The 72,089-nt window shown below is 39.5% G+C and overlaps 1 protein-coding gene and 2 long non-coding RNA genes across 3 annotated transcripts; 1 reads left to right on the plus strand and 2 right to left on the minus strand.

The window, feature by feature from the left end:
* Positions 1-20,487: 20,487 nt before the first annotated feature.
* On the minus strand, positions 20,488-26,826 carry LOC137142730 (uncharacterized). Its single transcript, XR_010917008.1, has 3 exons — positions 26,779-26,826; positions 26,293-26,435; positions 20,488-20,535 (listed from the first exon to the last, which is right to left on the minus strand). It is a non-coding gene; the product is annotated as an uncharacterized lncRNA (long non-coding RNA).
* A 3,100-nt stretch (positions 26,827-29,926) lies between these two features.
* FOXG1 (forkhead box G1) lies at positions 29,927-33,446 on the minus strand. The gene has a single exon (XM_067532176.1). The coding sequence runs from the start codon at positions 33,083-33,085 to the stop codon at positions 31,664-31,666; it is 1,422 nt and encodes a 473-aa protein (XP_067388277.1). The 5' UTR covers positions 33,086-33,446; the 3' UTR covers positions 29,927-31,663.
* Positions 33,447-38,184: 4,738 nt separating this feature from the next.
* On the plus strand, positions 38,185-42,293 carry LOC137142737 (uncharacterized). Its single transcript, XR_010917009.1, has 2 exons — positions 38,185-38,462; positions 41,666-42,293. It is a non-coding gene; the product is annotated as an uncharacterized lncRNA (long non-coding RNA).
* The last annotated feature ends 29,796 nt before the right edge of the window (positions 42,294-72,089 follow it).

Consider the following 72,089-nt stretch of genomic DNA (forward strand, 5'->3'; position numbering starts at 1 on the left):
AGACACTCCTGTCTCAAACACTTGACTCCTGTTTTTGCACAGGGAGGATCTGTGTGTGGAGCTATGGCTGGCCAGAATAACAATGCATAATTAATGCAGATTTTATTAATTATGTCAGTCTAGAGGGGAAAATGAACAGTGCAGTCTTAGCAACAAGAAGATCAGAATTCTCTCTTACATTCTGGGTATGGATCCTCTGTCTTCTACCCTGAAATGCATCCTTCCATTTTGTGGATCCTTTTACCCTGGCCTATTGCTAGTTATATAGGAATAAAAATGTACACAAAATGTGGAGGTTTTACATTTCTGCTGTGCAATATTTCATCTTTATAAAGATCTATGCTAGATGTCTATACAGTTAAGGATATCATTATTTCCATTCTCCGGCTCCTAAAAAAATTGGTGGTAGAAATACAGTTATCAGGGACACCCACATAAACGCAGAGTAACTCCACTGAAGTCAATGGAATTATTATAGAGTTACATGGATGTAAATGAGAGCAAATCTGTCCCATTTATTGAGTTCTTTCTTTAGACATCTCACCTCACTGTGCCCATTCCTAAGTAGCCAAGAATATTCTAGATACTGAAATCTGAGTCCTGCTCCTGCAAAATCTTTCTCACTTAATTAGTCCTTATTCAAGCAAGTAATGCAATTGAATGTGAAGTACTGCTCAAGGATTTCCAGGATCAGCCCTCTATATTTTACAGTATTTCCATATTGCTCAACCCAACTCCCACTAGAGTCAATGGCAGTTTTGTGTTACATCTTGATCCATCCATCTCAGATGTTACTGGGCCAAAAGTACTCCACTCATTTAAGCTGCTGATAAGATTTCCCATAATGTGAGCTGCTCCTGCACAGCATTAACGTAAAACAGTTTAAAATCAAACAATGTTAAATTATCCCTGAGAGTACGGATAATTTAGTTCTTCGTTAACTTAATTGTTTTCCAGCAAAAGTGAAATGTGCTGTATGCAAATTAAATAATACCAAGTGTCAGCACTTAAAAGAAATGCTCATTTAGCTTCAGTAGAGGTTTTGTCACAAATTTTGTTGATTTATTTGTAAGAAATTGTGTTTATCTTTTTTTGTTCCAAGCACAATACAATTGTGAACCCAGTGCCTGCTGGCAAAGTTGGAATAGCTGTCAGCAGGAAATGGCAAACTAATAATAAATAGTGGTAAAATATTTATATTATAGTTTACTGGGGAAATGAATGTCGTTTTCTATTTCATTACTGCTTCAGGCAGTACACAGTAACATAGTTGTGTTTCAAAGCGAGCACATAGAATTCTAAACGCTGTAGTAACTTATCTTCTAACTATCAGCTACCAAAAAAAGAATTAATAAAAATAGAGCCTTTTACTAGTTCCAATTTAAGAAATTTTAACTGGGGGTACATAGTGCAGTAATTAGTAGCATCTCACATTCAATGTTATTGGACACTAGTCTGATAGATCAAACACTTGTGTATGTGGCCTACTTATTTAGTTGCTTGCTCATAATTTTCAATAACAGCGCTGTTCTTGTACAGGGAGGGGTGGTCTTAAGCCACCAGAGTACTCTGAAGTATGGTGATGTTCAAGTACAACACTGTGTTTATGTACTCCCCAAAGTGTATCAAAGCTCAGATCCACAGAAATAAAAGAAAAGTCAAACAAAACAAGCATTAGACTGCGTAAAATAAGGTATGGACAAGGCAAACAGGTGAGGCATTGTTTAGGTGGCTAAGGTAGATCAATATCTATGCTTGCAAGCCAGGAATTCTGCCTGCTTTCCTCTGGCACTATGCAGATCATCTTACGGCCTGCAGACAGACTGTCGCCTAAACCCAACTGACAGGCAACCTATTTCACCCCTGCAAAATCATACCCATCTTCATTCTTGTGGTTCACTAGGAAAAAAAAATATGCCAATGTGAAGTTACACCAAAATGTACAGAAAAAACAACACAAGAGGCTGACATTTTTGTTTTATTAACTTAATTACATGATGAAAGCAGTTCAGCTTAGCTTTCTGTTTCCACTGTTATGGACTGCAATAAATACATATTGTCTTTGACTGAGTTATCAAAAGATGCCATGGCAGTCTTTCGGAGCTGGAAATGATTCATGTGCTGTACTGTTTCCATTCCCTCCCTCTGACCAAATCACCCAGGTATTTAACAAATTATATAAAGTCTGATGATTGTGATTTGTGATTGTGATTTGTCACATAGAGGCATCAAGCAGCTGTGACCTGAAAACCCTGTGAAATCTTATAGGTCATTTAAAGCACCTCTCAACCCTCCCAAAAATGATTTCATTATAAGAGGGGTAACCAAAAATACAATAGCTAAGGAGAACCAATTGCTTACTTGGTAAAACCTCAAGGAGCACTAGTCTGATTGCTAGCACTTCACTTACCACAAGGAGAAAGAGAACTTTCTAGCAAACAAACCAGTACCTAAAACAATGGCTTTTAAATATATATTTCTAAAGGATCCCTTCAACCAAAACATATTTAAAACATAGGTTGCTGTAGGGTCTTCCAGCATTTGTCTCCAGCACCATTACTTTTAGCTTCAAGTCCTGTCTACAGTCTTTTATCATGTGCTATATGCATGGTATTACTGCTTCTTTTCTGGGGTGGTGGGGGAATAATCTTGCTTTGGCACTTACTGAAAACAAAGCTGTTTTGTTTTCACTATATTTCTTCTAAGGTATACTAATATATATACCACATTTGTCTGTATTTTAATCTGAAAACCTAGCCTTCAACTTTTTTCCCATTTCTGAATTTATTAACTATTAAAAGATAGTTACCAGTACAAGTTTGTGTGAACAATTTTAAAATCATCTGTAAATCCCTATATGAAAGGCGGTAAAACATGAAGCTTTAATCTCCAAAATATGAAAGGTCATCTTTGTAGCCTGATGTATATCATATCTCTGAGTAATGAGAACAAGTGTGCTTTTCCTCAATGCAACAACCCATGTTGCACTTAGATTGTAACTATTTTTTCCTTCTTTACCTCTCTTCATGGTAGAGGAAATGTAATTTACTTGTCAGATTGAAATGTTTGATATAAATCTTTATCCGTTCCTTCAAACAAGTATTTCTTGAAACATTATATTATAAACAACTGGCATGTTTAATTAAACAACTACTTTATTTCCAGCAGAACAAAAGGGTATGATTATATTAATTTGATAGCAGGACCTGTGACCAAATCTTAAAGAAAACATTTTCAGCTCAGCAAGGAGGTATGATTATCTTAATTTTGATGCAGGGCATGTGACTAGAATTTAAACAAAATATTTAAATTTCTATCTTTACAAATATAAAAAATAGTTTCTTTGTTATATTTTTGAATTAGTACAATTTACAAAATATACCTTCCCATTTTAACTCCTGCTTCAAACCACTAATAGGCTAACAAAGTTTAAAAAAAAAGATATAATTAAAAAAAAAGTCTTATAGCAGTAATAGTGAGAAATTATTTTAAACAACCTTTTTGATTTTATCAGTGTTCTTTTCTACATTTACTTTTTATTTGACTGACCTGTATCTCTATTTCCACAGCTACATGTTAGCAAATCTGATGTACATTTTATTAGCTCCACTGTTTCAATTTAGACAACAGATGAAGGCTTAAATTTGAATGATTTACTCACCTAAGTTCCATTAAGTTCCATTACTAACATAATAAATAATAATAACAAAAGCACTAATGTTTTATTATTAAAATTGCATGTGTTTGTTCTATTTTATTTCATTGTCTATCACATTTCCTCCTTTTTTAGAACACCATAGCTAATGTTCAGTTAACATATTTTATAATGAGAACACACAAGTTATATGATCAATAGGAAAGGGGATATGGAACACAAACAAACAAACAAAAAATGTATTTCCATTAATTTCTTGAAACAAAGCAAAATAAGACATTGACAATGTCAATGATCATAACCAAATCAAATCATTAATGAGAAGCAAGAAGCTGTTACAAGAAACATACATTGAGATATGATCCTAATTATCTTTGTTTACATTTGTTTATTTGGAGAAGCAGCTGAAATATTTTTGATCCAGATGTGACAATTTCAGTGCTGTCATTTACCTTGCAGAGATCATAGGATTTTTGCTTTTATCACGTTCCCCCGAGTATCTCCATGTTTTCATTATAAACCAGTAGTTGAGAAAACATGTCAGATGCTAAGCACAAAATCCACCATGCAGCAACATGGAAAAAATGTAACAACTGTTTTGGAAGAAAATGTCTTTAAGTCAACCTACATAAAATCTTAAATGACTTGCCAATGAATGTTAATTGGCTTTGAAGTTACACCATGACACCACTTCAAATGCTAAGGAAAACACTTTCTGATTTAGCTACTGTATGACCAAGAAACAGAAACAGACAAATACAATTTTGGCAAATATATACATATAAAAATCATTTTGCATATTGTGTAATTACTCTAACGACTGTACTAGGAATGAGGCAATAGGCTCAATAAGGTCCGTATGGAAATTGTACCCATTAATGTTATTAAAAAATTTTTTTTAATTACACATGATTTATTAAGGGCTTGATTGTGTGACTTGCAGAGCATTCCTGCAGAGCACTTAAGCATGTGCTTAATTTTAATCATGTGAGTTGTCCTGCTGAAGTCAGTGGGAGTACTGGTGTTTAAATTAAGCATATTGCATGCTTTGCTGGAGTATGGCCAAAGTGCTTAGCACCTTGCAGGATCTAGTCCTAGCTTAGTATATTTTTCCAGCAGGAATAAAATTATAAATGAAAATTGTCTTAAGCATTGAAATAATGCATAAACAATCTAAAAACCATCTACCAAGATATAGAAAGTACTGTACAGAAATACTCTTTTTAGAAATATTCAGTAACTTGCAAAACAGGGACAATATGTAAACCATGACCTCCTAACTAACTTATTTACCTTCATTCAGGTAGGTTCAAAATAACAGGCCAAATCTTGCCTGCTTTACCCACACAAGCAATCCCATGGATTTCAGTGGGGTTATTCATGAGTAAAGTGAGCAGGATTTACAGCAAGATTTTACAATATTATTTCAATGTGAAGTAAAAAATGTAATATTGTTTAGCATAGAGGAATGTTCAAGTTTCCAAAGAATGTTTCCTTAGATTCTCCCATGACACTTCCCATCAAGGTTCACCATCTTTAAAGCATGTGATATCTGTTCAGTAGAACTGGGACAATATTTATTTATGTGTATTGTACAAGACTGAGTAGACTCACAGTGTAAAGCAACTAAGTAAAAGCAACTGGACTGCAGAAAATAGAGAGATACTGAAACACTCAGCTAAGCTTTTAAATAGTAAGCTTCTAATATTTCACTGTGATGTATTTCTCCAGCTCTCAACTCTTTCCACTAACATCTTAAGCCTCTTCCCTCCTCCAACCACATGATTAACCATCTCCTTGTTTGCTTCTTCTAGTATCATCTCAACCCCCTTTCTATATGCCCCCTAAGCCTAAAACTTTCAGTGACACAATATGCCATACCTTCACCCTCTCCTCTTTCAAATCCCTCTTTAAAAGTCTCATCCTTCGTAAAGCTATTAATGCCTGTCAGCTCCATCCCCCCTGAAATGAGGGTGGGAAAATGAGAGTCAATCACTAGCTTTTTGTGCATCTCATTTCCTAACCTTGTCTGCTCTTTGTCCATTTAGGGATATCATTCCTCTAAACAATGGTCCATATGGGGGCAGTGTGGTGTTGCACTGCCCATCCAGAGATTTCCTCCATGCTGGTGAATTGTGGTCACTCTTACATCTTTTAGGGAGATGCCGTGTGCAATTCCATCAATTGCCAACCATGCCCTACCTTCTCTCCTTTGCCTTTCAGATGCTAGAGGACATAGCTCTGAGCACTAGTTCTCGCATTCAGGTCAGTGCAAGCAGCCTTTACATAGCTCCTTTCACCTTACCCACACCTTGTACAACTGTGCAATGGCCAACACCCTCTCCTTCGGCTGCAGAAACTGGGAGAGAGAAAGAAGCATTATTGAGTGAAGAGCTGCCCTCAGGATCAGAGACTTCCATGCAAAAGGAGCCTTTGCAGACCTCTGGACACCAGCAATGGACACCAGTTCTCCCATCCTTTGTCCATCTTGCTTATTTAGATTGTAAGCTCTTCAGGTCAGAAACCATGTCTTCCTATGCATTTTTATAATGCCTAAATCAATATCTATCAACCTGACAGATCTGGGAAGGTTCATGCACCAGCTTAAATTGAACATACCAAAAACTGATCTCATTTTCTTTCTAAGATCTCTCTCCTTTCTCCTCTTCTCTGTTGCTAGCACCTCGGCAGAGAACCTCACTGAGGTTTTCCACTCCTCTCTCTCCTTCCTTAAAATCACGGTATTTGCCAAGGCCTTCTAGTTCCTTCAGCACACTTATCAAGCATATGATCCTTCCTCTAGGTCATTACAGCTAGAAAGCGTGCAAGTGTCTTTGTTATGTTCCATTTCATTCATTACAAGCTCCTGCTCTCTGGGTTGCTATCTCACCCTCTCCATTCCATTCAGAATATTGCAGTTAAAATCCTCTTTCTCGGCACTATCAGACCAGGTTTCTCCCCTCCACTAGCTTTCTCTGACCTTCCATAGCAAATTAAATCTGCTTGTCCTCATCATCAGGGGTCTTCACAATTGAGACCTGCCTACATCTCTGCTCACATTTTCTACCACTTCCCAATCACTCTCTTTGCCATACAAACAAATTCTGCCACACCTCTGCCTTTTCCTTTCCCTGTGCTGATCCCTCTTCCTGGAACTCTCTCTCTCTATTCCACTATGCCAGGCACGTACCATTCTCTTTTGGATCCATTCTTCAAAGCTCACCTTTGTTGCAAGGCCCACAAACACTAGCCCACACCAACATAAATGCTGTTAGTTGCCAATTGAAAAAACCTCTAAGATTGGTTCTTCACCTTGTTTTCCACTGTGCTTTGTGTTGCCCATATAGTCAGACTGTAGGCTCTTTGAACCAAGAACCCAGTCCTCGTCTGTGCCTGGCACAAAGAAGTTAGATATAAAATCTAACATAGGTACCATGCAAATGTCCTTGCTGACTAACCAAAATGTACTCTGCCTCTATTGTAACTCTTATTAGAATAAAACATCTCTATTCTGTTTAAATACATGCACCATGCCCACAATTACTCCACATCTGGTGCTAATGACCTGCAATGTGCACATGTAAGAAGAACCAATTTTGCAATGCCTGATCCTACAGTTATTCTGTGTGTGAATGTCCATAGAGATAAATGGGAGTTCTGAGTGCAGGACAATTGTAGGATCCAGAGAGTTACATGAGCATGTAAAAGCACCAAACTGAACGTCTCTTACGTTTCAACTTCTGTAACTTAAAAATGGCCAAATAGATTTTGTTTAAAATATGCTTTCTGGTTGAGACTTTGCAATACTAATCTCAGCTAGGAGGTTATGTTTCTAGTGAAGTTACAAATAGTTAAAAGACACTTACAATGGAAAAGCTAAAAGAAATGTGAATTACCCAAACTTTTTACTAAGGTAACCCACCAACTGCATTTTGTTTTGTTTTTTGCAACCCATCATTACTTATGTGCACCCACGTCCCTGGCACTGCAACCCTAATCCTGGCCCAGCATAGAGGGGAGGCCCCAGGGGACAATGAGCTCACCCCTCACTCACCCCTCAGTGGCAGCTCCTGTCCTGTAATGCTGGGCCCAGCTCTCTGCTCTGAGTGTTGCAACCTGGCACACGGGGTTGCAGTGCTGGGCTGAATTTGGGTGGTGCTGCAACCCCGTGTGCCGGGTTGCCATGCCTGGAGAGAGGAGCCAGGCCCAACGCCATGGGATGGGAGCTGCCATTGTGGGGCAAGTGCAAGGTAAAATCATTCCCCAATCCCACCCCAGCCAGGGCCCACCCCCTGACCCCCGATACCAGCCTGGGAGAAGGGTATGCTTGCCTAGGCTGAGGTCCAGTGATGGGTTAATTTGGTCCTGTATGTGGCCTGCCACTCATCTAGAACCTTCCTAGGACCCACTGGAGGGTCAGGACACAGCATTTGAGAAACATTCAATTGAAGCAGTGCAAATGCAGTAATGTTGTATTATATGCATGTTTCAAAGTATCCTTTATATCTGCTTAAATAAGAGGATTTGATCTCTCCATAATCTTAAAATTGCCATCTATTTTGCTTTGCCCTTCAATGTAATAAAACATCTAGGAAATACTGTATCAGCAAAGGGGTAAGAGCTACTCATTAATTAAAATATAATTTTCTTCTCCCTGTGGATGTGTGCACATGCTTTGCACTCTGGTGCAGAACAAAAACAAATTTTGAAACCTCAAAAGTTGTTGCAAAACAGAATCGGTGTCCTCTGGACATTTCTATTCATAACCCTTTTGTATCTGAGCTCTGAAAGCACAAATCCTTGGGAAAATAAATTTTTAGTTTGAATGTTTGGCTATTCACCAAATGCAAATTTCAAACTATCTATTTGATTGTAACCTTTACAGTTTGCAATACATACTGTGTTGGCTTATATAAGACATCCAATCAGGGACAAGAAACAATTTTTTGTTATGTAATCTCAATTTATGCTGTGTTGGTTAGGTGCACAAGTATTTTTAGTTTTCCATAGTTGGAATGAATCAATTAAGTGTTATTTGTGAATCATGGATCAGATCCTCAGCTGGTGTAAACTGGACATCTCTGGCCTACATATTCATTTGTAATATTCACAGTTCCTAATACATGTTGTATTTATTGCGTAAGTCCTGAAGTAAAGGAACACAAACAATATTGTGTAATTTATGTGACTAACTAGAACAGTGTAAATTGCAAAAATTCACAACAAACTTTTCATGAAGGATCTGCAGACCCAGGATTATTCAGTGAAGCGATTTACGAATAATTTTCAATGATGAATACAGTGGAGAATTTTGCAATCTGTTTATGGACAATTCGAGATCAGAAAAAGAGACAAAATTCGTCAGATCAATTATTCATCAAGCATTAATCATTCCACTTCAGTTAATACCACAGTAGAGACATTTTCTGTAAGCTTTTCATAGTGCAATGATGTAAGGCACGCACTTAGCATAGGAATGAAGGCCATTTGTTGGCCTCATCTTTTATTTTTTCCACTCACGCACAAACAGAGATCCTGTGGATTACCCATGCTATTTACTAGGTGGCGCATGTATCGCCTATCAAACATCTGTGAAGCACAATATCTGCTAAATGTTAGTCAAGGATCATTTCCCTTCAAAGTGATTGCTGATCCACTGTTAAAACAGCTTCTAAAAATAACTTCTTGGGAAAAGTGCAGTGTAGTTTTTTAATATGAACTTTTTACTTCTGTTAGCCTAATATATATTAAAAAGTTATTTTTTCGTGTGATGCTTAAATGTCTTCAAATAATGTTAGACCTAATTGGAACTATCCATCATTTTAGGAATAAAATATGATTGGTACTATTTTTATTTCTATAGCAGGGAATGATAATGTCCAGGATTGGCTTTTAAAACTGTTAATGAGCCCTGGCAATGTGGAAAAGAGATGGATTAGGTAGATGTAATGAGATATGATTAAAGGGAGTAGGCACTGAAGGGTGTTGGAGAAATTCTTTTTAGAAAGAGTATAATTAGTGTTTGATAAAAGTACTTAGTAGATAGGATTTTTGAAGAAGAAAGGTTAAGATAAATACATACTATAAGACAAACCTGCTTCATTTTTTCCCTTTGTTTCTTTTGCGTACTCAATAGTCTGTTGAAGTTTTATACATAAATAACGTTTGTTGAATACTTGATCAAACTCCACAAGAGAATTAAAGTGGTTTTAATTGCAAAACACAAAAAGCAAAAAATGTATTGAAATGGCCTATTACCTTTCCAGTGTACATTTCTTTGTTATTTACATAATGTGGCTACTAATATGCAACCTTCTTTGGATTTAAACAAACAAATGAGCTTTTTAAAAATCAAGCTTTCCTTAAGTTGCTTAGCAACTTCCAAAGCACTCTTTATTAAATTAGGAGACACTTCTTTTAGTGGCAAGCACTTCAAAATATGTACCAACCTATAGACCTTCAGCGTGTAGAAAGCTGAGATTGGAAGCTAGAATAAAATCTAGGTTGCAGTCCTATTCATCCCTTTATCTAACTGTTGCACAGAGATGCTTCTATTTTCAAATGCTTCTCCAACTCACTAGAGGAATGGTTCCCAGTTTCTTCAGACACCTGAACCAGTCTACTAGACTATGACTTCAGCTGCACCAGCCACTGTTTGCTATGTCATATTTGCATCCAATACACAATGGAGTGATATTGGGGTATGCAGTATCCCAAGTGTATCTGCAGGTTATATCACACACCAGTGAGTAGAAGGTGCACACAGGTGACAATTCAGGACATTATGTTAGTGTGGGTGGGCGTGTGGTGCATAAAACCTGAAGAAACATACCAAATGGATAGTTGAGAACCACTGCATTGGGCCCAAAGCACAGCAATTGTTATTTATGTCATGTAAAGGGCAAATACAAGACCTGCCAGTGATACATTTCCCAAAGGTTTCCTTCCCACATTAAGCCACCATTGTTTCTAAATTACCTCATTGCTTTGGAAGAATGTTCAGTGTTTACATCATTACAATATCCTATTTCCTTTAGTGTTCTAATGCTGTAGACTAGACACTGAAGAAGCTGCCCTGAACTTTGGCAATTGGCAGCTCCAGCTTGCCACCTGGTTCCTACACTCTCTCTTCTTCAAGCCATTTGAGGGCCAGATCCAGATGATCAACGAAATGCATCTAAAACTTGCCACCTGTCTGCATTGCGTTGCTGTGTGAAGAAAGTTCTCAGTCCTGCAGCCAGAGGGCGCTCTGAGGTGCAAGAAAGGACTCAAACAATGGGTTTAAGAAGAACCTCATGAACACTTAGGATTTCAGAAGGAGCTCCATTTCCACTTACACCAGCCATGTGTCAGCAAAATCAGAGATTACACATAAGAAACCAAGAACACAAAATAAAATTTAGGGTGTTCACACCTAACCATTCAGCTCAGCTTCAGTTTACTCCTTCATGTACATAAACATGTCACTTTTCTCACCTGCTAGTAATCAGGTGTGACCTTCTTTCCTCTGTCTCTCCACAGTATCCCCATTATTTCTCATAATGGGGTCTGCTATTTACACACAACTGACATGATACTTCAGTCCATGTACAGGAAAAAGGGCTCACTGAAGCCAATGGGTTTTTGCCCATATAGAAGTGCTGGATTAGGCCACATACAAACTCTAATTCATCAGATGTAATTATACAAAGGGTCATCTTTTCAAAGGTAAGTGGGCACTTAACTCTGGAAATCAATGGAAGATGGTTGCCTAACTTTTGAAAATTCCACTATGTGCCTACCAGCATCTTTAGGTGTCTAAATACCTTTGAAAATCTGGACCAGAAAGACATTAATGAAAGGTCCAATGAATGATCAGACTAGATGATCATATTGGTCCCTTCTGACCTTAGAGTCTATGAGTCTATAATACATCCATCCCAGTGAGAAGCGTTGTCGGTAGGAAACTAAAAGCACATGTATACACCCAGACTGAAGGCTGCTTTACATCAAAGGAGCCACTTTTGGCCCTTTTTACTTTGTAGTGAACATTAAAATCTGGACATGGACAAGGGGAGTAATGGCTTTTTCTTGTTTCAGTAATAGAGGTAGGGCTTGAAGTGAGCTGGAATGGGCCACTTCCCTAATGATCTCATCAGTTTATGCAAAACATAAGATTCCATTAGTTAAAAACTAACATTAAGTTTCTAGCCCTCTGGCTTTGAGGGAGACCTTTGGAATGTAAATGAATGCAGGGTTCTCTTCCTGATGCCAGAGCCTGCCGGCCTCAAACAATACTTCCACAAAAGATGTGAAATGTGCCCTTTCATTGGGCGGGGGATGTTACCTCTGAAGTTTAATGATAACCATCTAAAATTCAGCAAACATAACTATGAGACTGATTATTCTATTCCTGGTCTATCCACGTTCTGATAGGGGCCCTAGTGCCACAATATCGGAATAGAGTTTATGCGGCTGGATCTAGCATGAACATCCAGCTAATGTACTGATGGGGTTTGTGCTTTTGTAAAATCATAGACTGATAGACATTACAGAAGGAGGAAACCATGCGGCCGTCTCTTCCATTCACCTGCTAGTTGAAGACTGTTCCCCAGAGTACATTCTTCTCTCGAGTTTTGGTCGGTCCAGGATTAAATGATTGCATTCTCAGGGCTTCCAGGACTCACCTTTGGAGACTTGTCCACAGCCTGACACATCTCCTCACTACCGCATGTTTCATGAATATTGAAACCTCTTTTCTCCCTTTTCTTGATGTTTTCCCATTCCTCCTAGTTACACTCCTGGACCATCAGGGCAGGGCCAATGGCACAATAGCGGCGGCCAGGGAGGCGGAGGAAGAAAGTATGTGGATTAGCCCCCAGTCTCAGGGGAGAGCTGCTAAGGCAGAGTATAGCAAAGGGGTCGAGGGTCCCAGCACTCCCTATGCACAGACACGTCACCGAAGGGGGGGGACTCCTTCACCTTCCAGCGGGGCGAGTTTGCTGCTGTATTTCGCGGTGTGGAGAGCAGGCCAGCCGAGGGGAAAAGCCAGGCGCCCTTTAGGCTCCGGAACGGAAGAGCTGGGGCAAGGAAGGCTGAAGACAAACTAAACTGGCCGCTAGGAGCGGCAGTGAGTCTCAGGAGGACTGAGCTGGGCGACAGGGAAGCCTGGGAGGCTCCTGGGCTACCACCAGCCGGAAGCAGTCAGCAGACCGGGCTAGAACTTGGACCCTTCGGGCTAATGAACAGCCCCTGCTCTTGCGGTCCCCTGGCCAGGTGCTACATGCTATGGCCTGCTGCATCCCTGGGACTGATTATCTCGGCGGGAAACGCTCACCACTCTGATCTCACAGCCCCTTGACTGACTGTTCCTTCCCCTTTTCTCTTCGTCTTGAGGTGCCCCCCCCCCCGCCCCCACGAACACTGGTGTTTGGTCGAAGAGAGAAATGCAAACCGCGGACGTTTCCCATCGAAGCATCATCTCCTTCCCTGCCGCGTCTGCGTCCTTTTGACTTGGGACGCAGACGCCGATGCAAAACCGCTGGGCCCCTTGATGCCAAAGTCTTGAAGTCGCAGGAAGAAGAAAGAAGTTCGCCTCTAGCCACACCTCACTCTCCGCTGTGCCCATGTCAAACTAACAAAACCGGGCTGATGTGTTTGAGAGACAGACCGTATCCCTCTGGGAAGGGGGGAGTCCTATGGATATATGGAATATCTTCATCTTCAGTGAAAGGGGGGGGGGGGAGGGAGTTATTTATTGTGGGAAAACTGTGGGTGAAGTAGCCCCTTCTGGCTTAAAGTGCCAGGCGAATTTCTGGCACAGAGAACTTGTCTCAGATGCTGAAACCTCAGATTGGTTCTTCTGCATAGGAAGGTCCTTAGCCATATGCTAACACTGTCTCTTATGGAGATGTGTGTGTGTGTGTGTTACTTGCAATTGTTTTATGTTGTGTCACAACTGCCTTTAAGTCTGCTCCTTGGGGTTCCCTCTTCCCGTACTTTTTCCCCTTTCGAGGACCATGTTCAAATGTATCCCACTTTTAAGTGAAGCGGTTTTCCCTCCGCCCCCATGGAGTAAGAAAGGGTTTTGCTGAGTAACTCTCCCTTTCTGCGAGGTCCCAACAATCTGCTGGAAACTAGACACACATTGTATGCAGTGAGAAAGTTGTCAGAGGTTAGACCAGGGAGAGGGAAAAAAATCTCAAGCTGGTCTGAGAGACTGCAGGGCATCCAGTTCCCTGTGTGTCAGGGAAACACCTACCCTTTCCCCCACCATTTAAAGGAGTTTAAAACCCATCTGAAAAAGAAAGAAAATCGTTCCTCACTCCAGGCTTAAAACAATGGTGAGATTAGACACACATCATCCCGGTCTGTAGCTTTAGGAAAATATTGGCCCCCTTTTCACCTCTCAGGCTGTCAGAAAAGCCTTTGCACGGTTTTGTTTCAGCAAACCCACAAATAATGGATAGTTCCTTTCATAAATTGCCAGTAACACCCCATTCTTCCAAGGTTCTCAGAGCTCCCAGTAGTGGTTGCTTATGCGAGGACATCACCAGTTACAGACATCATCAGTACAGAACACTCTGTTATTTATTTAGACTCGGAAAAAAGAGAGCCTTGCTTATTTTCTTTAAATAATTAAAATGCATCACTTAAGTTCCTATTTGCTCCAGAAAAGCGTGGGAGAGTAAATGTTTTGGCTCTCAGCTGACAGTAAATATATCTTCATATCATGTTTTTATTTTATCATTTTTAATGCACACCCCTCCCCCCCCCCCCCACTTCTAGTCGCTGAAATGTTTGAAAGAGGCTCGGAGTCTACAGTACCTCTCTCTCTTTGCTTCAGAAGATCAAATGTATTACTTATCCTTTTTGCGTGTCTGATGACGGGATAAAAATGTTATTTCAGTCGAGATTTATACGGCTGCATCTAGGATGACACAATTTGAAAGTGCAGTCCGGGCTTCATAAAACTGGAGCAGTGAATGCAACAACAACAAACAACAACAACAACAGAAAGGGTTACGTTTTTTGTAGTTTACAAAATAGCACTCTGGTTACTTTTACACGTTTCCCGAGTAGAACAAAAACAAACAAACAAATCAACAAAATCCACAATCAGCGAAAGAAACCTGTGTCTAAAATAGCACTGGCTAGGAAAGCCTCGAAGTCCTTCATGTTTCATTCTGACAAAGCCACGATTTCGAGGATTTAGGGAGGTTTTCTTGCTCATTTAGGCCGAGCAGTTTGTTCCCGTTAGAGTATAGCATCAATTGCAGGAGTTTGTCCTGCTTTGCTGAACATGGAGATGAGCCTTAGGGTGGTACTATTTTGTTTTCTTATATGTCTCTGGAGATCTTGAATAATGCTTTGAGCTAGTGTATTTTAGCTCAACTTCAGTAACATCGGGTACCAGAAGAATAAATTAAAAGTATTTGCTTTTGAACATGCCGCCTTTAAATATTATCTAATACATTTCAAAGGGAAATGTATTTAGTAACATTATTGTCTTCAATGCCCAAATCAAATGTTACATCTCTCTTTTCTTGTAAAGAGATATGTTAGAAAGGAGAAACCTATTAAAAACAACCGCTACAGTTTACAAATAGTTAACACCATATTATGACATTAAATGACCCCTAAATTCTGCACTTTGTGCATCATCTGCCTTTCTTTGCTCTTATAGAATATTAAATCCTTACAATATATTATCCAGCTACAAATGTTGTACATTTAAATATCTGGAAAATCGTTCATCAGCGTTATCTGAAACATTCCCTTCCCTGCATTGTTCACTGGCTCTTATAATTTAACCTGGGGATGGGTACTGTAAACAGAATCAGTTTCTTGTGTACTAGTGCTTCTTGCTGGAAAGGGGGAGGCCAAATAAAGAAGGATGAAATCAACAAAATTATAGTTTCCTGAGAAAATGATATTAAAAAAAAACCATAAAAATCTATTTTCCCGACGTACCAAAAACAAAAAACAAAAACAACAACAAAAAAAACCCAACCCCCCCCCCCCACCTTGTTATTTACAGATTGTACCTAAAACCAGGCTCGATATTGTTTTAACAGGGATAACTGTGTATCTTCTTGCGATGTTTATTTGTATACCCTGTACACCGGCTAAGTCTGTATATTATGTATAATAAACTAATTCCGGCTTGTCTTGGAAAAGCAGAGCTCTCACTTATCTAGCTACCCTTCTCAGCTTTCTTCTAGAAGATATCTTATTTGTGTTATTTAGTTCTGAGTCTCTTTTTTCTTCAATTTTATTCTTTAGCTGTCACGGGTGCGTAGTAGATAACATTTTTAAAATACAACTGTTAGAAACCCAAGAGTAAAATGTTATTTTCATAACAATGGGCCATTTCTTGTCCTGATTTACGTAAACAAAATTCACCACTGAGCAGCAGAAGCTCGTTCCATGCGGGGGTCAGCACTGACAGCAAGGTATGACCCAATGATACTTGTTTAATTTGCATTATGAGCATTGCTACATCCCTAATTCCATGCACATTCACCTTCCCCATACTCGCTGCCTTCCCGGGTAATTATTTATATGGAAAGTTATTTCTTCCCTTAAAATGTAGGAGATCTGAGTAGGTAGCAAAAGAAACGGTGTACATCGTCCCATAAGGTGTGATTGTAATGCAGATCTCTGCACAGCACAAACTTCCAGTAAAGTGAAGGCGTCCCTCTCTCTCTCCACCGAGCTCTCTCAAATGCATGTTCAGACCAAAACTGGGGTTGGAACCTTGATGAACAGACGAGAGGAATACTTATGGGTCTGGGTGCAGATTCAAAACGAATTCAATCCCATAGACCCTTCCTCCACTCCCCCAACACACACACACAGACACACACTCTCTCTCTCTCTCTCTTCCCAAGAATACAGTGATAGAAGTGAATTTTAACATTCTGGTAACTGCTATAAAGACGGCGCTGTTTATAGAATTACCAGTGCCAGGTTGTGCGCAGTTACTGGGAGACTGGAAAGGAAATGCTTTTGCAGAGCAACGGTTTGCTCAGACTATTCCACGGTATTTTATTAAAGACTGGAAACGATGTTTTCCGACGGAAGAAAGAGCTGGTTTTAGTCGATTTAAAAATGTTTATTGTAATCCTGACAATACAGCTCAGCGTCACTCACAATCCGATACATTATAATATTAACATCTCCAGCCCCCCCCCCCCCCCCCACACACACACACACCCTCCAGAGCTGCCTGTACTGCGGCTGAATCGAGTCTGGTACCAAGTTACCAAAGGAATCAGATATGGTTTGAAACCGTTTCCCCCCCTCGCGTTCTATGGCAGCCTTTCCTCTCTACAATATCATGGCAATTAACAAATAACCTGTCTTAACCCCGGACAGCTGCCTGGGAGATTTTAGGACTAATTTCTCCCTCTTTGTCCTTTGAATCATTTCGGATCCAGATTTCAAGGCAGAATCTCAGGCTGGTCCAGTGGCCTCTTTTCCTTTATCTTCCAGACACTAGCAGGTTTGACAAAAGCAGACTCCCCTCCTCCCGAGGAGATGATGGACTCGTGTTTACACTCCAGACAGCCACTAACTCCCCCGATTTCTCCCTCCCTATCCCCCTTCCCCGCTCCCAATTTTGGCGTTTCAAGCGAACAAAAAAAAGCATTTGGTACCAGCACACTGTCCTATCCTGCCTTTGCACCGTGACACGCACGCAGCTCTCATTCATCACGTAGCCTTCTCCCGGACAGTTCCCCCACTTCGGCTGTCAGACGCTCCTCGTCATGTCATCTTCTTCCTCCAAAGATACCTAATCGGGTAGAGAACAAGAGATCAGAAACAGACACACACCCTCCTGGTATTTTCCAGTGGTCAAAGGAAGATGACCCGGGAACCCCGCTGAAGGGAAAAAACACCCATCTCCTGAGGCCCAGATGCTAAGCAGATCTCCCAGAGCCTCACTACTTAGTACATTTTAGGGACAAATCGCCTACTCCCGTCACCCCCAACAGGAAAATAAGGATCCAGACACTGAATTTGAATTAAGGGTCTTATCAGTTACTACCAGTCCTGGCTTTGCGGAAAAATTTAAGAGCGGGGATATGGAACACTTCTTGAAAAAGACCAGAACAAAATGTACTCAGATGAATGTATTTCAAGATCCCCTGCTAAAACATGTATCCAAGAGGCGTTATCCTCATTATTATTCGCAGCAAAAGTTTAGCGAGATTAGGAAATCTGTTTAATCTGTTTATTAATCATTTAAAGACCAGTAAATAAACTACAATCTAAAAATTATCATTGGTGAGTCACACAGTTGGTAGATTTTAATTACAAGCTAAAGTAATATGTGCATGTCAAATTTGGCATTTTTTAAATAAACAGGAATTGTAGGCCAAAACCCCGGTGAGTCACAGTGTTTAATAACTAACTCGGATCACCCCTGTGTATCTATATGTTAAAAAATCGTGATTGTTTCCGGTGTCAAAAAACAAGGATGTATGTTCTTAACGTGTTACCGTTGCAATCAGGGGCGTGCCCAGAAATTTAACTTTGATCCCTTTTGGAGGGGCACTTCTATGCGTCTCCCCTCCCCCGGCATGAGCTCGCTCTCCGCCCCGCCCCCCAACGCGGCCCCAGGGCCGGAGGAATTCTGTGCCCCCAAAGATTATTGGGGGGCGTGCCCCTGCGTGCCCCCCCCCCACCTTTGTGCACGCCCCTGGTTGCAATCGCATGTTGATTTCGACATTCCCTTAACGACCACCCTACAGATGGGTGTAAAAGTACCTACAGATTATCCCCCATTTCTCTACAATTGTGATGTGATACACCTTCCTGAATTTTAGCCTACATCATTTGAGACAGATCTACAATTGCAACCCTCTTTGTAGACAGTAGGAGAGATCTGTGCGGAATATAAATTCAAGAATGTAATTCTTGCTCAGACAAATAATCGGCTCCCTTTCAAATATAATTAATGTTTTGATAGTGCATTTCTTCCGAGAAATGGATCCACAAAGAGACACAAACTCTTAACGTGTGTGTTTGTATGTTTGAAACAGGAATGTATAGTGCCTGTATTGTGGATGATACAGATACTCTGCTTTTTAAAGCGTTGTACGTAGACAACCTTATTTATTACCTAAACTATTGGACGGAAGGTATAGGTGCGTATTACACAAAGAACACGTTTTGAAAACATTTTTTGTGAAAAATGAATATGTTTAGAAAACATCAGAAGCCGTTGTTTGTTTTCGTTTGTTTAGGATCAATATAGGGCTAGCAGAATGTAAGTAGTCTGCTTTGTTGTGTTTGTCTGTGCCAGGCGTATTAGTCTGTGAATAGAGTTTCTTCCTGATCTTCCTTTTCTCTTCAGGATATCATCCTGAACTCATCTCTCAGCCCCAGCTCCCACTGATCCCAATGGGTGCCCAGGGAACAGAGGAGAAGGCCCTAAAATGGTAAAACTACATAGAGATTGGATTTTTTGCAGCCTGCATCATGCGGGTGGCCGGGGTAAACTAAGTGTTTAAAACAACCGATGAATCATAACATCTGAACACAGCATATGTTAAAGTGTAGCTCACCGCATTGGGTATTTTCTAGAAATAATTCTCTCGGTTCTGTGTTATATGATCGTATGGTGCATTAGTTATAAATGTTTGGGAAACGAGTCGAACCTGATGCCACTGAAATCAATGGGCGTTTTGACATTGATTTCAATGGCATCTAACCAAGGTAAATTCGATTGTGTTTAGGACAGGAAGGCAATTGATATACTTTTCTTAATACCTACAACATGCCTGAATTCGGTACAAAATTATGCTATTGAAATAAATCTAGAGTTTTAACTCGAACTATAGAAATACCAGGCTGGAGTCAACGTGAAAAATACTGTCATTTTGCTAGGGAGTGCGCATCTGCATGTCCATACAAAATGCTAAAAGGGCCAGATCCTGCTCCCATTGATGTCAAAGGCAAAATTCCCGTTGATGTACATGGACAGAGGATCAGGCCCCACATCTGTACTTATATGCATTCAAGATACATATATATATATATATATATATATATAGTTTATCTTCTGTATTAACCCAATTCTTCAAAAACTAACTATTAAATAGAGACGCTGTAAAGTGTGGATTTTAAAAGGGATTTGATTTTCCATTTGTGTTGCTTTCAAGGATTAGCTTTCATGTATTCTTTTGAGTGCAAAGTGGGCCTGCATTTAGTATTTTCAAATTGGTGGCACTTTTGAAAACTTATTTCTACATTAAGGACCAAATACTGATTTTTTCCAGGATTTGGCCCATATGGTCCCACTTTGAAGGCTTTAGCTGTACTCAAAATATGATTATAATGATAGCGATGATGATTAATAATAAAGGTAAAACTCCAGTTGATTTTAATGAGAGTTTTGCCTGAGTAAATACTGCAAGAAAGGGCCCTATTTGAAAAGAAAACAGAGTAGAACTCTGAGCATCCCAAAACATGTACAAACCTTTCAGTCTGTCCTGAGAATATCGGATGCTCTGAGTTGTCTGTAGGTTGATTTTATTAAATAATAATAAAATAATTAATAATAATAATAATAATAATAATAATAATTAATACAAAATGCCTTCAAGATTTTTCCCATAACTTTTAGTCTCTATATCTTTACATAACATTGTACTGAAAGTTGTCTTCCTGGAAACTGATTACTTGGATGTTGAATATTCACTAAGTGTCTATGGATGAACATTATAATAACTCCATCTTATTTAAACCCAATACTTGTATCTGCCTTTTCTAGAAAACCTGTCTGAAATACCAGCACCTGGCAAATGTTAATAGCTATAATCTTAGTTCAATACAATGTTACCTACCTCGATCATTCAGATCCAATTAACCCGATGTTTACCTCCAGTGATCTGTGAACAAACAAAAAAGGGGAGAAATATTCACCACATTCTTCAGACAATATCTACTAAGATGTCAAAAATAAACTTGTTAACTTGGTTCTTAAGACAAAACGAAACCAAGAACCTTGATACCTTTATGGCTTGCAAATGGTCTTTTTGTTCAGGATGGACTAACATTAAAGATCACACTTACGTTCAGAAAATATTGTTATTTTTCTTTAATAGGGAAAATTGGACTCCCGCGACTTAGATCTGTGGTTTTTAGAACTGGGATGGAAATTGGACTGACACCACTTTGCACTTTAACAATCAGATTTCGTCAGGGTATAAATTGTTTGTTTAACCCGACAGCTCCGTGCACCCCGTCGCACGCTTTGCACACTCATTAAAACAATTATTCACGACCTGTCGAGTGTTTTCTAGTTCATTCACAGGAAAGACTTAACTCTATAAGATTCAAGCATATACCGCCAACTATACCAGAGAAAGAGAACGGGGGGAGACTTACTTATCTACGTGAGTGATCATCTAATGCTATGGCATTTCACATCTACAGGTTGCAAGAAAGCAGTTGTTCAAAGTCAAAGCACTAATATTTTTAGATTGCGATTTGACAGTTAGGCAGGATCATAAACAAACGATTCCACACTGGTTTCATTTTCCAACCTTTAGAACAGTATTGATATTATAATGCTTATCCTTACACACTCTTCTGACAAACAGGAAAATTACCTACAGATGTTAATGGCAGTTTTGGGGTGGATACGTTGAAAGCTAGCTTGGGAAAAGTATGAATTCGCTGTCTATGCAAAATAAATAATTCATTCTTGTCACAGAGTCATAGATTCCAAGGCCAGAAGAGATCACTGTCATCATCTAGTCTGACCTCCTGTATAACACAGGTCATAGAATCCCTCCCCAAAATGCCTATATACGTATATATCCAATCTTGATTTTAAAAAATCGCCAGGGATGGAGAATCCTCCATGACCCATGGTAAATTGTTTCAACAGTTAATTACCCTGACTGTTAATATTTTTGGCTCGTTTCTTATTGTCGAATATGATGTTCTGATGACTACAACAGGAATAATTTCTCCTTGCTGACAAGGTTTTAACTTCCTCTTTACAGCTCGTTCTATAATATAGAGTGGGATGGGTATTTGGGGGACGAATCATATTGCCATTTGTAATATTATTCTTCCCAAATTATAGAAATGTACGGCAAAAATGGCTGAAACGTTACTCCTGAAACAGCCGTAAAAGAAGGCGCTACTGTATCTTAATGTTCATTTTAAATGAAGCATTTTTAAAATTTCCATTTCAATCAATGATGCTTCAGCTATTGAAAGAGTTCATAGGAATAGCCGCAACACCTTTTTAATATATTAAAATATGAAGACACAGAGGTATCTAAAGCATCTGGTTACTATTATCCACTACTGTGATATTTTAATGCATCTTTTTATTAAAAAAAAATCAGCTGATGTCTACTTTACATATTCATATTACCCTAACTTATGAAATTCTATCTGCGAGAAAGCTCCATAAATCAGTCTATTGCTAGGATCGTATTTTAGATTTACAAAGGAAGGCGGGAGACTAGGGAAATAAGACAAAGTATAATTCCCGTGTAATGTTTTCAGTTCCACCAAAACATTTATTTAAAGGAGGTTTTTTTTAAAGTATCTAAAGATAATTTATCTTTATTTCAAAGTAAAACCCTGAATGCAACAAGAGGTTTTATCTGAAACGCTTTCCTAGTTGCTCCAAAAGCAAGCATGTATAAGTAATTTGTTAAATTTATTGGATTGCAATAATCCACTATCAAGTTTGCTAAGAATGGATCTGTCAAGTGTGTTTCCCGGCATAAGCTCTTCCTTTCAAACCAACCTGGTATAATAATCAGGAGACAAAGAAACCGAAATATGTAAGTAAATACCTAAACCTCTGGATAAATAAACACACTAATCAATAGGAAGCTAGCCAACACTTGTCTTTTTGATAAAGAGACAATCGATTTTGCTGTTCCAACTCGCAATCTGCACTATCCATATTTAATTATTAGTATTTTTAACTCCACTGATTTGATCATCTAAATAGTGTAAATAACTCCTACCCTTCCACCTGGTTATAAATTATATTAATGATTTGGCAAGAAAGGTGGCATTAGGATTTTTCGAGAAGTAGACAACTTTACCAAAATATAATAAGCAGCTGTGGAAATAATAACATGATTACTCAATGCTGATTTAATAATTTCATGTTGAAAATGTACCCAATCTTTACAATAAGAATATCTTTTCTAAAAGCAGGGAAATATGTTTCTTTTAAAAGATCATTGACACTTTAGCTCAATGCAATTTTGATACGATTTACATTTGTTTCTCATTAATTCATATGCGATTGTATAATGTTTGATAACAAAAATGCAACTTCCATTTCATGTCACTGAGATTCCCCTTTGAAGACGCATAGTCAGGAAAGGTGCATTCAGAAGAACGAAATTAGGTTTACTAACCGCTATGGCATTTGAAAATCAGCTACAAGATATAGCATGAACAATTATTAGTTATTATCTGATACATTTGATTAGATCTATATTTATTCCTTGAACAGATCGATCTAATAATCTGTAAGCAAATAATTATTTCACTTTTTGTTTAGTTAATGTATTCAGTTAAAGAGTGTCCTTGGTGGAACTGACGCCTCTTTGGAAATGTGTTTGTTTGTGTGTTTATGTGTGTATGTGTGTGCGTGCATAGGAAGAAGGTAATGGCATCTTTACTATAACATCACTGAGATTTTTACCTGAAAAGGACAGTCGAGGTGTATAGTACTTGTATTAAATTCTCAGAAATATTGTAGATATTTGGAAGAGGCAAATTTTAACAGCAGGAGTTTAACTATTTTACATGCGGTTAAAATTGTATTAAAAAAAGATTTGAGCCCCTCGTCGAATACTCTGAAAAGCAGGGTGGCTTTTTTTCTTTTCTTTTTTTTTTATGTACAGATTCTAACAAGAATTTTTGACTGATAAAGGCAATCTTATCTGCCATTGTATGTAATCAATATAACAGATAATTAAACCTTAAATATCGTCTATCAAATCATTTCTGGGTGGAAATCCTGGCCCAGTTGAAGTCAGCGGGGAATTTAGCCCAGGTCTCACCTACAGAACTGAATTTTTCAGACTCAGCTCTAGTACAGAATCACGAGAACAAACAGTCTGCGCTCCACAAATTCCTGCTTCACAAAACGTCGGCAGATCCGAAGGAAAAGAACGTCTCTCTTTTCACATGCTCATCTCACCGGGCAAAGGATGTCTACTGAATGCAGGGCAAGGGAAAATAAAACCCACAGTCCGTCGTGTCCCTGCCTTCTTTGCAGTCCCAAACCCCCATTGACCTGAATGGGTCAGATTCGCTTGAATAAGGAATGCGCTTTATGTCAGTCTAAACAGTTAAGCGGCAATTTACAGTTTACTTCTTAGGGGTTGTTTACTAATATTTTTAGTGCAGGATGACAAATGTAAGATTTTTCTCAGCCTAATGTGTGACGGCATATCCTAAATTACTAGTTAGATTGTTCTGCTAGAATTCAGAGCAGCTCAACATAAACAGGGGGAATCTTCTTTCAGGTATTTTAATGTGCCCATAGGAATAATCAGACAAAAATATTTTTTTAAAACTTTGAATAGTCTTTCTTCATCTTGCTGATTAATAATAGAAAATATTGTGCTTCCTGTCTTATTTGATAGCCGTGGGAGAAGTAATTCTGTGTATCCACCACTCCGGTGTTTTTGATAATCCTTTCGTTAAATTAAAACACTGGATATATGCAACATTTCCCGTGTTTTGTTGCAGTGACTTGCTCATATGCATTGATATTATATCGTATTCTGTTAAATGGCATTGTAAAAGGGGCAAGAAGGCAGTTGCTTAGTTGCTTTAATACATTGTTCCCATATTGTTGTCAGCTCACAACAAGAAAAATACAACACGAACAGTTCCCAGCTGCGGTCAGCGAAAGGAATGTATCTTTAAGCGAATGTGAACTTTGCCTGAGAACAGATCAGCCAAATTACTCTAAGAGCCATTGCCAGATTGGTGATGAACAGGGAAAGAAAACGGGCAGTACTCCTTTTTAAAACGTCTATCACCGGGAAAACACAGTTTTATCAACAGGCAGATAAAGTGCTGAGATCTGAAACAGGCACTGTGTAAACACTAAGGATCGACTTTTTTTTTTTAAAAAAAAATGGCTTTGCTCTACAGAGTCAATTTCCCTGGCACCTGAAAATCGAACCTGTATGTGTGTGACAAACAAGGAACTCCAGTTCTCCTGTTTGACAAGAGCGCCCTCATCTTGCTGCTTTGAGAGCAGCTCCCAGGTCAGGCATAGCAGACTCCTCGCTGCTTACATTGTATCTGAGGTAAGTATAGCATATCCATAGCGATATCTATAGCTATACACATCTCGATCTAACTCTCTGTGTCTATCCCTATCGCGGTCTCTCAAACAGCAACTTTGCGCTGGATGTGAAGATTGAGATAGCTATAGTGATCGATAGCTAAATCGATATAAGCGTAAAAATGTAAACCTATAGATCTCTAAATCCAGACTCATTTTAAAGAAATCAAGAAACGTCTTATTTATACTTTACGGAACCAATTTAATCATGGGCAGGTTTCTGCCAAACTGTCAACAATTTGTCAACTCTCTGTAAAGCGAATTCATTCTTTGCATATAAATTGCCCTGGAAATTGTACACTGCTTCCATTTCCTGCAATGGGAATGGGGATAGCCACCCCTCAATACTTCATTACCATTTGCTCTGATTAAATTCAGCAGGTGTCTTATCTCAGTGCGTGTTGGTAACTTAAATTGGTGTATTAAAAATTAATTATTTTCATGAGATTACAAATTGCCGGAACAAGGGAATTCAAATCATTAGCAGAGTCGGGCATGATGCATTGTTCTTTTCCCCCAACCTTCTCGAAGGCATAAAAACAAGAGCTTCAGTCAATCTAGAAGCAGTTTTTCCCCCTGGAGATACGATCAAGTTTGGCAAATCAATGGATCGAGCAGGACAATATTGTCACCACCCACTCTTTTTACGAAGTACAGCACCGAAGTATCTTGAAATCACAATATCTCTGGCATGCAGAGCACAGCGTTTCGGAGGGTGGGAGGACGAGCACAAATGCCTTGGTCTATTATAAAATAAAACCCCCTCAGATTCTAGAGTGGAGCTTGAAACTGTCAAGTGATTAATTTTCCATTTCTGGGGGCAAGCCTATGCCTGCTGGTATTTTATATAATTCTTTTCAAAGTCTCCATCTTTTTGCTCATATATTTTTGGCAGTGGAAGCTTCCTGTGCTTTTAGGGAAATTAGCAATATTTACACCATGCCCGAAAGGCGTAAAACCTCCGAAAAACCCATTTCCATTTGTAAAACCTAAAAGTTAAATTTTGTTAATGTTTTTTTGTTTTTTTTTTTGTTTTTATAAACACAGTCCGCCCCGCCCTCTACCCCCCCCCCCCCCCACATATCGAAACGACATTTGTTTTGAGACTTCGATTAAATAGCAGCTTTAATTCTGGAAGCGGAAAACACGTATTAAATTGTTCAAGCTAAGGAATACTTCTATTTGACAATGTGATCGAAAAGATCATTCATGGCGCAAGATCTGCGTGTAATTATTGCTGATATCAACGAGGACAGCGGTTTTAAGATTACAGAGGGATAAAATGTACACTCACCAAGTCTTCAGGAAAAAGTATCGCGACCACCCTTGAGTCCGGACTTATTCTTTTCTTGCAGGCACAGGTAGTTCTGCACAGCCTCTTAAAAAGCCAAACAAAACATTGCACATGTGTCACTTCCTTGGCTTTAGTCCTCTTAACTAAAAAAAGAAAGAAAGAATGTTAAAAAATAAACTCCTATAGATTTACGGCTAGAAGTGACCAAATAATGAAGAAATGTGCGACTTACCTAATTCAAATTAAAGAGCTGGGGGGGAAGAGGGGAAAGGAAACCGTTTGAGGAAAAAATCCTAACTTCGGGCACAAACAGTACAGATGTAACTGGTGTTTTCAAACTATGCTTCAGTCGTGCAGACGAGCTGGTTATTATTTAGGTAGTAGAAAATAATATGTGTAGACAGAAGTCTGTCATGTACTTTAATTCGCATCACAGGGATCTGTCTGTGGGGAGAAGTAGTGGAGGTTTGCTTTAACTTCACCTACCCTGCTGGCGGGAAGGCTTCTTGCTGAGATTGCTGAGCAGGTTTTCTTTCTGGAGGGTCCCATCTGTCTGGAATAAACTGCAGTGGAGTTGAGGGCAGGTTCTCCGGTGAGGTAGGAATGTGCAGGAACTCCGCCCTCTGGGCACAGCCACACAAACCCAGCAGAACAGCCACAGCCAGCCCTAAAACCTCTAATGATCTTCACCTTCACCCCTGGCTAATCCAATTCTCCACCACTTTTTGACCCGTTTACCCTGGCACCTTCGACATAGGAAAACATTCTTCCAAACGAGAGCTGTCGACATACACATCTGTCCATACGCTACTGTGAACAATTATATATATAATACATTTGATATATGGGTGTGTATAAGAATATCTATATATATAATATTTCCGTGTCTATATAGGTAGTGTATATAAGAAAGAATATATAAGGGTAAAGGTATATATTCACTTCTATATATTTAATTCTATTTTCCGATATGAATATCGAATTAAATACATAGAAGGGAATATATACATCTATTAATTCTTCTGTTCTTAGGAAAATAGTATGACCAATAAAATAATGCGGGCACTAAAAATAACAGTGGATCTTCTTCAACACTTTATTACCAAAGCAAAACTCTCATTGAGTTCAGTTATGGAATAACTGGAATTCAATGAAATGTGCCTGAGTAAATGAATAAGGGCTGACTGGGTGTAATAGCATAACGGGTGGTGAGGGGGCGAAGAAAACCCCCTCTGAATACTTTCTGATAAATCTTAATCATCATGCAAAAGAGGTCACAATGAGCACCATATAGTCCTACCAAAACTTTTACAGGGGTCAGACATTTTTTAAAGGGATCATCCAAATAATCGTAGTATTTAGGGTAAGATTATATGATTGTTTATTTGAATTTAAATGATGTTTGCTCATATTTGTCCTACAAAACACTTCTGATTTTAATGAATCTAGTTTATGGCATTTAAAATATTTTAGAGAAATATAAAATATTTTAAAGAAAATATAGAAATAAAACGAGATTGCTTGCTTAATGTCCGATTATAAATTTGGGCTGTGTTTTCTACTCACACCAAGCCGCATTACCACTCAATAATTTTTTCTCCAGGGCAATTTTTTAAATTTCACTTGGAAGTTTCTTTAACGTGAACTCTACTGACAAGTGTAATAATCCCAAACACAAACTAGAAAAATAGCAATAGCGTCTTCATTCTAAAAAAAAACCCCTTAAACAACATAAATAAGGAAACGCTAGAAAAGGCCTCTGGTATGGCTTGACACGTGATAAATAATTTTTTAAAAATCAGTAAAAGTTCTTAAAAGTTCGACTTCAGACATTCATATGTCAAAAGTTTATGGAAACAAATATCATATCACATCATTATTTGCTTGAAGGAAAAAAGTGCCTTAAATTCCATACCAAACTGTCATATGTATGTGTGAAAAGACATCTTGAATGAACAAAAGGGTTTAACTTGTTGGATGGGAGACTGAGGTAAATGCAAGACAAATTTTGGGCCTTAATGGACCTGTTACCGTATATTACTGTTTTAGCACTTTTCCTCCCTAAACCATTTTCATCCCAGGTGATATTTATATGGTAACTTGCTTAAACTACAAATCAAACATATTCCCCTCCCCGGCTTCAATTGGAAGAGAAAAAGTCAATAACACCTGAATCGCTTAGACTGCAGTTTGTCACTGAACCTTGACTAAAGCATTAAAAAGAATGAGCGCTTGTTTAAACCCTGTCTTGTGGAAGCATATAGAAAAATACAGTTGTTCCACCTTTTCTCAGAATTATTATCCATCACGTTTACCTAATTAATTAATGCTTATTAACCCCCCCCCCCCCAAAAAAAAAAAAAAAAACAAACAAAAACATTGATATGACGAGATTATGCTTTCAGCAGATCTGGCTTCTATTTTCAATCCTCGATACATTATCGGCGTTTTCAAGAAAAAAAAATGCAAATGGAATAACACCTTCAAATCGTGCTATTGAATTTCCCACAATATGCAACCAATTGCAAGTGTTAAATAATAAATCATGTCCTTTGTCAGCTGCAGCAGATGCCATCCTTTTAATTTGCTTAGGTAAAACTATACAGAACGGGGACTCCACCTTTTAACAGTTTAAACGGACACAGATTTTTTTTCTGGTCAAGTGTGGCTTCAGATTTGATTGTTTCGAGGTCTTGTTATTTTTAGTTCTTGCGATCAATTATTCTTCGCTGCATGATCTCAAATTGCAACAGAGTGAAGAATTTTGGGAGAGTTTCTGGGTTTCAAAGTGGTATAATCCCTTTCTATTAAAACAAAGCGACCTTTTTCTTACTGTTATGATTCATTTGAATTGCTGGATTTAGAATGGAAACCAAGAATATCCGCGATTCCTCTCCCTCTCCCCCATATGTGCTGAGCTTGCTGTCCCATCTCCTCTTTAACCTTTCACTCCTCTCTCTTCCCTCCTGATTTGCTTGCATCTGTTTGTTTAGTTCTTATTTTCAGAAGATCTTTTTTTCTCTGTCCTAGTGTCGTCAATATTCTGTTTTTAAGAATTTAGATTTGCTTTTGCTCCTTCCCCTTTCTCCCCCCATCCCGACTCTTTAAAGATCAACTCTTTAAAGTGTTTGCCGATAACATCTCCGGGATAGAGATTATTTTTCATTGGGCCTATTGTGAGAAGTAGCCGGCTTATTGCATTACTGCAGAACACATTTCAGACTATACAATTGTAACAAATGAACAACGTGTCTTCCACGGACTCACCGCGGGATCCAATTAGTTCGTAAACCTTTTGCACAAGTTTTCTAATTATTTTCAAGAGTTGTGGCTTTCATAGGATTTCTTAAACTCATCAAGAAACTGATTCTTTTTAGGATCAAGTACTGCATAAGAAAGTAGGAGCATTGCCCCCTTAAAGCAAAAGGATCCATTCCCCATCAAACGAAAGATACTTAGGTACGTACGTTTTTATATGCTAGTGGGCTTCAGTAAATATTTATCGCTCGAGGGCAGAATGTGAAAAAGATTCAGTTTACTGCTTCAGATTTAAACTCAGAATTATTTTTGAAAATCTTAAAACATTGGCATGCAATCCATTACATCATGTGACCACCTCAGCAATACCTTTCACTGCAATATACTGCAACTTCAGCACATCTTTATTAGACTCTTTAATCGTGATGGAAGGGGAGGGAAACAGCCATAGGAACAATAAATGCTGACTAATAATTATGGATATTTTTACAAATATTTTAAGCAAAAGTGTTTGCAGCATTAAAAGTGTATATACTTCCTGAACTGTCGGGTTTTTTTTTTAAAAAAGGAAAGGATTGTGGTTTTATATGTATACACATGTATTCTATCTAGCTATATCTAGCCATATATAAGCCGAGTACGGAAATTAAACACCTTATACAAAATACATAGAAATGTAAGCCATTTATATGCCTTCAATTGACTTAAAACAAAATTAACCCTTTCAGAAGAATTATTCATTGACTTAGTTTTGGAAATTAACACAAAGTAAACATGTAGAAGTAGTATGTATATTTAAATTATCTCTTTTATACATTTATATATTTACATAAGCTTAAGGAGAAACGTCTGTGACGCCTTTAATTTAATACATAGTATTGTAACTAGGGCCATATCGTACTAACAATTTTTAAGCGGAACTCCCCATTTAAGTCAATGGGGGAAATCTGATTTGAAAAACAAAACCAAACAAAACTAGTGAACTTAGCTTTTAATTAAATAGTCTGCTCCTTTAAAATATGGAATGTAGATGTAAAACAAATACAGCATGAATTAAGAAAAAAGGAGCATGTGAAAAATGGGGGCCTACCTAAATAGCACTCTGAATTCCCTATAGCTTTAAAGCCTTTTGCATATTACTTCTATTTAATAAAAGAGACAAAAAAACTATCAAGTATATATGAATTTAGCCTATTTTTTTTATTTCTGTGTGTTCATAGTAAACATTTTTGTAAGTGACAAACACGGGCATATGACCACAGTATCACAATCAAGAAATTTAAGACGACATTAACAATCACTCAAATTTATGCGGCATTTGCGCAACACAGGTTACATATTTGCAAGGTTTACCTATAAGTACAATAGGTATTAACATTTCACTACATTTAGAAAAAAAATAAAGGTGACCTGTTAGTGACCACATACATCAAAATATACACAACACAAACTGAAGGCAATCATTAATTTTGTCCCCTTCTGATTCAAATGAACGGGCAGTGCTGCAAACTGAAACAATGTCGTTGTTGTTGTTTTAAATTACTTCGTACACTGAGTGCATTTTCTAAAACCCAATCTTTGGTCTAAAAGTAAACAAAAATTAAACAAAAATCAGCTCATTAAAGAAAAGGACAAAATAATAAATGGCCAAAATGTAGTTCTTGGGCATCTTTTACTATTACTTCTGCTTAAATACAAATTACATTTTTAATGTTTTTCATTGTTTTAATAAATTTAGTATTTTTTCAAGGTCTGCATCCACCAACATATCCATGATAACTTATAATACTGCAAACATGGAAAATCTGGAGGTTTTTAGTGATAGACTTGTCATATTTGAATAAAAAAATTGCAAAAGCAGTCACTATTTAGATACACATTCTACTATAATTTTGACTTCCAAACTTCATAGTCTACAATGTAATCTCCCCACATTGCACCTTGCTGACATTCCTCACCTTGCTGGAGTAATAAACAACCCTAAAGACTGAACAAACGTACAGAAAATGGGGGACTTAATAAAAAATACCTGGACTTTTTTGTTTTTCTTTTAATTATCATTTACAATGCAAATGTGTGTAAAATGTTCACTTACAGTCTGGTCCCATGGATGTTAATGTATTAAAGGGTTTGAAGAAGACCCCTGATTCTGATGTGTGAAATAATCAGAAAGTCCCCCGGAAAGTCCTGTTGTAAAACTTGGCAAAGAAGGTCTTAAGGACTCACAAGGGAGAGTGGAGGGCGCCTGCGGAGACGTGGAGGAGGAGGCTGCCCTGGCCGTCATTGAAGTGCTGCTTTGAGAAGTCATTGAAGGGTGAGGAACATGGGGGAAAAAGTAACTTGTCTGTCCTGCTAGAAGGTTCACAGAGCACGGGTTTAGGGAATAGGTGCCAGAGCAGGGGACTGACAAGCCACATGGCACTGAGGCGGCCAGAGCTGCTGCTGTGAGGTGATGAGTGGCATAAGGTATCTCTCCATTGACTAGTCTATCAACACTTAACCCATTCGACGTGGAAAAGGAGTGGTTGTTTCCCAAAGAGTTTTGAGTCAACACTGAACTGTAGGGCATGGGGTGGCTGGGGTAGGCGGACGTGGTCCCATTGTAACTCAAAGTGCTGCTGGCCCGGGGGTGGTGCAGGGAGAGGAAAGGGGACATAGGCCAATACAAAGATCCAGCCCTATCCATGAATGTCAGTCCGGTGGAGGTGAGGCGGGCGCCGCGCTTGAAAGCCAGCTTGGCCCGGGAGGTGGTGGATCTCCGGCGGAGCTTGCCAGTGGTCCCCCCGATGAAGACGTCGTCGCTGGAAGGGTCCAACATCCAGTAGTTCCCTTTGCCCGGGTCGTCGTAGTGGCGGGGCACCTTGACGAAGCACTTATTGAGGGAGAGGTTGTGGCGGATGGAGTTCTGCCAGCCCTGCTTGTTCTCCCGGTAGTAGGGGAAGTTCTTCATGATGAACTCGTAGATGCCGTTGAGGGTGAGGCGCTTCTCCGGGCTCTGCCGGATGGCCATCATGATCAGCGCGTTGTAGCTGAACGGGGGCTTCTCGTACTTGCCGTTCTTCTTCTCCCCTTCCTTCCCGCTCTCCCCTTCCTTGCCCCCCTCCGCCGCCCCCTTCTTCTCCTCCGCCGCCGCTTTCTCCTTCTCCTCCAGCTCGGCCGCGGCGGAGCCCGGCTCCCCCTTGCCCGGCAGGATGTCCTTGGCCACCTCCAAGGTGCCAGAGGTGGTGGCCGCCGCCGCCGCCGCCGCTGCCGCCGCCGCCGCGGGGGGCTGCAGGAGGAGCTGGCCCTTCTCCTCTTCCTCCTCCTCGGCCGGGGCGGCTCGCTGGGGCTGGGGCTGGGGCTGGGGCGGCGGCGGCGGCGGGTGGTGATGGTGGTGGTGGTGGTGGTGATGGTGGGGGGGGGGGGGGTGGGGGCTGTTGTGGTGGTGGCTGTGGTGGTTGTTGTCGCTCTGGACGGCTTCGGGCACCAGGCTGTTAATGCTAAAGGAGGATTTCGGCAGCATTTTCACTTCCTTCCTATCTCCCATGTCCAACATCACACACTAGTCGGGGGGGGGAAAGTCGCCGCGGCCGAGGGAGCAGCGCGCGGGGTGGCGGCGGTGGCGGTGGCGGCGGCGGCGCGGGGCGGCGAGGCGGTGGCGGCGGCAGCAGCGCAGTTGGACCGCAGTCTCCGGCGCGGGCAAGTCATGTAGCAAGGACGGGAGCCGCCAAGGAGGGAGAGCGGAAAACAATCCCGGAGCGGAGAGCCCCGCGCCCCATCAAATCACCGCCCGGCTCAGGACTGCGGCATGCTGCCCGGTCCCCCCGCTTCCACCAGAGCACCGGGGAGGGCGGGGGGAGGGGGGACGGGGCCAGCGGCAGCCGGGCGGGTCGGCGGCGGAGAGCAGCAGAGATAGGCAGCTATAGAGACAGCTTTAGCCACAATTAATTTCAGAGCTACAGACACGCACGCTAGGGCTGTAAAAAAATTTTTGGTTTAACCTTTCCCACCGCTCGGCCAATCAGAAACCTCGGCGTGCGGGAGCGTCTCTCTCGGAGCCAGCCAATCAGGACTCCGCTCTCCTCCTCTTCCCTCACCCCTGCTCTCGCTCTCGCTCTCCCCTCCTCCTCCCCGCAGCACCGCCGAAGCCCCTGCCGCGCAGGGATACCAGGAGAAGGACGCATCACCGCGGAAGCTCACCTTTCTCAGCCCTCTCTCTCCCCCACACTCCACTCCTCTTATACCGACATCTCCCCATCCCACTGTATGGGATAATTTTAGTTTCATGCCTCAATATTTTCTCTAAGCGACTAAAGTTTGCTCCTACTATTTTTTTTTTAGGAGAGAGAGGTGGGGGGGGGGGGCATGAAAGGGCAATGGTGGTGCTGGTGCTGGGAGAGGAGAGGCACTACTTTGCAGAGCCAAGCTGCGTCCTGCGGGGCGGTGTGTTCTTTTTAGGCCCCTGGTGTTGATTATTTTTGACTTTTTAATACATCAGTTTTAAGGGACAAATATTTTTGGAGCTTAATTTAAAAAAAAAATGTTTTGGGAAGGTTTGTTTCCCCCCTCGCCCCCGGTATAGTTTGCCCTCTTGGTTTATGTGCTGTTTCTTTTTCTTTTCTTTTTTTTTTTGGGGTGGGGGGGGAAGGGGGAGAGAGAAGGAAAGATTTACTCACAGCCCTCCTTGCGTCTCCTCTCCCGGAAAAAGCAGGGCTAGGACGTGATCTTGCTCCAGGGGCACTCGGGGTCCTGCACATCGGCCTTTCGGGGAAGAAACGAGCTGCAGCTATTTCCACCCCATTATGGTGCACTTGACACTCGCAGTCCTTTGGGCCATTACTCTCTTGTTTGTTAATCTCCGAAATGTGTGAGTTAAAAGGGGGAGAGCGGGGTGGGGGGGGGGGGCAGAATGAAGACAAGGGAATGTACAGAAAGAGAGAGAAAGCGAGAGCTCTCAGACAGAAAACAATTGCATGTTGTAGGGATTTGCCTCTCCTCGTAATTTCATTCCCTGCGCCTCCTCGCCACTTTAAAGTTTCACTTGCGATCGGAAATGTTCCCCACCACTCGCGCTCCACTGGAAATGCTTCCTCGAGGGTGTTTATTTTTAACATCAATGTATAGCGCGCCTTGTTATTTGGTTTCCTCTTCTTTTCACCGCGTTTGTTTTCAGGCGGCAGAAAGTAGGCCATGTGTAGATATGTATATATTAAATAGCTATATAATTAATCCACACACTATTTTGTTGCAATTTGTTGCCTTTGTTTTTGCGGTCCGCGATGTTGTGGTTCTGCTGTTCTTGTTCCTGGTTGGATGGGAAGGAGGGGGGAAGAGGCTGAGAGTTTAATGAGTTGGGTGCTGCTGGGTTAAATGAAATGATCTTGTAGCGCTCCTTTCCTACTAATGTTCTTTAAATAAATACGATGGGAAAGAGGAGAGTTTACGGCTAAGATTTCCTGGCGATAGGAATTCAGTGTTAATCATCCAGATCAAATCCATCCTTACTCTAGGCTGGAAACACACAGCCTTTTTACTGAGGAAGCAGAAGGGCAAAATACCACCGAGGGAAAATATATGGATCACATTAAAAACAAAGCAATTTAAAAAAGGGCAACAGACATTTACTCTCTCTATATTACTGCATAAATATCTTACACTTGTGCTTCTTCTGTAGGATTATGGAGGTTAAAAGAAAAGAAGAAGGATGTAGTAAAAAATATGTGAAAAGCTCAATTCTAATATATGCAGTTCATCCTATGGAAACTCAGGTTAGAACTCAGTTAGCAACGTGTGTGTGTGTGTGAGAGAGAGAGAGTGTAAATAAGAAGAAGAACAATTACAATTGGCCAATAATAAACCATTGCAACTGGGGATGGCATGAACTCTGTGCATTGGATTAACCTCGAATGACCTTACCAGAAATGTATTTATTTATCCTATTTTGTAACAGGCCGCTACTGACCAAAAAAAAAAAAAAAAAAAAAAAAGTCAATGGTAAAACTATTTTTTTAAAAAGAAATGAGTTTTTTTTATTTTTAAGAAATCGTTTCAAATGATAATCATGTCCATGCAAAGCACTGTATCCAATGTATTGGAATTCTTCAGAAAGTGTGTGGTGTGGACAATGGCATGATCCTCTGATGAGACGGGGTAAGAGGAAAGGTAAGATCTATGCATATGATAATGATGAGGTACATTTAATATGTATTATTATGGTGCCTGGGATCCCTTTTGGTTGGCTGGGCCCAGTGCGCTTTCTTAGTCGGTCTAGCATGTAATGATTCGGTGTAACCGGATTCTTGAGAAAGGACAGGTTACGTAAACATTTACTGATGTGGAGTAACTATACTATTTGTACTCTGATATGCAGGAAGGAAAGTGTTGATTAACACAGAAGAAAAAAAAAAGCGAAATTAGCTGATTGCATGCTCATAAGTGCAAGCTGTCATTGAACTGCTTTTAAAATAGACACAGCTGGGTGTTTGTGTTGAAAAATTTCTTGTGTTTTTGCTAATACTGAAATAAGCATGATTTTGTATACCAAACATTTTCAGATCATTAAAATTTGTAATCTGTGCTGGTTTTAAACACAAAGAAAAGAAACAGATTCATTTCGCTGTAAAATTTGCTGATATTATATTAACTCAATCAGGTCTGTGTAAATGGTGCGTTGTGCCTTATCAAATCTCTTTGATCCTTTTAATACACAAAATGCCAAACGTGTGTATTGTTTGTTAACATTGAACGTTTTATTTAAATCCCTGCTCTGCAGCAAACTGGAGGAGATCTCGTTTAATGTAACACTGACATCGCCTGTTGAAATTTTAATGCTCTGAGGGGTTTCTCAGGTCAAAGCTACGTTTACATTGCCTTGTGACCGAGGATGAAAATGTAGCAGGGAAAAAAATAAACATTTCATCTTATTGCTTTTCTGAACACGGGTTTAATAACGAGAGAAACGTGCTTTTAAAATGCCTAATAATCTAAATTTAGTGTCCAACCATTTGTCATGGCTGCAGAATAAAGCATTGTACCCAAATTTAGGATTTATTATATTATTTTTTGAATACCCTGGGTATACAATTCTCCCTAAAATGGAAATTCTGCTTCCAAAATGTAAGACGTATCTTTCTAAGGCCGTGAAGGTTTTATTCATTGTTTACAGGACACGAAAGGATATGTAACAGAAACCGCATCAATTATTATCTCTGACGGACTTTAACTTTAACTGTCTAATTTTTTCCTCCACAGAAAATTCTCAGTTTATAGAACTGTACATATAGATATTTACTTTGGAAATGCAGAATGTGCTAGTCTAATGGCCAAACTCTTTTCTTAGACCTGACCCAGGCAGCCCTCCCATTCGCTTCAGTGGCAGCTTTGCCTAGATCACAACTGAATAATGACCGGATGATTTGACCCCAAGACTACGGCAAGACTAGGCGGTGTTTTGCGGGTGCCTAGAATGGAAGTGCTTTCTAAACTGGAAGCCCATGTGGAATGCCTGGATAGGAGAGTTTGGAAGAGTAGTGTTACCTGCGTGAATAACAGGCGCAAAGAGTGTTACTCAGCTCTTTGTGTGACGTGTCCTCCCGTCTGCGGTGCACTCATTGTTGGTGTATATTCACCTGGTGTACACATTAATTTAACGTCCTGAACAGATCTACTCATATGATAAGGAACAGAATGAGAAAATGGAAACCGGTGTCTAATGCAGAAGAGAAAGACTTTTCGAGCTGAAATTCCGCGTGTCCGTACTTTCCATACAGTGCTTCGATTATGTATTTGGCTATTTTTGGCCATTTCCCTTTATTCTTTATTTATTTTAAAGAACCAGGTAAATCATACCACCCAGTAACCGGAATGAATCCAGGTACGGTGTAAACGTATTCTTCATATGCTTAAATTGTACGCTTTTCATGTCCCCTCTCCCCCACAGAAGAAGGTAGAGATACCATAGTCCAAGGGTTTTACAAACTGGTAAAATGTAATGACAGCTTAAAATAAATGAGAGTTTCTTCAGCCATGAATAAAGGGCATTTAATAACCAGGCTTCGGTGACATCATGCTTCCATAAAACGAGCCAGAACACTTCGTTTTAACGTCCGATAATGACATCTTAAATACAATCAAGTGCTCATGTATTCGCCCTGTTGGGTGTACGCTTCTCTCATTTGTTTCACGTTCCCTGAACAATTAAAGCAAACGCTCCTTGCAAACCAACGGTTCATGCACTGATCTCTTGCTTCTAGGGCATTTCAGATCTGTGTGTAGCAATGCACTCACAGCAATAGGTGTCAAAGATTTTGAAGCTAGATGGCGAGATAGATACACCGATAAATGTACATATACAATAATATATAGGTGTCCTCTCTCTAGCTAACTCTCATGCAATCCTCAACAGCTGGTAATGGTGCTAACGTTTAGTGATTAGAAGTTACTCTATTTAGCGTGTTGTATCGTTCTTCTGTGCGTTTTGGTTACAGGTTATACGATTAGGTTTGCGAGAACAGTAGTGAACTAAACTTCCCAGTGAGAGGTCTTCACACCAGGGAAGTGTTACTTTGCTGCAGCAGCCCTGCCTCGTCACTCATTAGGAAGCTGCAGGTTGTCAGCCGCTTCTCTTGCGCGCACACGCGCGCGCACACACACAAATCCACAGCACTAAAACTAAATTAAGAAGCCGATGATTAAGACAAGCGTCTGCGAGGCCTGTCATTTCAGCATCCTTCCATCATAACATTGTGGCACAGGGAAATTTTCTTGAAAACCCTGGAAAAAAAAAATTCTATGGGAGAGCCTTGTGTTTGAGATAGCATAAGTGTTAACTTCAAGTGTAGACCGGGAGCGACTTCGGATGCAAGATAGTAATCCACAGAGGAAATGAATGCTGCAAAGACCATTGGGCGATCCAGGCACTTCCTTAAACTCTGGTAAGTATTTCTCCAGTCTATTGAATCAGGTACGTAGGCGCAATGCGAATCAAACTGGATCATTTGGAAATCCACTGCAGCGTTTCTTCAGGAGACGTCGGGGGAACTCCCCCTAATGATAGATCTGCAGTGAGAAGTTCCTAATGGTTGACAAATGGTTATTGGCACTGAGAGCCCCTTTAAGGAGAGCAGCACATATTGTGCCGAAGACCCTGCAAGAACCCTTTAGATACAAACATTTTAAGGTTTTTTCCCTCCGTTGTTTTCGGGCCACTGGTGTCATTTCTCTCCTTGGCCCCACTTTTTAGACACCCCTTCCCCCACCCGCCGCCGAAAGGGTGAACTCCTCCGGCTGCTAAATATTTCAAGAAGAGCTAAATTTCTCATTCGCTGATCTTTTGAGAAGCTGCACGGTACCATAAAGAAAGAGGTGCCGGTAGGGCACTACGTACTGTATAAGGAGGAATCTATCCCACTCCAGGAGAGATAGCATTAAAACAATGAAAGCAATCAACCATGTTTAAAGGGTTCCTCTAACGTTAAGCTTATTTAAGTTTCCAGTGTGTGCCGGGGGGCGGGGGGGGGGGGCAGGGAGGGAGGGATTTGGAAATGGGAAACCATTGCTGTAGGGGACAGAAACGTTTATTGATGTGAGCGTGAAACAAGATAGAATTAGGGGTGACAGAAACAGATATGAGTAAACATTATAGCATAAGTTACCCACTGCGGGTATACAGAGTAGAGAGAAATCTAAATCAAATCAAATTAAAGCTAGAGATCCGACAGGATACGTTAATCTTATCATATTAATAAGTGTTTGAGTGTTCACAAGTTGGCACTAGTTGAGTTGCTCGTAACTGAGACAAAATATTATCATATTTGCATTAAATATGGACTTTAATGTTAAGATCTTGATTTAGTTTTCTGCACAATCCGAATTATCAATAGTATTTTATGCATCTGTCTACAAACACAGGCATACATTATATATGCTCCACACTGTACAGCAAAAGTTCTTGCTGTCTCACAAGGGAAACACAGGAATAATGATGATAGTGATGGTGACGATTGATGATGATAATAATAATAAACAGTGACAATTACTTACAGAATCTATGTAGATGATAACAAAATACACAGGAAAATGTAAGCAAGTTCAGAGTAGCATTCTGTGCTGCACATTTAAAGAAATCGCTTTACCTCGGTGATCGATACCTAAAACATGCCTGGCCAGAAAGTTGTATTTATATATAAGATTTTCTTATATATAAGTTTTCTCAATTTAGCATCTTGAACTAAATAATTGGAGATAACATATGATGAAAATTAAGGGACCAAGAAAGATTTGTTAAAACTCAGCGGTCTATATCGAGACCTTTTGCAGCTCCTGGACTACCCTCTGGACAAACACACACGATCGTCCTTTCAAAATGCTACTTTGAGGCTCCTAAAACGTAATATTTTGGAAATGACAAATATTATGTTTCACGTTTACAGCTGTAGCTAACCCAAGAGAAATACCTGACCCATTCGTCCAGTCCCCCTCCCCCATCACACACTCATATGCCCTCTCTCTCTCTCTCTGCGTTATTTCATTCTAACGCTGTTAAAAAATAGGCTCGTGGGGAATTTTCGAATCGAGATGATGCTCCATAGATCTCTTCGCATTATACCTGGTCATTTCAACTAGCCAGATTTGCTGCAGCTGTTGCATAGCTGAGATGGCTCAGCGCCATTCGTTACAAAGCAGAGCTTAAAGATTTTTCATAAGAGAGTTCCAATCGGGTAAACTGAGTTATGGACCCAGGTTTTTAGGCCCTAGAGGAAGTGAGTATTCTTTCTCCCTGCAAAGACAACATCAAACATACAAATAACATAAGCACCCAAAAAGGCACTTGCAAGCCAGGTAATAAACTTTTTCTACACTTTCAAATACAACTTCAGCTTTCTCTATGCCTTGGGTTTAAAGGAAAGCGCTGTGTGTCTGTGTAAGATGCCTGGTTCAGACAGTATATGGTAACTGGAAATCACAAGTACCAGGATAGGATTTACCTTAGTTTGAAGGATTTAAATTGTATACGTACCGAATCTTGATTGCCTCTTGGGACTACTCGCGTGAGTAAGGCTACCAGGATTTGACTTTCTGTATACATTAATATCAATACCCTTTATATGGGCAGAACGGTCTCCATGTTTTCTTCCTTTCTTGGGGGGAGGGCTAGGGGAGGTGGTGGAAAGACTCTTTTTTTGCTATTGTAACTGCTACCATTTTAAAATAAGTTTCTTTGGGAAGGGTTGATCCCATACCATAACAGTGGGCGTCTCCGTTTATTATTTTAATAACATGAGATGTCTTTTATATAGAGCCTGCTTTATTTTGTTGGTGGGTTTGTTTTGGTTTTGCTTTGCTCCTTCTTGAATTGTTCTCTTTTAAGCCCCAGCACAAACAAAAACAAACAAACAAAAATTACTGGCAACAAGTTAAATCCCATTTGTGTCCCACCCACCAAGCATGGACCGTGCTTCGCTAAAGACCCGAGTTTGTAGTTTTGCCTTGACGTTAATTTGTCCAACAAAGAGAAGCGGCTGCAGACAGACACTCCATGCAGTGACAAAGTAGAGAGGAAAAATATTGAAAGAAACAATTCCCCAGAGACCATTCTTCTTTGTGTGTTTTCTCCTCTCCACCTTTCAGATGGGCCACGCGCCCATACACACACACACACAGGTTGTGTTTCTCGGGGAGTTTTTGGAAAACAATGTTGAATGTTGTTATTTTTCAGAGAGACATCTTAAAAAAAAATAATAATAACTCGGGAGCTCAGGAAACTCAAGCAAATAAACTGCCCCCTTTGGGTACTGGCAAAATATTATTCGTAAAGGGCTTGTCTTAGAAAATATTTTCTGTTCTTAGTTCCAAACACCAATAATCATGGGATAGTCTGAAGATTTATATGTTGAGGATAAATGCCAAATTATAATTAATACAACTATTAGTTTAGAGATAGATAATATTTCTTTTTTCCCCATGATCGGTACAGCTAATCTTTCTGATGATATACCATTATTGTATAATAGATCGGCAATAAATAAATGTCATTTTATCACAGATGGATTCCACCATTTTGGGGTAAAATACAACTACATGGATCTTAAATTAAGCAACCCAGATTGTAAAGTATTATGCTTATTTTTACTTTCAGATGCAAAGAATTGAGAACAATGACTGCCTTCGGGTCTGGCCATTCTAAGAATACATAAGCAATATCATTTCATAGAGTCTAACAATTGGCAAATTACGTTAAACTTGATCTGTTGTTGTGGATATACGTTTTGTCATAGGAAATTCAACTGTGAGAGGGTTTGTATCATTCTTCGAGATTTCTCTGGCATCACCCTATTACAAATAACAGTTAAGGTCTTGATTTATTTGTGAAATTATATGTGTGCCTCTCAGGCTTATTGCAGCAACGCTGAGCGAAATAACCGCGAGCTAGGCATCGTTCTAATATGCATTATTTCCATGCGTGAACAGTTCATGCATATATTTATGTGTCTATGTATCTATAGTGTATACCTACAGATATCCAAGTAGCTCTTGGAGTACCTTTGGCGTAATCGACACCAAAAAGAACATAAGAACAGTATACAGATAATTGCTTCAATTGCTTGGAGGAATGTAATTGGCGTTATATTTTTCTGTTGCACTGTGTCTATACCTAGTCTCCCTTGATAAATATTAAAAAACTGAACTGCTTGTCTCGACATGCTCCTGTGTTTTGAAGCCCAAGAAGCACAACACAATCATTACAATAAAGTGATCAAACCCTATTATGCATGGAACATTTTTCTGTTTGTGTACTGCCTTCTCTTTCGAAAAAGCACCGCCTTGAGCAAAGTGACCTGGTCCTGTATGCCTTCTCCTGGACTCTCAGATTTTAAGACCCAAAACCTTAAGGATTTACGACTGAAAAATGTGATTTCCACATATCAAAAGGGACGAGGCTCTCTTTATATATTTTAGAGAAGGGTACATTACTTCAGAAACAGCAAAACAGGAACAGAGCTGCAATTTTCAAGAAAATAGGATTCCAAAATATAGAAATAATAAAAAAGTAGCAGAGACGATGTATAATTCAATCAAATTACAGAAAATTGCTTTAAAATCCAGAATAGTAGCGATCTATTATGTCTCTGTTTTATTAGTGACAAGTACAATTACTCTAAAATAAAGAACACTGGTGAATATATAATTGGCTGTAATCATGTTAGTGTTTGAATAAAAATGACGGGAACATTTAACACTTTGACAACAAAATGTTCAGAAACAACTTATTTATTCAAACAGTTTTTATTTGCATCCACGTGAAGGAGAAACACACTTTTGCCTATGAGAAATCAATGACTTTTCCCTCGCAATAAATAAATATCTAAAAAAGAATATTAATTATTTTACTACCCAAAGCTTAATACAGCCTCCTGAGTATAACTACATTATTACTGGTTACTCGGTATCCAAAGGACGCCATCTACAGGAAAAGATCTTTATGCTTAACACAAATCTAATCGCTGATTAACTCAAAACTCAAAGCTAATATTCCTCTTTAAATTCTGCTCCGATTATACCCATAACAATGATCACAATATTTGCTTCTTCCGATTCAGTTTGTTAACAGTTGACATGATCTAGGAATCTTCTAACAGGAGGCCTCTTCTATGCCTGAGGTTGATGTGAAATTAAAAGCAAACAAGCAAACAAAAAACAACCTTGAAGAAACCTTGTGTCTTGATAACACAAACTGATTTCTTGTTAACAGAAAGGATTGTTCAGTCAGTCGCTAGAAATACAGGTTACAGTGTCCAGATTTCTGTGCGTGATGATGAGCGTGGAAGAATTTTTATAAGAGACTCCAGAGCAAAAAACCCAAAACCAAAGTGATTGAAGGCAGCCTATGCAATGACTGTGCCATATGAGAACTAATACTGCTCGCCTCTGATTTAATCTAGTTGCTCTTTGATAACATATATATAAATACCAGCTACACACCGTCGACAGACTAATCTGTTCAGACAATAAATACCTTGCCCCCAGTGCTTAGTAGTTATGGGTACAATTCAGTTGTGTCCGCTCAGTTCTGAGCCCTTGCTGAGAAATCCAGAGAAGGAGAAAGAGTGCTGCTTAATATTTTGATCATACAAATAAACCCGTGGAGTTGGTTTACGGGCAAGACCTCGGTGATGTGATTCAAACACCCTCATTCAAAAATCAGAGAACACAAGGGGAGTTTAAGCGAACTTTTCAGACTTTTCTTATTCTGATTGCCTCCGATCACGACAATCGATTTATTTTTCTTTCTTGTCAAATATTTGCTCCTTTTTAGTCATTATTAGTACATACAGGATCCGATCCTGCATTATCGGAAGCACCCATTGACTCCAGTTTTGGGAGCACCAAAGAGACCCCTGAATTTGCAGATTGAAATCAGTCCCAAAGATTCAATTAAACATTTCATTTGGAACGTGCAATTCGTTACAAATAAAGCATCACACGCGTGGTGGTTTGTTTGTTCCAGATCCAGGGCATAGATGACTTTTGATATTTAAATTGTGGATTATACTTTACATTAGTGTTATAAGGCAAAGGTCAAATTTGAAAACGCCTTGGAACAATAATTCATAGATCAACAATTGTTTTTAATTGGAGATATGTATTATTTTGAAACCTGGTAAAAAAAAGTTCAGACTATTTGTGTCTGTTCTCCCAGTTGATCTTTAATAGAAGAAGGTTGCCCAGACTCTTTTTTCTCTCCTTCATTATTTCACTCCTGTCTAAAGACAATGAATGTTCAAAAAGTGGCGGACTTTGCAAAAAATATGAATGTTTTAAAGTAAATAAAATATTAGTGGAGGAAGTTCCCCTCTCTCTCCAGCAAACAATAGTGAACCTGGCGGTTACGTTCCTTTTTGTTATGAGCAAAGCTAGTGGCTCCCATTTGAACTAACAGGTCTATCATTTCTTGTCTGCATTTTATTAAACCGCAGATGTTAGCCTTTTTCTACGTGTGTAGGCTGCTAATGCCGACCACTTAACACAACAAAAATGCTCATCTTTCCAGCCTTTCCCAGGGGAAGCCGTGGGTTTGTGCACCGTTCCCTTTAGTTCCAGGACACAACCTTTTGGGGTGGAGAAAAGGGGAGGGAGCTGGTGGAAACGGGGTAAGTCTAACAACTTTTCAGCGGGAGCCCTTGTTTCTCCACTTTTTGATGCCAGTCATTTCAACTGGTGTGTGAATTTTCCCCTCCTAAAGCAGTCAAAGCACACGTTACTATGAGTTACTCCACAAATATTCCCTAGAAGAGACTCTAAATCCTGTGTCTAGAGGAACTGAGATCTTTAGCTAACCCTTCCCTTTCCCTGTTTGTAAACTTCCACCACGCCACTTCTTGACTTATATGAAGGAAATTCACATCACCTTCTCCTATTATTGGCCAAGGTTTTATTTTAAATCGCATTTCCCCCCTATTGTAGTGTGGGTTTATGGTATTTAATAATGATTGAACATAAGCGGTGACCAATTTTCTCATTTTCCTTCGAATAGCTTAAACGTGTAAGAAACACAAGGACCCTCAAACACTTTGAATAACCAACACAAAAATGTAAGGCCAGAACATGCACATGGATACAATCTCAATGTAAAAATCGGCGGAACTTCGTTCCCCAAGCACTATACATTATTTCAGAAAGATGATTAACCGCTCAGTTAAAAATCGGATATTTTCGTGCTGCGGAGATCCAAGAACTTTCATTGTAGCATTATAACTTTTCATTAAAGCACCGTTGAAACAAAAATCCGGAACCTACAACCTTGATCTGAACTGCACCAGCGACATCTCGTGATGGAGATGTGCTACTGCAGCATCTGAATTCAACGCACTTCGCCTCTACTCACTGCAGGACGGATTTCTTTTCATAAGTCACTTTCCAAAGCAGCAAGTCGATCCCGTTTCTTCACGGACACAAGACGTACTCTATCAGTTAGCGTAATAAAACTGGCAGGTGAAGTTTAGTGAAGATCCATTCATTGGCCCGTTCCCCATTTGCAAAACGAATACAAACTTCTTAAAAGATTTCGGTTCTGATTTTCAAAGCATTAAGCACTTCTTCGTGTATCGTTCCAAAGTTTTCTGTACAAGCTAAACTATCTGCCCCTCTAACCTCTGTAAATGTAACAGTTTTCTTGTTTACCACTTTAGGGTGTTTTTGCACTAAGGTATTTCTGTAATCAAGGCATTGCAATAGAAACATTTAAACACTCACACTTCTATTTCTCCTTTTCTGTGTAAAAGACCTACACTAAAACTAAGAATCAAGAACGATTAAGGAATCACCTATATTTCCCAGGTATAACAACTAAGTGGCAGCATCATTAAAAAGGATTGAACAAAGTGTATAATAATAACTTTCCGGTAGTTATAAGAAAAATAGGAAATTTTGACGCATTCTTGACTAAATGAAAACATCCTATTGAAGTATTAGTGTCAGCTCTCATTAACCACTGAAATAATCTTTCCCCTTCGGGTCTATCGATTTAATGAAAACCAAAATAAAACAAAAGCAAACAAGTAAAACCAAACCAAACCACAGCCACTTCTTTATTCTGTTATTGGAGTTTGATTGGTTGCATTGCAAGGATCTTGACAGTCTTCGATCGGATTTTAATACATTTCCTTATGCGATAGCACTTTTTATATATTTTCCTGTCCTTCCCCAAAGAAAAGTTAAGAAACTCGGCATCTGTCTTCAGTCCTTTTTCATGAATAGACGATGCAGTAGCAGCGAAAGAGAAGGCTTTGAATGACCATTTGAAAACACAATGGATAAAGAAGTCCAGAAAGGTAGTTATTGGCATGCTCAGACAAACAAAACAATTCAGCGAAGGCACAATAGTTCCTGCAGTTCAGAGCGCAAGGGAGAGGGCAAATGGGAATTGCAGTTGTTCTAACTTTAGGGGTTATTTCTGCATCAGCTTAAGTGCTAACCAGACCTGATCCAGCTGCTAGAACTTCAGCGCCATTCGGCTACAGAATCAAAGAAGAATATGGTCATGGGCACCGAAGAGGTGTGCAACTAGGAAATAACAAGCAATAGACGGAGTGTTTAAAGGCAATCAAAAGCCCTTCCATCATCAGGAGGCTGTTTACCATTTCAAAATACTCATTTTCAAAGTAATAAAGCAGAGAAAGTTTTGAACCACAATGAATGCTCCGCAAACATATTTTTAACTCGCTCGCCTACACCAAGCGTTTACCTTGACAATGATCTGTGTGTGAGAGGGTGACATAGCCGCAGAGTAAAGGGGAAGGATACAATGTTTGAATACACGGAAACTCGAAGGGATTGGAAAAGAGGTCGCTATATGAACTGAATAAGGGAGTGGGGCCATAGAGACTGAAAGAAACAAATGATTAATCGGAATTCAGTTCTCAGATGCTGTGACAGAAAGTAGAGATTTGGACCAAATACCAAGCACGGAACTGAAGCGAATGCCTATCCTGATATTAATTTGCTTTTAAAGAGGTAGAGCTAAAAATATCTGTAACTCAGGACGACAGAACACAGCGTTCAGGGCGTTCGTGGGAGAGACAGAATATGTGCCCGCAGTTCAACCATACAGGGCCCGATCCCGCGTTCCGGGGAGCGTAGCGTGCAACGACTGCAGAGTGGGGGACAAAGTTCCCCACTCTGAAGCCCCGGGTGCATTCAAGAGCGGACTGTAAATACATTCCCACCAGTAACAACACCGCCTTCCTGCAGCGCCTGAACGGAGGGGCTGCCTCTGTACCTTTCCTCTGCAACAAGCGCCATCAGCGTTTTAACTCCAACTCCAAAGGGAACCTGCAATTATGATTCTCTCCCCCCCTCCCAGCCCATTCTCTTTTTTGAAGCGGTCGGTGGGGAAGGTTATTTGGATCGCAAGTAAAACCAAACCGGGGGGGGGGGGAGGGGAGGGAATGAGGAGGGGGGAAGGAATCAACCCCTTCCATTTGCTATTTACAAAACTCATTGTCATGCTGCACTCAGTTTCCTCTCCTCGCTGTCTATCTGGGGGAACTAAATGTGGGGAAGTGACTGAACCAAAGACAAAGCCAATGCAGCTGTATTTGAGTTTCTCACACACTGGCAAACGTGCTCCTGTCTCATTATTCTCTACGTTGTTGTTATTATTATCATACCTAATGTGAACATACTCTGAAGAGAGGTACTTGGCGGCAAACAGACAGAGAGCTCCAATTTAGAGATTCCTTTAGGAAGAAGCCAAAGGCTCCTTTTTCCCTTCCTGCTTGGAACCCTTGGCAGATAACGCTGGTAAAAACGGAGACCTGTAATTTGATTTTTCTCCCGCCTTCGTTTCCCACTTCCCAGAGCAGCAGGTAGATTTTACTGTCTAATATCCCAGCTGATAAACTTGCCGTATTGGCAACCTGGGGCAGCCATGGATACAGGAAAATATTGTCGAACCCCTGACAACCCAAGAGGGGTCCCGTTCGGGCTGTGGAATGAAAGGGAATCAGTACATTCGTTCGTCTTTTACTGTGCGGTGATGTGCTGAGTGGAAAAAGTGTGACAGATTTCCACAGGGCTAAGGCTATTCAAGTCCCGGCGCCCACTTCCTTTTGGACTAAAGTGTGGAACTAAATGTACAGGACCATCACGTACTGGAACGTACTGCTAATAAACAAGATATGCTCCGAACGGCCTTACATGACTTTATTGCTGATTATACTACGGGTCATATGTGGCTTGCCTTTACGCACGAGAATAATTCTAATAGCACTTGATCTTGTGAATAAAATAAACTGGACCTGGATTTACATATAGATTGAGAGTCAACTATGTTGATCAATTAAGCTATATCCTAACAAAAAAAAAAAAACCAAAACAAAACAAAAACAACAACAACAAACAAACAAACAAACAAAAAAACAATACAAAGGGCCCTATTCAGTAATCCGGGCCCAAGAAAATTTCCCAGAGACTCAAATAGTGACTGGCGGTGTGAGGACTGCCTGGTCGATTCTTTTCAAATGAATTTCTGAAAACAACAGAGATAACTTTCCAAAGGGACTAGGATATACTAGGCGGTATCTATCTATCTATCTATCTATCTATCTATCTATCTATATATCTATCTATGTTGGTACCTGGGAAGCAATTTTTGCCTCCAACACTGTTAGGATAGTAACAGCCACATGTTAATAGATCAACACAATGGATACTTCAGCATCCTAGGCTAGACAGGCTCTTAAGTGATGACTGATTAGATTTCTTTTTCTTTATGTAACCAGTCTTTACTTCAGAGAAACGTTGGTGGGTTCCCTCCCTGGAAGAAATCCCTTCCCATTCCAACACGTGCAGGGAGAATTCAGAAACCTGACAGATCAATGCAGGAGAACTCGATTGCAATTCACTAGGGTTTTTAGTCCACTGAGAACCTATGCTCTGCGATCAAACCTACAGATACTGTCCAAGCTGTCATACCCAGAGACTAAATTTCTTTGGAATGAGCATCTAAATAATTTCAGATTCAACTAACACCCCTATCTCCGCTGCTTTTCTTGAAATGTCCTAAAACAGCTACTCTATGTCGCAGCTATGCAAGTTTGAAATAACACATAACGTCAACAATACACACATTTCTAATTGGGTTAGTGATGATTTCTCAAGCCGGGGGTTCTATAGACAAACCCAAAGCCTAGTTTTAGTTTTGGTAACACATCCCCAAAGTATTCTAAAAACATTAATTTTCTAATCAGGTTTGGCGTTGTCATACTTTGCAAACAAAAAACACCTGCGAGCAATACACAAAAGATTTATTATGCCACTTCTACTTATCTGAGCAATTGTCAGATTCCAATTCACCCTTACTTTAAGGCTCTCCATTTTTTTTTTTAACGTTCATGACTTTTTTCGTTAAAAAATGCTCTTGGTTTTCCATTAATGAAAAACAGTGCAATCAATTGTTATTTTAAAAACAATATTTAGAGGGGAGAGCAAGTAATAACAGCTATTTTCCTAGTCAAAGCATTGATTTCACACTTGGTATATTTCCTGATAATTGTAATCATAATAGCAACATGTAAAAATCAAACACATAAATGCATTAACTAAACGAAACCAACATTGTGACCCTTTTTACACCTTTTCCTGCCTAATTTTCTCGTATGTTTCTTACATGTGACATTAATTTAGTCCCTATGTTAGTTACTAACACCGAAAATATGTAAACATCAAAATAATCATGTATTTGTCTGGAGTCCTTTAAAAAATAAGAGGAGTTTTACAAACTGGGGAAAAAAGCAAAGCAGCCGGGTAGAGTATGGTTATTGCGAGTTACCATGAGAATAGATTTCGGTTTCCCCTTTTCTTTATCCTCAGTACTATTTCCTAAACGAATAGATTATTTTCATATTCTCCCACCCAGCATGTTATTACCAGAACTCATTTTATAATCTCAATGCAGAGCTGTGGTCTGAACTCTTTTATCCCCTTCTGTCCTGCATCAATCTGCTTTCAGGCTTGTTAGCTTCACTAATTTGTTAGACACAGTTAGAAGCGCCAAGAGCAAGAAGAGAATAGTGACAAGGTCAGAGAAGTACAAGCCAAGTTAGGGTTTCACAGGGATGATAATAAGGCTTCCACATTCATGCATCAGGGTCACCTCGAAGATGGGGAAGGAGGGAAATAACAAAAGACATAATTCAGTTTTTGTGTGTGTCAGAGATTGCATCTGGAATAGCACATGGTACCAAGGTAACACTTTCTCGCTGCAGTTTCAGAGTCCGCTCTGAATTGCCTGATTTTCTCGAGTTTCAGTTTTTATTTTTAACTAAAACGATTGTGGGCATCAGTGTCACAGGTTAGGTAACTGGCAACAGCTTTCTTGATGGTTGCAATGGACAATAAATGGAAAATGACCTTAGACTGATCGAAGATTCCTACAAATAAAACACGCTTGATATTGAACTGTATTACAAAAGCCATTGATTATTACTTTGACATATCATCACATAAATATCTTTCAATTTAAAGATTAAGATTCCGAAGTTGGAGCTAAAGCCAGCGGCCAAACATAAGTCCAGGATTTGATTTCAGTTTACATAAAAAATGATCAGTCCTTCACAATGGGAGTGGACCATTTCCTACAGCTGTAGAATTTGGAAGGGGTTCCGTCTCAAAAAAGCCGCCAAATATTGCTGCAGGGATCGCTTTCCACTCCAATTCTTTTCGATTTTTGTCTTAAGTTAAAATCCTCTACTTCTGCCTTGCGTGAATGGAAAAGGTAGAGCAGTTTTAGAGAGCTGCACTCCATCAGTATGAGAGTAGAAAATGCTAAGAAGTTGAAAAAACTGGTCCTTGGAGACTGCAAAATATGTTTCTTCAGGTGTTTCCTAGCCTCTAAAACCTTTACTGAATATCAACTCCTACTGCCAGGGCTTCATATGTATCCTCAGAAACTTACATTATCTATCTGTTTCCCTACCTCTCCATCCTTCTCTCAGTGTCCTTGAGCCACGTAGAAATTGGAATAGCTATAGTCAAAGTCTTTAAAAGTGTTGCATATTTACAGTCATTGACCTCTCCAAGCTATTTCCTCGAGTTCCATTCAAATAATAAAAGGGACATTATTATTAACATAACATTGACATAACAACAACAACAACAACAACAATAATAATTAATAATTAATAGGAGCACAGCTTCAGAGTAAACTTGCCCAAGGCATTTTGTTTAAATATGACTAGTTCTTAACATGGATATAAGTAATGGAAGAGTGCATTCCCCTCCCCTTCTCACTTCCCAATGCAAACACCAACTTGCTTTGTCTCACTTCCTTTCCCCTTACTGAGAGGAAGCGTGGCTTATACAGAAAACATATAGAGATCTGCATAGGTGAAATTCCACCAATTAATCATGAGGAGTTTAGTAGGAGAGCTTTATAGGGTGATGTGTGGGACCACATTTAACTATTGTAGGTGTCCAGACCATCACCTTCCCTCCTGCCCCCTAGATCCTTTTCCAGAAAAATCCATGGAAGGGAAGCAGAGGGATCAGAAAACTGTGATGTTCAGCAGATCCTCAACCCAGCAGATCCTGAGGATCCATGGGGAAGGTAAACCTCAGATGGGAGGATGAAGATGGATTTGTGGGGAGGCCTTGCTCTGCACTACACTGTGCCTGCTTCCTCTGGCAGGACAGCTTCTTCAGGGCTCAAGCATCAAGGACTCCCATAGGGCTGTCCACATGGACCTCCCCAAGGCTAGCCTGAGATGAGCTGGTTCCACTTTTGGTAACACTTATCCAAAATCCAGTGGACCCAGGTTAGTAGGTTGGACAGGTATTTTGGGACCAACATTCTTACCTTCTCTGGAAAGTTAGGCCTTAATGGAATCATAGTAGTTATAGATGGAAAAGACTCACCACATCATCAAGTACTTGCCAGCACTCCCAAAACCTTGGGTAGCAAAAGGAAATACACTCAGACTCTATAGAACTACAGCTCAGTGGTTGATTTGGTTACTGACGTGAAGGGTTTAGTTCTAGCCAACTAATACTGGCTTCTAACAATAATACCTAGAATTTATATAAAGTGCTTCAAATATGTTAGCTAATTAATCCTCATGATAGCTCTATGAGATTGGTGTTATTGTTTTCAGCTACATTTTATAGATAAAATGAGGCAGAGAGGTTAAATAATTATAAAGTTTGTAACCACAGTTACTTTATTGTTTTCTCAAGTGAACTATTTTAATTGAGGTATTCACACTGCTTTGTAAAATAACTTACCACTTGAAAGCTATTGGGAAGTTTTAAATATATAAGAATCATTTCACTGACTGCCTTCTTCATCAATGGAAAAGAGAATTGTTTACTCTTACCATATATTTCATATGATTGAAATATATCTTTTAAAACACAGTATATATTTTGAAATCCATGCATGCAACCTGACATTTGAAGCAGAAGTCTACATGCTATATGGGATATGAAACTAATGCCTTTGATTTTTATTTATTTTTGTGATCTAAATTTTACACTTGGCCATATCTGCCATATACATGAAAAATACTACATGCTGTGAACTGTACCCCTTATGAAATTAAGACCTGTGCTAGAAAATCTCTTCTTAAGACCAGCTGCCAGAGGTGAAATCCTGGCCCCATTGAATTTAATGGCAAAACTCCTTTTGACTTCATTTGGGCAAAGATTTCATCCCAAATGTGCAATATTTGTCAAGCGTATGGTCACTATGGGACTAGCTTTAAATATTTGTTTATATTTGAAGGTACCTCACAGTGCTTGCAAAACAAAGACAAGGCTAGTTAGCTATTCTATAATTTGTAGTTACCCAGGACTACTTTACTTTTTACTACTATTTACTTTATCTTGGAGCAACTATTTGTGAAGCAATTTAGCACCAAACTCTGCTACTTTTATCCACACTGTACCTGATTTTCCTCTCAAATACATCAGCTTAAATCAGGACTAACTCTATTTAAGTAAATTGAGTTACATTAGTGTAAAACCAGTGTAAATAACTAGAGAATCAAGTCCTTTGAGTAGTAAATTACACCACAAATAGTTCCCTTGATTTCAATGGGACTTATCGAGGAATAAATAATTACATCAATTGACTAAGGGTGTCAGAATCAGACCCTTAATGTTTGGACAGGGGGGAAAAGTGGTTTACAACAAATATTTAAACAAGGTTTATTCCAGGTTGCATTATCCCAGGCAATGTGTTCCAAACTGGTCACCTGCCATAAACAACACACAATCAAATGTGCTGGACCACAAAAACAGATCCTGTACCAGACTCTCCAACAAGTCATGAGAACAGTTAGCTACAGATAGATTCCTAAACAAAGCAATAAAGGGAAAACCGATTTAGATATTTTTCAATATTCTTAAACAAATGTTTTTAAAATTTGTTAAAAGAGCAACATTTGAGTGTAGTAAGGTTGTCCCTTTAGTAGAGTTCTACAGTCTGTACTTTATTATGATAATCAGAGACCATTAGTCATTAAATCAACCTGCACTGCATGCACTAGATCTGTGGTTCTCAAACTGTGGGTTGGGACCCCAAAGTGGGTTGGGACCCTATTTTAATGGGGTTGCCAAGGCCAGTGTTAGACTCGCTGGGGCCAGAGGCTGAAGTTGAAGCCCAAGGGCTCAGCCCACCCCCCCTCCGGGGTCATGTAGTAATTTTTGTTGTCAGAAGGGAGTCGCAGTACAATGATGTTTGAGACCTGCTGAACTAGATCCATTGCTCGGGATCCCCTAGAACTAGCTCTGTAATTTAGTTTCACAACAATAAATTCGGCTGAAAAAATAAGTAAAGCGAAGAACCTTTTCTAAATACTAGATATGGCCTCTTAATTGAGCTCTCCTAAACAAATTATTGTTGCTTAAAACGGTAAGTGTACATCTAATGTTTCTGGTGGTATCTTTAGCACATGAAGCTGGGAACACTCAGGTTGGCCCTGATCTAGAAAGCATGTAAACATATGCATAAGAATCTGAATAATCCTCTGAAGCTGATGGTACTATCCAAATGCTTAACTGTGTTGCTGCCTTTAAAAGAGTCTCAAGGATTGTCATGATGGTTTAACACCTTTTATCAATTCAGCATGTAATGAGTAGAAACAGAAGGAGAAATGATGATCAAAAGAGTACCAAGCAAGATTAGCAACAATATCATCTCTCCAGATCTTTCCTGCTGATAATGTATTTACATAAGTTTAAAAACACTTTTAACTATGTTTTGGATGATATATCTTTAGTACCCAGTAATGTATACTGTATTTATATGTATGGTGCTTTGGGAAATTTTGTAACTACAGTAATGTCAATGCAACCACATCCACTCTATCCTTCCTTTCCTCCCATCACTTTTCTTTGTGCTCTTTTCTTGGCATATCACATACTAACTATACAAATATGCTCTGTCCAAAACACATCCTCTCTGTTCTGAATGCCCACTCTGATATTAGCGGGAAGAGTGTTTCAAATTAACTGCTGAGGGTTTGCTTCTAGGAATAGCTGCTTCTCTGCTCACACTGGACTAAAAAATCCTCATATATAGCTTTTGAATGCATATTTTTTCATAAGGAATCTTAGGAGCACAAAAGGAAGGTGCCAAGGGAAAATTAGATCTTTTGCTTGATCACAAACAGTTCTATGCTGAGTTTTCTCAGTTGCGACCAAGATCTTGCTATTTTTTCTCAAGTGTACTGTGTCCTTATTGACAAGAGGTTTTTTTTTTTTACCTAAGTTCTTTGAATACTTTTCAGAGCTGTTGATTTTGTGTTACTATCTGGAACTCTTGCCAAGCCTACCATTTTGTCTTTGTCTATAATATATCTGTCATAGTTAAGACATGTTCTCTTTCTTTACCTCTTCAGGACCAAATTGAAACCATGCAGGGACAAGAGGGAGAGAAAGATCTTCCCTTATCTCCCTATGTAGACTGCCTGGACCATAGGTCTGGCTACGCAGGGGTAAAGGGGCACTGCATGCCTGCTTGCATCTGCACAGCGCTGAAGGGTAGGGACTGGGGTGAGGAGGGCCAGGAAATGAGACAAATCTTTCTTCCATCTCCTTTCCCCAACACTCCAGCTAGCGGAGCTGACTGGCATGGTCAGGATGGTGATTTGCTGCCAGACACCCCCTTGAAGAAGTGAGAAGCAGGTTAGGAACTGTGGCTCAGGGGTGGTCTTGGGGAAACACAGCAATGCACTACCCCTTCCTATGGGTGGTGTTCAGAAATCACTCAGAGCCAAGGAGTCTGATAGAGCTCTGCTTCATTCAGCGTCTGAGTCCTATTGATCAGCCCAGCCTAACGTGAGCCTCTGCCCAGCACGTCCAGTTCTAACTGCCTCTTGCCAGAGCCTCTGAAAGGTACAGTTCCCCACATTACGAACCCTTGGGATACACTCAGTATTGCCAACTCTCGCAATTTTATCATAACTCTCATGATATTAGTGTTTATTACAGCCCCAGCCCTTGAAGGTGAGAATCTCAGATTTAATTTAAAATTCAAAACCAAAAAGAAAAGCAAGTTTCTAGCCCTCATTGTTGAAAAAACAAACAAACCCCAAAACCCAGAAGGCAAATAAAAAAAAAAATTCCAAAATGTATTATTTTAAAAAAGGCTAATGATTTCTAAGCCAATTTCTGAGTTTTTGTGGTCTGACTCATGATTTTTTAATGTTTAGGGCTGTCAGCATTGCACACTCGAACCTTAAACTACCCAACATTTCCTTGAAAAGGACTTCTTGGAATCTTTTGTAGGATAAACATTGATCTCCATTTGCCTCATCATATTTCAAATATTGGTTTGAAATTTGAGCTTCGCTTTTTATTTAGGAGTTGTTGTGCTGTGAGAAATAGGATCTCAATGGGGCAATGTCCTCCTTCCTTCCTTCTTCTATATAAAACCCAGGATTTTATTTTAACTCTTTCATGTGCATTCAGTGCTTTCAATGATGCCAGACTGGGAGTCCCAGAGACTGGCTCTAATTACCCACAGGTATAGCTAGCCGCTACATGAAAACTTATTTCTGCTGCCCAAATAACAGAGTCTCTAGTTTTACTAGACTGGCAGCAGTGGCACCTGACTTGATAGATATGAGAGGGAGAGAGAACTGACAGCAAACTAGCACCTGTACACATCAGGGGACTATGCCCAGGTCTGTCAAACAATAATCTCATTCCAAAAAGACGAAAGACTAGTAAATTGCAGTTCAGAATAGTCCATCTTCAGGAAACTGAATTTGCAACAGCTTTCTGTGTGCTTTTTGTGAATGAGAGTTTCAGTTAAACTGGTAAAAAATGGTAACATCCATAAACCAGTTGGAGAGCACTTCAATCTCCCAGGACACTATGTAGCTGACTTGAAAGTTGCCATACTTCTACAAAAAAACTTCAAAATCAGACTTCAAAGAGAAACTGCAGAGCTGGAACTCATCTGCAAACTTGACACAATCAAACTGGGTCTAAATAAGGACTTGGAATGTTTATCTCTCATTACAAGAAGTAATTGTCACTGTTCACACATTCTCGCCTCCTAATCAATGGGCCTCAACTACTCTAGCTGAATGGACTTTGCTTATACTTACCTTCCCCATTGTTGTTCCTTACCTTTGGATGTATATGTATATATACCTCCTATCTGATTTCTATTCCTTACATCTGACGAAGTGGGTTACAGCTCACAAAAGCTTATGCCTGCAGAAATTAAAGTAATGAAAATGGGATCTCAGCCAACCTTGGTTGTAAATGCACCAAAAGACTGGGCGAGGTAAACTTCTTTACCCAGGAGGTTAACTTAATAGTTAAGTTTAGTATCTAGAAAGCGTGTTACGATTTTGTTTTATTGTCTAACCATTCATTTCTGATATCCTTTCTCACTATCTCCTGAATCGCTAGACTTTGATAATACACTTATTCTTGTTTTCACTATAAATACATCTCAGTGTTGTGCTGTTAAACAAAGTGCTGGTTCTGAGTTGAAGCTTACAAGCTACTGTGCATATTGCTCGTTTGGTGACAGCAGACCTGACATTTCTGTGAGCATTCAGTGGATGAGGGGCTGGACACTACAAGAGAACAGTTCAAAGGGACTTGGGGAGTATGGCAAACCTATTGTTAATGTGCAAGGCAAACTAAGGACTGGACTAGCCCAGCGGAGACTGCTTGGGTGGCTAACAGGCTGGTGGTATCAGGGAGCTGACATCCAACTAAGCAGAAGCCAGACTTTCTCATGCTGGTGGCATGAAGTAACATGACTCAGAGTCCAGGGCACCCCAAGAACCATCACAGTGAATAACTTTGGATGTCCATTAAAAGCTTCAGGATATATCATAAATGTTCAGGCTGAACAGATGAGGGACTGGGGACAGCAAGTTGTAACAACACAAAACCACCATTAGAGAATAGTAACTTTCAGTCACTACCAACATGGGTAGTTTTTTTCTTCAGGGAAAGCATGACAATTTGTTAATGAAAAATTTGTGTAAATATTTTCATGTTTTTCAACCAGCCCTAAAAAAAAGACTCTTTGCTGAGATCGGGGGGAGGGGGAAGGAGTTAAATCAGCTGGGATTCTTTCTGAAAAAGATTAAAAGAGTTGACTAGGTACACATTGGTTAAACAATGATTAGGAGGGAGATGATAGCTGTCTACAAATATTTAGAAGGTGTGAATTATAATATGGGAGCAATTGTTTTAGGGTGCACAAATGGATATGTACTTTATATAGGGATAATGGAGTGAAACTCAGAAAAGGAAAATTTAGCCTAAATATCAGGAAAATGTTCCTAATGGAGTTATAAGAGAAGCTATAAGACTCTGGAATAGTCTGTAAAGGGAAATAGTGAAAGCTATAGCACTTGGGGAATTTAAAAATGGATTGGACACATTACTAGAAAATGTACCCTAGGGAACAATCTGGCGTTGGCAAGGGATAGTCTAAATGATTTAATAGATCTTTAACAACTCTAATTTCAATTATTATGTCCTCTACCCTGCAGTGAGGATCATGTGCCATTCCTGGTGATACTGTGGTGAGATGATGAGAAATGTGCATGTTATGCGTGGAGGCTGTGTAGCCTATTAGCAGGGTTTCAGGTCTGAGTCATCTGCTGTGAAAACAAATGGGCTTGGTGGATGGAGAACCTTCTGCTAGGACAACAATTTGTATGTTTCTTCTCATATTCTCCAACTTATGTAGGCTGTATTCCAGCTGCTGAATCTTGTGTTCCAAAGCTCTGTGACTATCTCTAAGGAAAATCTCCAAGGACAGACTTCTTCAGAAATTATCTGCAAAGGAAAGCTATATAAAATATGTTGTTTATGCAGAGCTACCAACATGTCTCAGATATAATTTTTTATTGATATTAAAAAGAATCATCTCCCTTGGAAAAGATAGAGAGAGAACTGTTTTAAATTGCATAAGGTAAAAATATAGCTGCACATCGCCCAGCACATAATATATTTAAAAACTCATTACTTAAACTGACATTTTCATATTTTAAATGAAGAGGTTTCTAAATTTATAGTGATAAACAGATGACCCTTGAACTTGGTATATTTTAGCTGAACACAGGATCTGCTAGTAAAATCTTATTGAAGTTTTCAGAGTAGGAATACTGTATTTTCATTGTCTGAGATTTCACTGGGAAAGGAATGTGATTATGTAAGCAAGAAGGATGCAAAAACAATTTTCAGCCAGGATTGCAGTCTCCTTTAGTTTGATGGGAAAATATAATGGCACACGTTACCAACATTGCCCAGCATAAAGTACCATAACCAGTTGCACGAAGGATCCTGGGTGAACTACTGGCCTTCTTAGAAGTCGTTGGGAGTTCTGCCATTCACTTCCGTACAGCAAGGTCTCAGCCCCAAATTCTGGAAAATGTCCCAGACTGAGGCCCAGATTCTTGATTTAGTTTTGGTCTGGTTGCACCATCTGAATAGTGTAAAGAGTCGAGAAAGCACTTAGACCTGGTTAGCAGAGAATTCTCCAGCACAGAGGAACAGTTATCTGCCAGCTTGCTCCTATACCACCCTGCCACTCAGTCTCAACACAGTGGGCATGTTGACAACATACTCAGTGTATGTTGTGTTCTGGCTATGCTCACCTAGTGTATGGGCCTTCTGGAACTGTAGCCAGCTGGCATTAGTTAGAGGAGCCCCAGGCTCCTCCTTTCTATTCTGAGGCCCATGATGGCATAGATCTGTCCCCTACTCTGCTGCCCTGAGTGTAGACGGAGTGAAAGAGGGAATCTTTGCTTCAATATTCAATTCCTTATTGCACAGTTTGTTTTTCCATCTCAGTAGTGGGTCAATCAACATTTCCAAATAACTCATAACTGTATCAGATTTTATTAGAACTCATCTCTCCAACTATCCAAGGAAAACTATCCAAGATAATAGCAGGGATAACTTGGCCAAAGAATAGCAATTCTTTTAATCAAGGGACCATGATGATTAAATCAAAAGATTTTGCTAGTTCTATGGATATAATCAATCTTCTTTTGTCTGTTAATAATGATATATCGTTAGTGGATTTTAAAAAGGCAGTTACCATAGAGTGAAAATGTCTGCATCTAGATTGAAGAAAGGTTAGAACAGTATTCTTTGTATTTAAATCCATCAACAGTAGTGTAGATAGTTTTTCAAGTGATTTGGATTCAAATATATTACTGAAATATCGCAATGCTTACAAAGAAAGATACTGAAATTTTCTAATTTATTGACATATGAGTACACTTCCCCTGGACACTTTGCTAACCTAAATGGGATCTGAACTATGCTATTTTAATGAAAAGAAAGAAAGAAAATAAACCCCAGCGGGAAACTATTATTACTGAAGGGTTCAGTTTTGCCTTAAATCATGGGTCCCTGTGTTGGGAGCAGTGCAGAAACATACATGGGGAACGTCACAGTATCCCATTCCAGCATTCAGGAGCAGTATGATTGCCCTAGCAAGCAGGGAAATATATCTTCTGCCACTCCTCTCAGTGTGGTCCAGTATACTTCCCACTGCATGGTGCTTGTTCCCCATTGGCTGTTTGGAGGTGGGCGAGGCCGTGGGCCCACCCCTTTTGAAATACTGTAGGCTCAGAGGAGCATTAGTGGGGAGCAAAGGAGATGCAGTTGTGCTTACTGAGGTTGCGCAATGGGTGGAAAAGGCTCCTCACATTCTTCCCCTTACATTGTGCACCATGTAAGAGTCAGGCATCTTATATCCAGGGCTGGTAGCATCACCACTATTAAGGATGTCTGACAGGCTCCATTACACAGCCATGTTTTCAGATGTTCATAGCTTTACCAAAATTTATCTGTTTGGTCTGAAATTTTCCATGCTGGGTTTCTGCCTCAGGCTGAATGTTTTTGGCAACAAAGGTTCAGCTGTTTCCAAGAACAGAACTAGAGGAAAAACATTTTGTTGTATCCATGTTAAAATGCTGGTGAGCTTTTTTTTTTAAATTTTTTATTTAGAAGATCTAATGCCCCTATCCTTTTGGAGCCAGGACTTGAACTTTGTGTCATGGCAGTAACTTTTGCCATCCCCATGAAAATCCGCCCCACTTTGGCCAAGTTATAAGCCTTCAAAAATTGCAGTTTACACCTATGTAGCAAAGACTAATTGGATTTTAGCAGATGAAATCTCTGAAGATTCTGTCCAGGATGAGTAAGCTCCTAAGAACATAGAACTGGAAGGGACATCCAGGTATGTCTACACCGCAATTAAAAACCCACAATTGACTCATGTCAGCTGACTCGGGGTTGCAGGGCTGTTTAATTGTAGTATAGACATTCAGGCTAGGTCTGCGGCCTGAGCTCTGGGATCCTTCCACTTCACAGAGTCCTAGAGGCTGGGCTGTAACCTGAGCATGAATGTCTACACAATAACTAACAGCCCATTGGTCTGAGCCCCATGAGTCTGAGTCAGCTGGCACAGGCTACTCCTGGGTTTTTAATTACAACCTCCAGGGTCATTGATCTAGTCTAGAAAAGACATACCTGCAGGGTAATTGATCTAGTTCCTTGCTATCACAGGCAACCCTGTCATATTAACCCATTCATAAACTTCAAGCTCCATCAGTTAGGTTTCTCCTCCCCACAGCTGAGTAAGCTTTCCCTGCAATTGCCACTTTGGGCTACTGGTGGTCGAGAGACTATCTCACCTTTGCTCTCAATGCCTTCCCTACTGGGCCTAGGCTGTGTGGAGGAGGTAGTTGCCTGATTCAAGTGCAGAGCAGACAAGAACTGGACCTGGTGTGGGGAGCAGATAGTAACAAGGAACCTGAGTAGGGCAGATTGGGACTGGAGGCTGGTGAAGGCAGAGAGGGAAACTGGTACTGGGAGCCATGGAGGGAAAGGACTGGGACTGGCTGAGCCAGGAGGCTGTGATGAAGAATCCATAGGGCAGAGGGATGGAGTGCTTGGGGGAGGGGAGGCAGATCTGATAAGGAGTTGGGGGTCTGGGTAACAAAATGAGAGTAGCTGGCCAAAGAACCTGGGACAAGGAGCCAGGGGGGGACACACATACTGAAACTGGACAATGATTCCAGGGAGGGACACTGAGATTGGGATCCAGTGGGGGTGGAAAACATGGATGGAAAGTGGGGTTCAGTGGGAGTAACTGGACACAGGAGGTGGGTGGGAGACAGATCGGATGAAGAGCCATAAGAGGGGTATGGGACTGGCTGAACAAGGAGTCGTGGGTGTGTGGGTGGGTAAGGAACTGGGAACGACTGGGCAAAGGCACTTGGACTAGGATGGGAAGACATGAGTACTGGGAGGGCGAGTCTGGAGGCATGAGACTAAGACTCGCTTGGAAGGATCCTGGGATTGGGATGAGAAGTCTGAGGAGTGGAGCCTGGGACTGTCTATTGGAGGAAAATGGTACTGGACAAGGAGCTGGGGTCGGGGGGGGGGGGGAGGGGGATGAAACAGAACTGGGACACATTGAAGGGGATGAGAAAGAAGGCTTTAACTTTTGGGGAAATAGGCAGAAGAGTCTGTGCCTATTAGGGCATTCTCCCCCTTATATCCTGGAACAAAAACCAAGATTCCTTAGTCTCTCCATTCCTCAGCTGTCAGCAAAGATCTGTGAAACCCACTGGCAAAATGTCCCATCCCATTCTTCTTCTGGTCCATATAAAGGATGACAGACTTAGTCCATTAGCTCTCCCAAAGGAGATGATGCCACAGGATGGATTTTTTTTTTCAGATTGCTTTTTTAAAAGTCTAGGAAATTACAGAGAAAAAAAGACAACATGCGTCAGGTTGCAAAGTCAAGCACTCAACAGTTAGGAAACGTCATGTTGCTGGTGCAACCTTAATTTGTCCTGTTTCTTTGTATGCATTGTCAAGCAGAATGTAATTACATGATGGCATACATTCCACAGGATCCTTGGGTCATTCTGTGCACAGGATGGATGAATGCAGTGGAGGAGCATGTTATCTATAGGACCCTTACTACATTTGTTGCAGAAGCTGGAAGGAGCATAGTGGATGAGGCAGAGGATTGCAGGAAGAAATAGGATGCTTTCTTAGTTAAGACAGTTGCATGCTACCCTGGTGAATTGGATTTAATCTGTGCCTCTGACACATAGTTCCTCGGTGATGCTGGGCAAGTCACTTAAGCCAAACCTTTCACAGATGGTCAGTGATAGTGTGTGCCTCGTTTTCTTGGTGGCTGCCTTGAAATCTTGGATCTAACTTGCAGAAGAGTTGATCACTCACAGCTACAGCTGAAGTCAGTGGTAGCACTACTTTAAACATATAAAATGCTCTATCATACTATGAAAAATCAGGTCCTCAGCACCCAAAATTAGAAACTTTTGAGCTTTAAGTTCTCTGTGCCTCAGTTCCCTATTTATAAATGGATATAATATCAGCCCTTCAACCCCCAGGTGAAAATAAATGTTTGTGAAGCCCTCACGTTCTACAGTGATGAGAACCATAGGAAATTACTAATTCTGTCTTCAGAGCTGGGTTTGGATAGTGCAGTAAATAAGGCCACACGTTGAACAATGAGGAGAAAACAAAATATTGAACAGCGGCTCATTAAGTGAGCACCGCCCATCCCATGCACTGAATGAGGCAGGAGTTCTGTGGAAAAAGTAGTTTGTGATCATGTAAAATTAATGACTGTGTCATAATGCATAAGCACAAGGGGATTGAATTAAAGTTACACAAGCAACCATAATTCTGGCATTTCCTAACTTCTGAGTGCTCAGTTTTGCAACCTTAATAATGTTCTTCTAATGGAGGGTTTTAATGTGTAATGATATATACAGAACACATTGTAGAAGCATTATATATTGGATAAATCAATGTATCTCTGAATGATCTGCCTGTATAGCCATGAAACAATCCAGTGTATTACAAACAGAAAATAAGGAGTACATTATAAACATAGTCATATTCATAAATAGTTAAAAGCATCTATTGAATTAAATGGATGTCTGTGAAACCATTGCCACCACATTTTGTTTATCACAAATCCTGCAAGCTTATTTACCTCTCTCAGTTTTTTTTTTTTATTAATCCTTTTCATTGTATTTTTTTATTTTTCTTTGGTCCTTTTTATCTTTATTTTTAGTCCTCAATTATTTTAGTCCTTTCTGCCGACTTGTAGAAGATATAATTTTCTTTTTCCAAGTTCCCATATAATATGAAACTTTTTTCCTGTCCTGAACACATTGAGTATCTATTTCGCTACCTTTTATAAAATCATCTACCTCTAATATCAACAGCTTTTTATAGTTACTCCAGACTGTACCTCATTTGTTGAAATTCCTAGCATATCTTCTAGAATATACAGATAATTTAGCTTTTTAATGTGAAGGGATCCAGTTTATTACAAATTGCCATAAATTCAGAAGTACATTGTGCTGTAGGTAAATTGAAAGTATCCAATATGTACTGTTCTTTCATTTTTCGGTCAGTCCTATTTAGTTCTGTTAGCATTTTCTCAGAACAGAGTGTATTCCATTTAGAAATGATTGGATCATCTGTTTTACTCAACCAAGTGACATTCATTCAACCATTAATATCTCCTCATTTCCCATCCAGGTGTCCTCAAGAGATAATCTGTCTTTTCTACCTCTTTTAAGTCTATAGGATAATGGGAATTCAACAAATGCAATTAAATGTTTCATGATGGAAAATGTAATGAAATGAGAAATAACATCAGAATAAGAAAAAAACAAGGGAGAGGCAGAAGAAAATCAGAAAATTAGTCTGGTAAATAAATTACTATGTTATCCATTCGTTTCCATAGGGCAAACAAGTGCTTACTCAGGTTATAGATATGTCCCTGAGATTTTATTATAGATAGACTGATAATTTCTATTTAGTTATGTTTGCAACCAGGGTTCCATTATAAGGCAAATTTTAATTCTCTTCCGTCATTAAAATACCCCAAACAAAAACAAACAACGCACAACAAAAATCAGCCCATAAAACCAACCAAACAAAAAATAAATAAAAAGCAGCCCCTCCATGCTTACCTTAATGTTTTTAACAAATAGGTTTTCTCCTGAAAGTTTGAAGGAAATTAAGTAAATTCTTTATTGGGTGAAAAGATTTTAAAATAATTGTTTGAAAATGTTGTGAAGTGTCTAATGTTTCTTTATTTCCTTGGCTGGGTGAATGAGCTGCTGCAGAAAAGTTTAGCGGGAAAGAAAAACAACCCTGTTCTCTCTTCATGCCACACTGACACTGCTATGAGTCAAAATTAACTCGGTGGTTCTGGATTTCTACATTCATGCAAACAATGCAATGCTTCTCAGATCACCAGTGTTAATAATGCAACTTAGAAGCTCAGCAGACCAAGTCCACCTGGTGCTTTTATTGGCAGTGTCAGGTCATGCTGAACTCTGAAGCATCAACTTGGACTACAGCATCTGAAAGGGAACATGATCCTGGGAACTCTGACCTGCGGTTGGAAGAGAAGGCCTGTGTTGTCTTTTCTACATAGGTTCTTATACTTCACTTACCGCTGTAGTACCCAAGTGCCTTCCAATAATGGTGGTCATGTGATGTTTTGTTCTCTCATCCTTTCTACAGGTGGACAATGAATCCAGTGGAGTGTGTTGTTATATATATATATTCTCTATATATAAAATAAAAAAATTCAAAACAAAACTTCAAAGTTCAGCATGGCCAGATACTGCCAATAAAAACACCACATGAACTAATCTATCTATCTATCCATTCATGTTGCTATATCTTTCTGTTAGGAGAGGCAAGATCAAAGAATGCACCTTACACTTGGAGCGGAAGGTTGTGAGCTTTGTGAAAGTCCTTAGTTCCAGGGGAAGTCCATTCCATAGTTTCAGACCAGTCCCTGAGATAGTTCTATCTCCTGCACAGATGAGCTTTACCTTATTGTAGAAAGTTTCATTGAGCTAGTTGTCAACCATGCTCTTCATGTCAGAGCTTTAGGTGGTCTTTTAGATGCTCTGGCCCCAGGCCATTAAGGTCCTTGAAGATAAGGACCAAGACCTTGATCTTGTTTTGATATTCTATGAGACGCCAGTGTAGAGAGTGGAGGACAGGTTTGAGGTGTTCATAGTAGACTATGTTACTGAGGAGATGTGCTGCAGCATTCTGGACCAGACGGAGTTTCCTAATAATAATGCATAGCTCTGATATGGTGTTTTTCTCAGTAGATCTCAAAATGCTTTACAGTTATCACCAATTTACAGATAGACTAAACTGAGGCACAGAGAGGTAAATTGACTTGCCTAAGGTCACCCAGCAGGTGAGTGACAGAGCCAGTAATCGAATGCAGGTCTCTTGAGTCCCAGTCCAGTGCGCTATCCACTAGACCACATTGCCTCCCTGAGCAGAAAAGGCTTCATGTCCAGGTATATTGCATTGCCAGGAGGTGATGAAGATGTGACTAAATGAGGCCACTTCATCATTTATCAGGAGGACTGAATCTCTTAGGCAACAGGATGTGGTAGAAAACATTATTAGCAGATGCTGCTACGTAGGAGCTTAGTCAATGAAAAATCCAGGAGCAATCATAAACAATGGACTGAATTGACCAATTGAGGGTGTGTATCTTTAACCAAAGGAGGCTGCACCATCGCTGAAAACTCTTCAAAATGCTATCTTCTGACTAGCTGCAGCTTCAGCTTCAACCAGTTGTTCTTTGGCCATGAGCTGATCTTGTCCAAGAACTGGGCAATCTTGATGGCAGTAGTGTGGTTGTATGCAGTGAAGGGTAGATAGAGCTGTGGCATCTGCATATTGTAATCAATATGAAATTTGGATTTTTGCATACATAAGTAAATTACAGGAATATAATGAGCCTTCATCTAAAAAAAAAAAACACCAAAAAAACGCCCCAGAGTTGAGATTCAAGCAACATTGAGTGCAAAAAGCCAAAATGAGATATTTAAATAAACTCTTTTCTTGCACAAAAGAAGCCAATGGTAAAAAGAAGATATTTAAGCGACAGAAGATTTGTACTGGGATCACTCTACTCAATAGCACATTTTGTCCATTTGTGTGACTTTCATGGTGAAGGTCACCTAATCTAATCTACTTCCAAGTGAAAATATTTGAAATAAGTCAAACTTTATTCTATTGTATGTTTTAAAGTTAGTAGGATCAATTTAGTTCTGTTTTTCTATGCTAGAGTCTATTATTTTTCATCTAGAGGCAAATATCAATAAATGCAGATTGCATTTTTACCATTTACTGAAGGCAGTACATTTGACGCAGGAAATAATAACCATGCCATCAACATATAATAAGACATAAGGACCTTAAGAGCATGGAGAAATAACAGAGGAGTAGCTAAGCTCTCAGAATGGAACCCTGAGGCACATAGGTAATCAGAAGAGAAGATATAATTCAATATATTTTAGTTCAATATGATGAAATTTACTAGAGAGAAAAGTATAGAAACCAATTAGTAACATACATGCTGAAACACAAGTTTATCTTTTTAAACCATATAACTGGTAAGTGCAACAGTGTGTCTTTTGAAGGTCTAGTAAAGTGGCTCGTAAGTATTCTTAGTGTTCAGCTACATCATCAATTCAATTTAAAAGAGTTACAGAGATAATTGTATGAACAGTCTACTTATTTGTTTTTCTTTTTTATTGAGTTTCTCCTCATTTGTGTTAGTGTGATTTTATATGTTGGATGGTGTGATGGATGAATGATCCCCCAAGCATGTGAGAGGAAGAGATAGTTTCCTTTTCATTCTTTCTTCATCCTTTTGTGATTTATGTATCTGTTTGATGTGCACGTAAGAAACTGACACTTCATACTTTTCAGCTTAGTATCTGTATGGATGGGAAAAGGCTTATTTTGGTATGAAAGATATGGGACAGATATGGGACAGAGGTCAGGGATTTGAGGTAGATGTTTTTGAGCCTCTAGGGGTAAACTCATGTTTCCAAGCTTTCCATCACAAACATGAGGAAACCTATTTTTTAAAACCTATTTTTTTTAAAAAATGAATGCTGAGATTCTCACATAATCACAGGATTCCAGGAGCTGGGGGTTTAAGATATTGTGAGACTCGTAATAAAATTGTAAGAGTGGTGACATGGAAAGACCCATTAGGTATTTGTTGTTTTCTGTTTTTCCTCAAGCCCTGAGCAATTGTATTTCCCTGGTGGCTCCCACTCACTTTCCAGCCCAGCTGGAATCTGTTCTTTAGACTTCATCTTAATGTCTGTTTTACCCTTTCAAATTTGCATTCCATTAAACTAACCTTACTTGAGCTGCTTTTTCATTTTCATAGTATTCACTTTTGGCCTGAAAAACTTCGTACAACACTCTGCTATTTAACATACTGTTCTCCCTGACCGTTTTGGTGCTGTGTGTCTGGTTCTAGGGCATACATAACTTAATAGAAGTATTTAAGGTTTCCTCAGAAGCCTAACTTCCACTACTCTGCAGCCCAATTTTGTCACTTTTACTCCTGCTGAGTGGAACCTATGCTGCATGTAGGTATCAGTGGCACAAAGTATTACGCTGAGTAAGGGTGGCAGAACTGAGTCCCTATTTAGTCATTTAATTTTCTTACTTTCCCCTTCAACAAATCTAATGTAAACAGGATTAAAAACACCAAGAAAATATATTTTTACTAGATGAATTATGGCTAAGTTAACTGATGATTTATGTTAATAGAAGAACAGATCCTAATTTAGAAACAATCAAGGAGGAAATAATGAAAAGCAGTGCTCCTCCTCCCACTGAAATCAGTAGGAAAACACCTATAAAATAATTTCCAAAAACTCTTTTTTTCCCCAGCAATTAAGATGAAATTATATTATGGTAGATCTTTCCTGGATATGAACAATTAACATCTCATTCTGATTTTAGAAGGAACTTTCTGCTGATTCCAAAGTGTTAAAATGGTTACATTTTGCAAAATTAATTCCTGAGCATGTATGTGGGTCACATGTTCATCTGTGGTACATGGAGCGGAAATATCCCCAAACACAGGAAGAGGGAAAACTGTGCCTCCACCGTATGCTCTCATCTGGCCCCAGACACCATTGAAGTCCTCTGCATAGGAACCTCAAGACTTTATCTTGTTCTACTCCTTTAGTTCAGAATATGTGGGTAGTTAAACTATTTAGGAAGCAGATGCAGGAGGTTAGATATGAAAATACCCATATGTTGGTGATTAGTGTCTCCAGTCTCCTTGATTGTTTCTAAATGTCCATTTTTGAGTTGTGAAAACATTTCCAAACCAGTTTTACCCATTATTAAAGGAAATGGGATTTTATTTGTCTCATTCAGGATCCATTAGGATGTTTTATTTGAAGAAAGCAGAAGTTTGTATATATTTGGGCCTATTATATTGAAGGAGGTAGCCATCACAAATTCTTTCTTATATTAACCTTCCCAGGACTGAAAATACTATAAGAGCATTATAGAAATCAATGGTATGCCCTCACTTTGAATGCTGTGTTCAGTTCTGATAATCACATTTCAAAAAGGATGCATCACAAATAGAGGTGGTTCAGAGTTAAAGGATGGTTAGACGACAGCTGGAAAAAACAACTTTCAAGTGAACAGAGATTGAAAAGCTTGAGACCGTTTGGAGAGGTGACAAGTAAGAGAGGACATGATAAAGGTATACAAAGCAATGAGTGATATAGAGAAGATAGAGTGGAAACTTCAAATCACCCATTCTCATAATTGACGAAGGAGGAGACTTTTAGTGAAACTGACAGATGTTAAATAAAAAACTCACAAGAAGAAATACCGTTTTACACAGCACACAATTAGCTGGTGGAACTAATTTCTACATGATGGCACTGAGGTTTAGAGCTTAGCAGAATTCAAAAAGGGATTGAGCATTTATATAGGCAACAAGAACATCCAGAGTTACTATATCAAGGACTAAATACTCCTCAGAGTTTGAAGGGTTATCAAGCTTCATGCTTCAAAGACAAACTAAGTAATGGGGGTTAGGAAGATGCTTTTGCTTTTGCTTTAGGCAAGTTATTCCACAACTTCTGATGCCTCTGGGGCTGGTGACTGTTAGGAAACAGGATCTTGGACAGAATGGACCACTGGCAATTACTACCTTCATATGTGAAAGTGGTCTCAAGGTGCTCTCAGCTTCGTTATTCAAGTGACTGGATTTCATTACTTTGTAACAAATGTAAGGGATCAGACAGCTTGTTTAAATATATTTAGAATGTCTCTTTACTAATGACTGATTTGTGTTGCAACTTTTCTTATGAAGTCTTTTCTCCGTGTGTTTCATCCTTATGATCAGGGGCTAAAACACCCAAAAAACATTGAGCCAACCACAAAATTATATCATGAGAGTTATACAGGTATGTCATAGTGAGAGCAATTCACTAATGCAGCTGAAAAATAAGGCACCAAAAGAGTAAAAAAATTAATTTATAAAGCATTACTTACTATATACGCAGTATAGTAAAACCCAAGTATGTAGAACAATACAGACAAAAGTATGCTGGGTTCAGTCTCAGCTTCACTTCACTTCACTTAAACCATAAAAAGGTTCTCCAATTACATCGATTTTCGGGTCTTTAAACCAATAAATTAATTTCTCAGATGGGCCTATTTGAATAAAAAAATGTAATCCATTCTTTACAAATTATTGGAAATCACCGTTTTCATTCTTTGTAGGGGCAGAAACAGGCATAGCATACTTTTGGACCTCTGGCCATTTTAAGAACTTTCTACAGCTTTGACTGGACTTTCTCTGCCCTATACTGATTGGCTGTTTGCTCCAACACTCCCACTCTTCCTCCACTTCCCACCCAGTTTCTTCATCGCAGCTTCCCTCCACACCTTCCCCTCTTCCCTGTCCCCCTGTCTTCCCTTCCCTATTCTTTCCATTTAGCTAATCTCCTTCTAAGTAACTATATATAGATAAAAGAATTCTGGAACTCACATGAGGCTGCCATCACACTGTTCACTCTATTTATGTGTTATACTCCATCCCCTACTCTGTGTTGCCTATTTACACTGTAAACTCTTTGGGGGCAGGGATGGTCTACTACTGTACATGTTATCTGTACATGTTATAGCACAATGGGACTCCACTCTTTGTTGACCTTTAGCTGAAATAAACATTAAGTAATAAATTGTTTGTATAGGTTGCTTTTCTAAGTTTATGGAATTCTATGGAGTGGATATGAGTCTTCATTATATTATATAACATTATATAACATAATTCAAAAATGTACAGAGATGTAATGCTTTTCTACAAATCTGAAAGGACTTTTCTATGAGAAAACTTTTCTATAGGTTTTTGAGCCATTTTATAGGATTCTACAGCCGGGACTATAATTCTCCATTTAGTTGAAAAGAGGGTTTAAAAAATCTATAGAAAAAATTATCCAGAAGGGCAGCAAAATAAATTAACATAACTGGCTAATTAAACATTACATATTTAAAAAAGCCAGCTGTTCAAATGATTTTATTTTCTACTCTTAATTGGAAATATTTAAACCCCCAAATCTGCAATAATTTATGAGAATTTATTGCACTGGTCTGCTTTGTGATGCTTGCAAGATAAATTTACAATTTAAATGAATTGATTAGAAGGTCTCACACTTCATTAAACTTTAAAATTCTTTGAGTCAGATTCTCAGGCCTGGTGTGGCTTCTTCACACTGCCCTGCTGGCAGATTGTGGCTACAGAACAGCTGTATTCAGGCCCAGGAGGATCACACCAGGGCAAGAAACAACCTACATCACCTCTTTTCTGTCTTCAGCATAGTAGACACCAGGGGACATGAGGGAGCAAAGGGAGTGTGGCTAGGACATTCCCATGCCACATAAATCCTTAGTTAGGGGTTCGGCCTCTTGGGATTGTTTTCAGCCAGCATAAACTAGTCATGCACGAGGACCAGCCCAGAGCATAAGGCTTCAAAAGCAGGTAAGCGCAAAATGTGACCTTTAAGTCACCACAGAGTTTGAGTTATGTCATGTGCAGTTAAGCCAGCCTTCAAGATCTGCAGCTCTGCATTCCAGAGGAAGAGGAAATAATTTTGAAAAGCTTGACAAACTATAGATGAGATTGTTGAGTTTATTATGAAGGAATGAGTAATTTCAAGATCAGTATATTAGGTTTCCCAAGTGATTTGCATGTATAATCAAATGAAAAGACCCCTGAAATATTGAAACTCTTTAGATAAGAAAAGTGATTTTCAGCAAAGTGGAAACCTCTTCCTTCCCCCCATACTTATAGCACAGTCAAAGAACACGCTAGAGCATACATTTAATGCAATGAAAAAATTCTCATCTTACTTTAAAGATAATTATATAGAAAAAGGGGCATTTTGAATGTATAAGGAGAGGCTTTTTTTGTATTCATACAGTATGTAATTAACAAACTTTTTAAAATCTATTCATAAAAGAAAGTAATAAACCACTTGTAAATAATGGCAGCCTTGTATGCTTTATAGTTAAATGTCAATAATCTGAATGTCTTTTTTTGTGCTTAGTGATAAAAGTATATTCTTGACATATTATGTAAAAGCAGGTATCATTACTAGCGCTGCATTTCAATTTTCTGGAGA

This window comes from Emydura macquarii, unplaced genomic scaffold, assembly GCF_026122565.2.
Source record: "Emydura macquarii macquarii isolate MOO-44397 ecotype Brisbane River unplaced genomic scaffold, CSIRO-AGI_Emac_v2 contig_374, whole genome shotgun sequence".
Lineage (NCBI taxonomy): Eukaryota > Metazoa > Chordata > Testudines > Chelidae > Emydura > Emydura macquarii.

Coding starts and splice junctions, on each gene's coding strand:
- FOXG1 (XM_067532176.1), bottom strand. CDS start 33,085: ATGTTGGACATGGGAGATAGGAAGGAAGTGAAAATGCTGCCGAAATCC.